The 72,089-nt window shown below is 38.0% G+C and overlaps 2 protein-coding genes, 1 long non-coding RNA gene and 2 other non-coding genes across 10 annotated transcripts in view; 3 read left to right on the top strand and 2 right to left on the bottom strand.

The window, feature by feature from the left end:
- LOC141708004 (uncharacterized) overlaps positions 1-2,884 on the top strand; it is a 3,484-nt gene extending 600 nt beyond the window's left edge. The window contains exons 3-7 of one of the 3 annotated variants that reach the window (XM_074511474.1): positions 23-81; positions 699-802; positions 910-1,008; positions 1,777-2,418; positions 2,512-2,884. In XM_074511474.1, the coding sequence (XP_074367575.1) occupies positions 70-81; positions 699-802; positions 910-1,008; positions 1,777-1,789 (228 nt within the window). In that variant the 5' untranslated portion in view covers positions 23-69 and the 3' untranslated portion in view covers positions 1,790-2,418; positions 2,512-2,884. Of the gene's footprint in view, positions 1-22; positions 82-698; positions 803-902; positions 1,009-1,776; positions 2,419-2,511 lie in introns of all 3 variants that reach the window. The other 2 variants (XM_074511472.1, XM_074511473.1) reach the window with 2 other exon arrangements.
- An 8,390-nt stretch (positions 2,885-11,274) lies between these two features.
- LOC141708003 (uncharacterized) lies at positions 11,275-14,739 on the bottom strand. Of its 4 annotated transcripts, XR_012569284.1 has the most exons (5): positions 13,290-14,737; positions 12,827-12,915; positions 12,667-12,734; positions 11,581-11,703; positions 11,275-11,497 (listed from the first exon to the last, which is right to left on the bottom strand). It is a non-coding gene; the product is annotated as an uncharacterized LOC141708003 (long non-coding RNA). The 4 variants fall into 4 exon arrangements; XR_012569283.1 differs by having other exon boundaries at positions 11,275-11,510; positions 12,827-14,739; XR_012569285.1 differs by having other exon boundaries at positions 12,667-12,715; positions 12,827-14,736.
- Positions 14,740-21,097: 6,358 nt separating this feature from the next.
- Positions 21,098-22,554, top strand: LOC141695628 (E3 ubiquitin-protein ligase RMA1H1-like). Its single transcript, XM_074499863.1, has 2 exons — positions 21,098-21,762; positions 22,461-22,554. Exons 1-2 carry the CDS (start codon positions 21,098-21,100, stop codon positions 22,552-22,554), a joined length of 759 nt encoding a protein of 252 aa, XP_074355964.1.
- Positions 22,555-32,879: 10,325 nt separating this feature from the next.
- On the top strand, positions 32,880-32,986 carry LOC141709536 (small nucleolar RNA R71). Its single transcript, XR_012570106.1, has one exon. It is a non-coding gene; the product is annotated as a small nucleolar RNA R71 (small nucleolar RNA).
- Positions 32,987-41,958: 8,972 nt separating this feature from the next.
- On the bottom strand, positions 41,959-42,065 carry LOC141709837 (small nucleolar RNA R71). The gene has a single exon (XR_012570394.1). It is a non-coding gene; the product is annotated as a small nucleolar RNA R71 (small nucleolar RNA).
- Positions 42,066-72,089: the final 30,024 nt, after the last annotated feature.

The following is a 72,089-nucleotide window of genomic DNA, read 5'->3' as shown; positions in this document are numbered from 1 at the left end:
ATTTATGTTTCTTCTAAAATAGTTGATGATCTTAACCTCTGTATTAGGCTTCAAGATGAGCTTAAAAGAATGAAGCCACAGGTACCTAGTTAACTATTTTATGTTTCTTTTGTATCAAGCTTGTTTGTGAGTTACTTTATTGTTATGTTATTACACTTATTATGATAAGAAGATATAAAAAATTTGACGGCGACAAGAAAACAGCCGATAAATTTTATAACTTTGAGGTAGAGCTCCTCCTGTGTTGGTAATATTAAATTTGACAATGGCGTGGGATGTAAAAGAAAGACTTGTATCCTCCTAGCCAATGTTAAATTTGGAGTGTTATATCATGTTGTTTCATTTGTTAGTGATTTCGTTTGTGCTAGAATAAAAGGAATGTTACAGCAAAGCAAATAAAATTATTCCACGCCCTCTTCGAATTCCCTACACACGCCGTGCAATATCTTTATCCAGGGAACCAAACAATCTTTTATAATATGAAGAAATAAAAGAAATCAAGCAAGAAAAAATATATACTTTTACAATTTACTTGTGATTAGTTTGACTATGGACAAGATCAACTGTCAACATCTTTAAATCTATTCTTTGATTGCAATTTAATATAATTCATAATAGTTCAAGTATTTATTTTCTAGTTTTCTTTCTTTGATTGCGTTATTGTTGAAGTATGATGATCTCTGACTGCTACTTTGCAGTTGATATTATATCAGCTATTGAGTTTGATAAATTTGGTAGCCATATGGCTACTTGTGACCGTGGTGGTAGATTGGTCTTATTTGAAAGGACTGACACAAAAGAGGTCAGAATTTTGTTTAGAAATTGGCTTATGAATCTGAAGATTCTGAATCCCCTTGCTATATCTTTTTAGATTTTAAATATGTAAATGAATTTAAAATTAGAGTGCAGCAAGACGGAAGTCGAAGGGATACAGAGATGGCTGATTATTCAAACAATAGACATCCATAATTTCGCTATACGACGGAGTTTCAAAATCATGAACCTGAGGTAAATAGTCATTAACCTATGTGCTGAAAGTCCAAACAAATTACTGAAAACCCAAAGAAAGTGTCATGCTACAAATCTTTGTTTCTGATTGTGAGCTTGCTCTGATCAATCCTTCTAACAATTTCCTGTGATATTTCTCTGTATTACATGTGAATCTATATTTCTTTACAATACTGGCATACCTGCAAATTATCAAGTATTGTAAAACATGTGTTAAACTCTCTAAAGGAGCATTTTAAGGGACAGAGGTCTCCAGCTTGACTGCAGATTTTAAAGATTAAATTTGGTGTGATCTAACCCTTTTCTCGGTTATATTTGTGTAGTTGGTACTCGTACCAAGATTAATGAATAATGCATAAACTATTTTTTAGATCTGTTTATATATAATGTAGCTTTAAAGAGCAAAAATTAGAATTATTAGAAGTTTAGAACTATTCTATGTTATAGTTATTGTAAAAGTGGTTGTATAAAATAAGAACTTATTTGACAATTGAGAGAGATTTGCATTATGCAGCTTGCCATGCTATTATGCCAACCTTTTTCAGTATAAAACTTTAATTGATAATGCAGTTAGTACTATAAAGTTGAATTATTGTTTTATTTGTTTTTAATGAATGCGAGACACCGCTATGTCTATGGATAATGCAGTTAATACACTTGTCATGTGTATTTCCTACATCGTAGTTCAATCTTACTATATAATTAGATAAGAAGTTTACTGTTGTTATCTTAAATTATATTACTAACTACCAGTGGTTTTTGGTGCAGGGCAAAAATTTAACATTGATGACATGTGCGGAGATCAGTGGAATTGGACCATCAAGAATCCATATGGTTATAGCCTCCAGAGGGGCCTGTTGAATTTTAAGTAGTTCCGGTGTATTTTTTTAAATCTTAAATTAGCTTTAATTTGATCAGATGATTTTAAAATGGGACATGCTCCAAAGTCATGGTTACAATATCTGTATGTTTGCCATATTACATGTCAAGATCATGCTGATCTACAATCCGGTTATGCATTGTCCAAGAACTGGATACACAGATTTTGTTCTTGGCTTTTCTGTAACTCTTGTTGTTTGTTAGCTTTACCATGGTTGTTTTAACTACTTGATGTGATTTGATTGTTCTTTGAAAACATAATTATGTGAAGAATTCTGTTGCGACCCTTTATTAGAAGTTTACATGATTACATCTTTTGTCCATGTACTTGTTTACGATTTATCCAAGTCTTATATCCTTTTAATTTTTTTTGTAGGCTCGTCGCATCTAAAGGACATTTTTTATCGGATGGGATTATCAGACAAGGATATTGTTGCATAGTTAGGAACTTGCCTTTTAGGTAGGACCTGTCTTATTTGGTTTGGTAAAGGGTCAACCGGCTCAAGAGACACTATATGGGGGCAAACGCTGGTAACTTTCTTTTAGCCGATTTGCATCAAAATATGCACTGTCAACTATATAAAAAATTTACTCATAATCATAGATTTGTGTATGCTGTTGCAGGGAAAAGCACATGCTGATAGATCGAGTGTTGATGGAGCTTGGACAAAGGAGCCACTCAAGTAGCTCTCTGCCTGGTTTTTTGTATTCAGATCAAGTGTAGAAGGGCTAAAGTGCTTCTCTGCCTCATTATTTTGTATAATTTCATATCCAAGAATAGTCGAAATGTAGTTTTTTCCTATACAAGTATAGCTTGGATGTTATGTTATAGTTGTTGGCGTTACAGATGAGACTCTTATGTTGTGGTATGGTTTGGAGAACTGAGACTGTTATTTAATAGTTTGGTTCGAAAAATTGAGACTCATGTATGCAAATTTTAACTGTTACATTTTACTATTTTAGTGTAATCTATGTTTACATATACTGTTATATTATATATGTTAGTGTTGCTTAATTACAAAAAATTGGTGTTACAATAGATAAATCAGACTGTTACAATAAGTTGAGGGACCCACATGTGGGGTCCATGTTTGTAATCTTGATTGAACTTAATGTATCACTCATTTTGTGTTACATTTGGGCATTTTAGTGTTACAGTAGCAACTACTTATTGTAACGTTTTCTTTTCTGTTACAATAGATCAATGAAGTGTTAATTAGGTTGTCTATTATCATGCTCTAATACGTAACGCCCCTTGGTGTTACAATAGACCTAATGTAACGCTTTTTGGGCTAGTGTTAATTAGGTTGTCTATTATAATGCTCGAATACGTACCGCCCATTGGTGTTGCAATAGACCTAATGTAACGCTTTTTGGGCCTATTGTAACACCATTTAGGCATTACAATAGCTCACTTATGGCGTAGTGGGAGTGGGAACATGAAAGTTCTTAGGATTGATGGTCTGCAAGAGGGGAATCGAGGCAAATCCTGATAAGATAAAGGTTATCTTGGACATGGAACCTCAAAGACTATCAAAGATGTTCAAAAGATCACCTGAAGGGTTGCTGCCTTAGGACGATTTATCTCCAAATCTGGAGACAAGTGACTGCCATTCTTCAAATCCCTGAAGAAAATAAAAGATTTCATATGGACTAAGGAAAGTCAGGAGGCGTTTGAAGGATTGAAAAGTATATGGTTCAAGTGCCGTTGTTGGTCAAACCAACTCTGAATGAAACTTTGTGCTTATATTTGGCCGTTTCGGAAAATGCCTTGAGCACTGTATTGGTTAAGGAGGAACTTAAAGTCCAGAAACCCATATATTATGTCAGTAAGATTCTGCACGGAGCTGAGTTGAATTATTCAACTATTGAAAAGTTTTCTTTAGCCCCAGTAATGGCTTTAAGGAAGTTGCGTCCTTACTTCCAAGCTCATAAAATTGAAGTGCTAACAAATCAGCTCTTGAGAAATATCATTCACAGTCCCAAAGCTAGTGGGAGACTAATTAAATGGGAAATAGAATTGGGAGAATTCGACATCAAGTACAAGCCGCGAACGGCAATAAAAGCCCAGGCATTGGCTGACTTCGTGGTGGAGTGTACCATACCCAACCAAGAAGTGGGGGGGGGGGGGCAGGAAGATACTATACCTCAAGACACGGAAGGTAATAAAGGAGACAAAGAAGAGGGCGTTAAAGAGATTTTGATGGAGCATCAAAAATAAATTCGAGCGGAGCAGAGCTTATTTTACAAAGCCCGGGTGGATTCTTAATTGAGTATGCTATGAAATTAGACTTCGCAACCATAAATAATGAAGCTGAGTATAAAGCTCTGATAGCTGGCCTTGGCCTAGAAGGGATATTGAGGGTCAAGAACTTGAAAGTCCGTGGAGATTCGAAGCTTGTCATATCCCAGGTCAAGGGGGAATTTGAAGCAAAGGATGAAACCATGGCAAGGTATGTGCGCCTAGTAAGGGTCGTGATGACTCAGTTCGATGAATGCCATGTTGAGCACATTCTAAGAGAGGAAAATGCTAAGGCAGATGCATTATCTAAATTCGCATCATCATAGATAGAGAAAAGTTCAGGGAGTGTGTACTTCCGCATTTTGAAAACACGAAGCATTGATGTTAAGCTTATTGTCCATATAGGGCTGCGAATATCATGGATAGATCCTATTAAGGCCCATATTCAAACTGGTTGGCTCCCGAATGATGTGACTGAAGCCTAAAAGTTAGCCGTGCGAGCACTGAGGTATTCCTTGATTGGCGGAATTTTATATAAAGATGTTTTGTAGTGCCTTATTTAAGATGCCTCAGGCCAGACGAGGCTCGACTTACTCTAGAGGAAGTACACGAGGGCATATGTGGCCAACACTTGGGGGGGCAGGGATTTAGCCCACAAAATCACCCGCTTAGGCTTCTATTGGCTAGAAATGATGGCTGACGCCAAAAAATATGTGAAGAGATGTGATCGTTGTCAGAAACATGCCCTTGTAGTAAGGAAACCTCCTAAAATGCTGACTTCCATAAACTCCCCAATCCCATTTGCTATATGGGGAATGGATATACTTGGACCTTTCCCCATAGCCACTGCTCAAAGGAAGTTCTTGATCGTAGCAATTGATTATTTTACCAAGTGGGTTGAAGCTAAGCCCATGGCAAAAATTACAACTAAGCAAGTCGCTCAGTTCTTGTGGGAGAACATTATGTGCGGATACGGGATTCCCCGAATCTTGGTGACGACAACGGAACACAGTTCAATAATGAAGAGTTCAGAAAATTTTGTGAAGGGAACAAAATTGACTTGAGATTCACTTATGTTGCTCACCCTCAAGCTAATGGGCAGACAGAGGTTGCAAATCGGATCATTCGAGATGGGTTAAAGAAAAGGATTGAAAAGTACATAAATAATTGGGTGGTTGAAATACTGCCAATACTTTGGGCCTACAGAACTACATTTAGAGTCACAACAAGAGCAACCCCTTTCATGTTAGCATACGGAGCAGAAGCAGTTGTGCCAATAGAAATATCACATTCGTCCCTAAGGATCCAAGCATTTAACTCTGAGGAAAATGATAAACGGAAAAGGTTAGCCCTAGACCTGATAGATGAAGTACAAGATGCAGTGCATGAAAAGATCGTAGAATATTATAAAAAAGCCTCCTTTTACTACAACCTGAGGGTGAAGGAGAGGTTTTTCAGGATGGGGGATTTGGTCCTAAGGAAGGTGGAAGCTTCTGGAGTAGGGCAGAAAGGAAAAATTGCACCAAATTGGGAAGGGCCATACAAGGTTAAGAGCGTTCAAGGAAGAGGGTATTAAAAAATGGAGACCATGGATGGGGAAGAAGTACCTCGAACTTGGCATGCTCAAAACCTGAAAGTTTACTACCTATAACTAGTACTTACTATAGTGATAATAAGGTTCAAAAGCACCTTGAAGCTTTGTTTGCTTAGGATTTTATATCTCACTTTTAGTAGGATTTATATTCTAGTTTGTGATTATCAGGGTTGGATCCATTTTATATAAGGTTTTGGAAAACCGGGTTATATATTCTTAAGTTAAAATTATTTCAAACTTTGGATATCCAAGTTATGATAATGCTTTGTTTGCTTTAGCAAAATTCTTGCTTTGATAACAAAAGGAAGAAAAGTTCAAGAATTCTTTTAGTATAGGAATGCCATGAGCAGCATTTTCAAGTCTATCATATCCATCTATTTTTTAGTCTTGTTCCGAATATTCAATGCATGACTTTGTGTAGTTTAAGTTGTTAATCATCCTCCTTAAAAGTATAACACTTCGAAAGTGCTAAGAAACTTAAAGGGAAGGCTATAAAAAAGCAAGAAAAATAGCATAAATAAACCTCGAATGGTAATAAGTTCAAAATACAATAAGTTAATAAATAGAAAGCCACGATGTGCCAATAAGAAAAGGAAACTAATCTAGGTCCTTAAACAAATCATCGTCATCGTTCCCCCCATCAATAGTAGTGGGAGGAGGAACAGGCTCGTCTTCCATCGGAGTAACATCCCGGGGATGAGAAGCTGTGGCCTCAGCAGAAGTAGTAAGAATGGGAGAAGGAGGAAGATCCTCGATAGGAGACCCTTGCCCCGGAACAGGAGGCACTGGGTACGCCTCGAGAGTCACCTTCGGCACCTTCTTCCCAATCTCTCCCACGATCTGCTCCCAGCAAGTGGTGAATGTCACGGGGAATTTAGCATCATACTCAGCATTCAGGACCTCCTGAAAGTCCTCAGATGCTTTGTAGTCAGCTATCACCTCAGCTCGACCCCTCTGAGCCTCCAACTCCATCATGCGAACCTTCTCCTTCTCATCAGCTAGCTCCCTCTCCACCTCTTTGAAACAAGTAAAGTTGGCCTCTGAAGCCTTGAAATATTTGTCCCTATCCCTCTCGGCGATAGTCAGGTTGGCCCTCACTTCCTTCAAGTTATGAAGAGCAGCCTGAAGGTAAGTGTTCATCTGTAAAAGCATAATATAGCACAATAAGCTAAATATATAACGCGAAGGGAGGGAAAGGAATATTAAAAGAAGGATGTACAAATATACCGAAGCCACTTTCTGAGAACCAAGGCGCTCAATCTGGAGATCGTCAGAAGACTCCACTATCTCTGCCCGGTCTCGTGACGTCACCACGCTCTCAGACCATATAGCGGCCGCCTCAGAGCCCCCCACGACTGTATCCCTCCTCTGTAGGCCCCAGGTCACGGTGAAGGGAGATGTATCCTCATCAAGGCTAAGGGGCATCTCGGATATGAAGGTAGGGACAGTCTCCTTGACCGTGGCCGAAGGACCGTCGCCAATCATTACCCGCTTATCGTGGTGAGTCTCAACTGCAGAACCCCGAGAAGCACGAGACTCTCTTTTCTTGAAGATCGCGTCCAAAGCCACCTTAGTTGTAAAAAAATACAAAAACATAAGACAAATGATAAAGTATGGAAATAAACAATGAAGACAAATAGAGGAAAGAAATACCCTAGGGACCTAGGTCACTTAGACCTAAATTTTACAAATTTCCTTCTGAAAGGATGAGAGCACAGTAATACAAGTTATCAACTGTAATGGCCCTGATGGCAACATCTTCGTCTATCCCCAATTTTAAATCTCTTAAAGAGCCGTCTACTCTTTTGGAGAAATTGGGCCTGAAAAAATGGTCCCAACCCTCATCGGCATCCAAATAAACATAAAACCACTCGCCCTTCCAAGTTGGATACGAGTCAGGGTTGGTGCCAGAAATAAAACAAGAACGGGCCAGGGATCTATGGACTATTTTGACCCATCCCTGGTCCTCATGAGCATTTAAAAATTTGAATAAATAACGAAAAACACAGACATTGGACTCAAAATTGTGCTTACGAGATTGGGCCATATAACAGTGAATAAAATGCCAGGAGTTGGGCGTGAGTTGGGTTGGAGAGACACAGGCCTTGGCTAAAAGGAGAAAAATAAAGGGATGAGGAGGAAGCCATAAACCAACATAAAAAATTTCTTTATACAAACGAATAGCCCCGGGTTTTGGATAACAAGCCCTATCATTTGGGTCGGGGGTCTCGGCCCTATAAGGAGCAGAAATACCAAATAAACGAGCTACGGTGCCTACTTTTTCAGAATCATATTTATAAGGGTAATTATATGCATCTAAATGAAGAATGTTAGGTAAGGCTTCGCTAAATTCAGTTAAAAGATCCCTAAGTGAAATAACTGAAGTATGGACTAAAGATTTTTTTACCTCGGCTGGCCCTAGAAGGATGGGGAGCAGCATGAGGAACCTGAGAGAGGGAGGAGTCGGAATCCGCCATGGAATTCTTATAAAGAATGCTTGAAAGCCCAGAAAAACTTGAAGATGGGGGATGGAGATGAAGATTCAAACAGCATCTTCAAATGAGCCCAGAAAGCGGTGGAAACCACAACAGCGTAGGAATCCGAAAATCGCCTTTGTGGTGGAGATATATGAGAGAAGAGTTGCAGAGAAAAAAAGTAGAGAACAATTTTTTTGTTGAAGTGAAGTGTGAGAAATGAACTCACACTCCACTCTTTATATAGCCCTCCATGAGGGAACTCAACCGTTGTTGGGCCAAAGGAAATGGGCTTGTCAAAAACATAAAGGGCGCCCATAAAATTTAAAAATTTGGAATATTCTACCAAATTCGAGAATACTCTAGAATGTTTTCTACAAAAAATACAGAAGCCTGTAAGTATATAATATCCTGAATTTTTGAAAAATCACAAAAAGTGATAAGGACGTGTAACCACGCCTAGAAGACATCATTCTTAGGCATGGTACCAAATATGTCTCCTAGGCGGGGGTGACCCACACCTACGATGATCGAAGGTGTGAACACCAACAACGTCTAGGAAGCAATATTTCTGGGCGTCGTTGGAAGTATATCTCCTAGGCAAGGGTAACCCACGCCTAAAATGATTGAATATGTGAATTTTAACAACGTCTAGGAAGCAATATTCCTGGGCATTGTTAGAAACATGTCTCCTAGGCGGGGGTAACCCGCGCCTAGGATGATTGAGGCTTTGAACACCAACAACGTCTAGCAAGCAATATTTATGGGCGTTGTTAGCAACATGTCACCTAGGCGGGGGTGTCCCACGCCTAGGAATTAAGGGAGAAAGAAAATCTACAATGTCTAGGAGACAATATTCTTGGGCGTTGTTGGAAACATGTCTCCTAGGCGGGGTGACCCACGCCTAGGAAGTATGGAGGAAGGGAAGTTAACAACACATAGTAGACAATGTTCCTGGGCGTTGTTGGTAATATGTCTCCTAGGCGGGGTGTCCCGCACCTAGGATGCATGGCACGATACAGACCATTTTCTGATTATTTAATTAATTAGAAAATGGTCAAAAATATGAAAAATAGTTGAAAATCCCAAAAAATAGGGAAAATAAAGGGAAAAATCCCAAAAATTCAGGAAAATTATAAAATAATTTTCGAAAATTATTTTTGGCCAAATATTCCTGAAAAATTGAGAAAAAAATACATGTGAATATCATAATATTCCTAAAAAATTAGGAAAACAGTGAAAAATACCTGAAAGTAATAAAAAATCTTGTAGAATTAGGAAAGCCCATAAGGACGGATCCCAAAGGGAAAATCGTTGTGAACGTGTAGGTCGATCCACACTTTACGATAAAAACGATAACTAGAAAAAGTATAAACTTTAACTTATGCGAAATCTTTGTAAGGTCTCACAAAAGTTGGGGGCAAATGATATGGGCCTAAAATTAGCCTAGAAATATAATTAATGTTGAATTAATTAGACCTGATGCGGTCCAATAACAAAGCCAAATTAACGAGGCCCGAAATCCTGCTTATTTATTAATTTCGTAATTAATAAATAGGGAGGATTAACAAATCATTAAATGAGTCCAATCAATGATATAAATCTATAGAAGATAGCCTTAAGGGCACCTACACCAACAAGGAGCCTGATTCCTTCATTCTAGGACTTCATAGTCTATCCAAAGTCTGAGACTTGTTCAACAAGTCTCCTAACCCTAGTCCAATTCAAGGACATCCAACATTTATATAAAGGGTCTTACCCCATCAATCAGAACTATATTTTTGGTTTGATTCTCTAAACTCACAGAGATATGTAGGCATCTTGTAAAGGCAGATTGAAGCTACAAAACACAAGAGCAGCCATTGAAGGCCTTGAGCTCTCGAACCCTAGCAATAAATATCGTAATAAATACAATCTAGTTTTTATCCGTAACAGTAATCAACTTTATGGAATTACTATGAAAACCAAAAAATATATTTATACCTTTTCTTAATTTTAAAATTATTTAAAAAAACATCATTCATTCTCATTTTAAGGTGTTCTCTCTTGAGCGATGGCCTGTATATATATCTGTGTGTGTATATATATATATATATATATATATATATATATATATATATATATATACCGAAGTCAAAATTGGTGATTTTATAAAATTAAAATTTTTTGGTTTGCAGAAAATTACCAATTTACCGAATTCGAATTTTCAACTTTCCAAAAAATTACAATTTCAACTACAAAATCACCAGTTCTCACGGTTCTCATTTTAAGAAATTCTCATTAGAGCGCAATTCTCTCTCTCTATATATATATCAAATTATTACGATGTTATAATTCACGCGGAACTCAGAAAATTATCTTTAATTTAGTGACTGTTTAAAAAAATATTATCCAACTAAAATTATCTGAAAACTAAGACAATAGATGTTACGAATTTTAATATAAGCATTCTAAGCAATTATAAATAACTATTATAAATAACTATAGCTATATATTTTAAAATATTTTCATCAATTTTTATTTAAGAATTTAAACTATTTTTATTTATTTTATCACACAATGACCCATGTTATGAATAAAATAATGAAAAATTGCTCAAATTAACCACCTCGCGCTAAAGAGTGCCAGATATACCTAAACTACGAACTTGAATCCCTTTTTACCCATTTCATATGCCAGTAAAATAGGCATATATTGCCAACATACTTCCCCAGCCATCTCTAGCTAGACAATACATATGTATAATCACCAATTAGAAGACGAGATTGATGATACAAACATTACACCATAGATTGCTTATTATAACATCAAAACTGTGTCTCTATAGAGCCTGTTTGGTGTTGCTATAGGCCAAAAAAAGGTTATAGCAACATATTTGTTATGTTAAGTCCTGACTAGTAACTATATAATTGGGAAGACGAGATTGATGATACAAACACTACATGGGGCCCACATAAATAATTTTTTAAAATTCAGATAATATTGTTTGATTTTGCTTTTTTTCCTTAATTTTTAAAATTATACTAAATAGACAAATCTTTAAATCCAAAATATAATTGAAAATATTTTGAGAATAATTATACTAACTCAATAAAAATTAATAAATATAAATTCTTACAAAGAGATGAATCATGTTATGCAAAAATTACATTCTTGTATCAGCAAGTTCTGTAAAAAATTTCTAACACAATTCTATATAAATATGTATCTGAACACGATTCTCAACCTCCAGAGCTTAAATTGTAATCTTCAACTCTTACTCTTTTATTCGTGTGCGCCTTCAACCCCTTTAAGAAGGGCCTGTGGAGCGAATCTACATTAAAAATTAGCTTCCTTTTCCAAGATAATAATGATGTCGACATTAATAAAAATAAAATTAATACCTCAGTTTGTTTCTGCTTGGCCATCTGTGCAACGAGCTTCCCGCTGGCAGATGGTTACTCCAGAATTTAACATCCAGCATAGTATTCACTTAAGCATTGACAGCAACCACAATTCCTCACTACCTTCACGACACAAGATATTGAAATCAGACAGGCATCAACAATATTTGAACATGATTAAATATTATGAAAGAAAACAACAAAGTTTAACTTTTATTAATTCCAGACTCCATATGCTCCAGAGTCCGTCCAATTAAAGAGGTAGACATTTAGTTGCTATTGTAGCATGGTATAATAAAGGCCCATGAGATCAAAAGCTCAACCCTATTATCCGGCTATCCCTCATTTGTGAAATTAAAGCTAATATGATGTAGTAAGTTATAACATTATCAATACTTTTCTCCTAGGGTAAGCTTTTCAACAATGTCACTTCACAAGAAGGCATGCACAATTGATAAATTAAAAATAATGCTATTTTAGAAAGATTCTTCATCTGATTTTAAATATATGATATCCCAAGGTAACGATTTGCTCAAAGTTTGATATAGATCATGGTTTGTGGCTTACACAACTACAGATAGAAAAATAATAAATTAAAGATCCCCTCGAAGTTTTAAAATATTTTTTCAGTATCTACCAGAGCATAATCGGGTATTCCCCAGTTTCCTTTCTTGAAAGTTGTCATATTGTTGACCATAATTTCACAACATGCTTGAGTAAAAAAAAATAATTTCACAACATGCTACAGTACCACTCGTCCAACCTCCAACTTCCAAATAGGGTAACGACACACCAAAGAAAAAAATATCTGGTATACAATAAGAGACATCTAATAAGAAGGGTGTGTGCCCTCATGTAACTGCAGATAACACATTAAAATAACAGCCACCGCTTCCTATAGATACATTATGGCCCCAGTCCCCACTAATAACTTGCTTCCCATATAGAAAATTCTTGAATTCTATATAGTGAGAGAACAACCAAACTAAAGTTCTTTAAAAGTCAAATATTATGTTGAAGCTAAAAAGAATAATTAGCAAATGAGTTATTTAAAGCTAGACAATGCATTATAAAGTAACAACATACCAGAATACTTGGATTTCTTTGGATCTTTTTACAAAACAGCAATAGTAAACTGCGCAAAGTGACTCCATCTTGTTTTAAAGGTAGACGAATTCGTAGAATAAGCCATTATAGACAGTGACAAGAAAATATCATTGGCAGCTTTACCAAAAAAGTATCATACCTGGAAGAAGCTTGTCATGATTGGAAACACACGGGAATAATGAGAGGTGGTTGCATATGTCACAGCCTTGGGGGTAAATCAATATGTACCTTTCATAAAATGCACTTAAGCTTAGTAGAATGTAATTATTTCAATAAATAATGCACAAATGTGACATCCCGCAACATGATTTCAATTATATTGAAATATCTACATAATTCTCCTAATTAAATATATCATCAGAAGGCATGTGGCTATAATTATCAATGTTCATTGCACTAAGGACTAAAACTTTATGCTGCTGATACCTATACACCCCGCGTACTCTTTTCAATACTAGTAGCACCTCATACGACATGCCCAGTTCTTGAGGCACACCTTAACACACTATTTATTAGACATTATATATGCATGTAAAGTATCGGAATCATGTTTTACAAGTAACGCTTTATTACTCGACTAAAGTTCAAAACAGTGAGAGTACCAGCTCTGGAGTTTGGCCATTTTGTTTATTTAGCACAAAAGGCCCCTACGCGTATTTATAAAAAAAGGTACAGATCATTGAAATCAACCCAGCCAACAGGCACATGATGGTAATCAAACAATTTTCCATCTAAGCAATTGCATCTCCTCATCTTTTGGTATGACAATCAAGTTAAGCTCTAAATTCAAATACAGGTTAAAGCTGCCGGATCCAATGCAGCCTTTTTTATTGGACCAGAGTCGGTTGATTCTGAGTGCATTGCGACTCTCTTGACTCCTCTTCCCAGCACACCAAGATGGTAATCGTAACAAAAGTAGGAAAACAATAAATTCATTAAAATCATTCTAAATTAAGGAAAATAATAAATTCGTAGAAAAAGACTACAAAACTTAATATGCAAAAAGAAATATTAAATTAGTACTGAGGTGGAGTAGCTAATAACTTACCGTTAATGTCTACATGTCTACAACTGAGAAAATAAAAAACTTGCAATTGTGCAGCTCTAAAATCAGAGAAATTGAACCAATATATCTCACTAACAAGACTCACAATACAATTACCGTCTGAAACACACCAAAATGAGGAATTAAATCAAACTATACAACCATACACAAATTTCCAGCAGTAATTCTAATTTCAGTCACACATAACAATAATCACAGATGCATCGATTAATAATCACAAACAGAAACTATAAACAACACATAACAAACTATAAATATAGATACAGTTGCACACAACAAACTCATACTATAAACAACAGATTGGAAAATAGATTGAGAAAGAAAGAGTGGGGGAGACAGAGTGTCCGAGAGAGAGAGATAAGTAAGTTTGCGCTCTTCCTCTTCTCTGTTAGTTCAACAATAATCATCCCAACTCAATTCAATTAAATAGAATAAATCAAAACTAATATTTAATTTAACTTAATAAAATCTTGAGGGATCTCAAGAGGAGGGAGAGAAGGGGGAGAGATAGTAGAAGAGATGGGGGGAGAGATATTGATTTTACATGAATGATAGAACATAAATTTTATACACAACATCAATACAACACGGATCTTAAACCCAAATCAGATAAACACAAACTAACGTAAAAAGTTTAACTCAAACATTCATACACCTTTACATACATACCGTTTAATTCGAAGATGGGGGAGTGTTTATACCTAAAAATCGAACCCAATATAGCTTAAAATCGGTGGATAGTTTAATGCTTCTCTCGAACCCTAATTGAAACTAAATTATATGCTCCAACCTAATTGAACCCAAAAGTTGTGCTATAAACCCTAATCGAATCAGTTCTCAAAAAACGAACTTGTAGTTTTGAACCCTAATTGTATCGCGTAGAGTAGAGAAAGTGTGTTAAAATTTTCCCTCTTTTGCTTTTGTTGAAATTTCAATCGCACTGTCCAAAATTTGGCCATCCTAATCCAAATTTTAGCCACCCAAATCCAGAAAAAATTTCACCATACCGGCCCAACTAATTTTCCCCATGCACGTCTCTTTTTTATTTTAAATACACTATATTTTTTATTTTACATATAATAACTATTAAATAAAAATTTGGATCTATTAATGGATTTTACATTATATATATATATATATATATCTTAGTCATTTAATGAAAAAAAATTAATTTATTAAACAAAAGATTATTTTTTTTTCTTTTATATTTAAATTAAATAAAATTTAATTTTGTAAAATGAAAGTAAACCATTTATTTGGATAAAAGTAAATAAATCAATTATTTGATATGTTTTTACCTTTTTCATACAAATCAATGAATTATTTTGTCCACATCAATTATTTCTAAAGATAAATTTATTTTTGGTTAAATTTACATTTTTTTATTCATAATCCAAGGCAACATAGTGTCTTGTGTTACATCAATTATTTCTAAAGATAAATTTATTTTTGCTTAAATTTACATTTTTTTATTCATAATCTAAGGCAACATAGTGTCTTGTGTTACTCTGCGTAACACCTTGATGAGCTATAGCAATATAGTTTTATATCATTGATAACCCCTCATGCAGATGTTCTCATGCAGGTGTTTTGATAGGGTGAAAATTTCATACGTATTAACATATCTTAAGGTAATACCCCTACTAAAATGAAATTATAGGTCATTTATGATGTAGTGAAATCAGATATTATTCAATATATATCTTCGATATATTAATGATATATTAATGACAGAGAGTTGCTTTCTTCGAGCATACTACCTTTTTTTCGCTCTTCTTGGCGCATGTAGATGATACTAATTGTGAGTTGGCGTATCCATCTCCCTTTTGATCCTACCCATAGCGTATTCATCGGCATGCTACTTCAAATTAGGCGTATCCATCGGCATGCTACTTCAAATTAGGCGTATCCATCGATATGCTACTTGAGGTTAGGCGTATACAGTAAAACCTTTGTAAATTAATACTCGATTAATTAATAATCTCTCTAAATTAATAATTTTGTCCGGTCCCGACTTGGGCCAGTTTAAAAAATGATCAATTTCGATAAGATAATAAGATAATAATTTTTTTGAAAACCATGTATAAAAATATGGTCCCAATAAAACTATAAATTAATAATTCCCTTATATTCATAAAAATATAGCTATTACATCTTTGTAAAATATGATTCAATTGTAGTTTGCTTTTTCATATAATTTAAATCAACATGAAGCTCATCCCTAATCTTCCTTATTGCATCCAAAAGCTCGGGTGTGGTGCTTTCATGTTGCATCAAAAAGTTATTAAGCATTTTTGATGCCTTGAGTGCTTCTTTACATGTAACCGGCTCCAACGGTGTTGTATCGTCTTCAAGATCATCTTCAACACTATTTTCAAGGATGGTGTTTGCAATCTCTTCTATACTCACATAATGCTTTTCTTGCTTCATCCGTCATTGTTGATTTTGTGACACCTTTTAGATGAGAAACCATTGTTTTGTTTGTATAATTTCCCCCCCAATCTAGTATATACAGTATATATAATATATTTTATGACTACACATACATTGAATACTTTCTATGTAAAATACAATGAATTTAACTTATACACTACATGGACTTTGAATCTAATATATTGTACATTACATTGACTTTCTAAATTCATATACATTGAATTAATTGAATTAAGTATAAAATATAAATTGTACAATTCATTTTATTTAAATTTATGTGAATAAAAATTTAATCAAAAGTTAATTTTGTTTGCTACCGAAAATTCTCTATAAATTAATAATTATTAATTTATCGATTAATTAATACCTCTCTAAATTAATAGAATTCTCCGGTCCCAACTATATTAATTTATAGAGGTTTTAGTGTATGTCATTATGCGTATATGTCCCTTATGGATGGCGTGATAACTGCTTTTAAATCTAAGAGTGAAAATAATATGATAACCACCTTTTTTGCAGGTGTAACGGCGTGAAACATGATACGCCCAGGCGAGAGGCGTGTCTAGTGAGCAATATGGCAGCACCTTCCGCCCGTGTATATTTTAGTAGCCGATAGCTCAAAAAGGAGTAAAATGGTATTTCACCCTAAAATAATTTGCACATTTATTATGTACATTAAAAGTAATTTAAGTTTTAGTGGAGGGAGCTATAATATATTTATAAAAAAGAAAATAAATGTTGAGCTCCTCTTGCATTTGTTTTGATAAATATTGACGTCCTTAAAATAAAAAAACGGTTCATTGACGGGCTTAAACTATTGGCGTTATGTTGAAGCGGGTTGCACGTGAATACTCCTGTAACCCTGGATTATTTGTGCATCTTGGTTGCCCGTCATCATCATTATCATCTTAATAATTGAAAGAGATCTCCTTTATTATTCTTCTGAAAAAGTACATAATAGGGTAGTAATTCCTAACAATCATGTGTCAGATAAGCCATATCGAACACAATCCTTAAATCAATATTTTAAAGGTTCAGATGTAAAGAAATTTTTTAGCGTTCCATGAATATCCCCCTTCCACGAAATCTTTGAAATATCCGCCGGCCCTGAAATAATATGTTGGATAAAACTTATCTAATACACCACTGGAATAATATGTTGGATAAAATTTATCTAACACACCATTATTAGGGAAGAGGACCCTACACAATATCATCACTAGAGGTGGCCAAATGTGCAGGTTTGAACCGCACATTCGGGACTGGTTCGTACGAAAACTCGTAATTATTCGGTCCGAAACGGGCCGGTTCAAACCCGCACAATTCGTTAAATTACCCGAACCGATTACGAATCCAATATTGACAAACCGGGTCCGGACCGCACAACACTGACCCGGCACGACTGCAACCCGTGCGAGCTGCACAAGCTGTACAACTCGCACAGCCCGCACAGCCCGGTAAGTAAATCACTAGAGTATAGGTTTGGTTATTTACAGGGGAAACCACGTAACCTTGTTTTCATGGATATTAAAATACTTAGTTGTCTTGAAATTAATTTTATAAAATTCTTTCTAATACTTTATTCAATTGCAAATTTTAACTTTCTTAATTATCTGTTAAAATTTTATTACGTGACAAAATGGAAAATTAAAGAAAAATATCAAAAATAACATTATAAAATAAAAAATGTAAAAATTTCGGGGACAACGAGATGATAATTAATCGAATATGGAATTTGAGAATTAATCGAATATGCAGTTTTAGGAATTAAGATAATAAGATTTATAAGCTCTTAGTCTTGAATTATTTAATCATTCTGTATTATTTAAATAATCAAATTCTGCTTCTATACTATTCAAACAATATGCAACCTGTATGAACCGTCAAATTCGGCCCGCACGACTCGCACGAGCACGCGAGCTCGCGAATCTCAGTGCCGATTACGAGTCTTATTTTTTTTTATTCGAGCCCGGCCCGACCCGGTTCATGAATCCTATGTATCGGTTCAGTGTTCATGTTTCACGAGTTCAACCCGCATGCAACCCGGCCCGGCCCGCCCAAGTGGCCAGTACTAATCACCACCCACCCAAAATTACTAAATATATGCACTGTGTTCTTACAATAATTGCAAACCCCCCTTTAAATTAATCACTCTGTGGTTACTTTCTCTCCGCCAACAAATTTACCCTTCTTCTCCTCTAGGTATGTCTTTTTCCTCTTTTCATCATTTCATTTTCTTGCAATCTTTTATTTCTTTTTTTATTGAACTTTTGTTTAATTGTAATTGTAAAGATTTCGATCCTTAATATATTTCTGATGTTTTCATGTTAATTACATGTAGTGTTCCAGAAATCGCTAGGCGTGTCAGGACGGTGAGTGTACCTCCGGCAAGTCGGAGATTAATCGGACCGATTAATCGGAACATTAATCGGAAGAATAAAAATATTATTTTTAATTTTTATAATTATATAATGATCAATATGTCAAATATTTGTTTGAAAAAAGAAATTAGAATGATATTAAACAATATCTACACATTTGACATGCGTTATGTACTAATTATTGAGTTTACAATATTAACTATATTTTAATTCACACTTTTAAATTAATTATAATATGTTAATTTTATATTTTAAGTGAGAAAGTAAATATATTTGATTACTTGTTACTTATTACCAATACTTTATATTAGAAATTGACATGATATTGTGTGAAATTATGAAATTAATGAATTAAATTATTAAAAGGTAAAAAAAATATATTTTTTAATTATTTTCCGCCTAGACCGCCTAGGACCGATTTTTGACCGCCTAGCCCGCCTAATCCCGATTTTGACCCGATTTTTTGAAAAAACGCCTAAATCACCGCCTAGATCCGAGTCGGGGCGTTTTACCGCCGCCTAAGCGGCCGCGTGGACCGATTTTTAGAACACGGATTACATGCGCTCATAACATGTTTTCTTTGAAAAGAATTAAGTTTCTCTCTCTCTCGCCCCCCCCTCTCCCACATATTATGATAAATAACCTAGATCTAAAGAAATTCATGAAGATGAGTTTTTTTTAATAATTACCTGGGAACTGTATAAAATCTGTTATGCATACAATTTTTGAATTACATAACCCTTATTTTCCAATATTATCAAAGTATTAAACTATTATTGATCCCTGCAATACTCCATGTTTACCTGATACTTTTTGTTTATGGTTATATTATTAATCTTGTTTATATATGACGCCCCTCTTCCTACTCTTTTTTGTTGGAAATGTTTCTTGTAATGTAATTTTCTGTTCTCAATTTATGTTCTGTAAATTGATGTGGCTTTTTGTTGGCTGCTACTGAGTGCACCGAGATAGCTTCACTGCCCTCCCTTGATCTTCTTTTAGTGGACTTTAGTTATACAAGATTTTTTCTTGCGAGATTGATTCACTTAGTGAAAATATGATAAAGATTGTCCTTGTCATGTGTTGTGTATTAGTTAGCCTTTAGCCTTCTGAATCATAGCTTATATTGAATGTGAATAGTTTGTCAGAAATAAGTAATATTCACACATGTCATAACCAAAGATATGTCATGTTTTAATGTTGATCTTGTGGTATCAGTAATTGTACTTTTTTTAAAAATTCAATAATTGGTCTATATTTTTCCCTGTAATGCTTTTTAAGGGAAGGGACACTTTAAATCGTTTCTAGTATTATGTAAGCGCAAGCACAGATTGTTCCTATCAAAATGTCCTTGGAAATTTTTTATGGGGATTCTTTTCAGATAACTCGCAAATCCTTACATCTCATAATATTGCTTTTTCGAGATTGTTTTTAAAGATATTCCTGGTGGAGTTGAAATTTGGTGTCGTCAAGTTTTGCGACGAATAATCTCTTTTTGTGTTATTTCTTACACGTAATAAAATTTGCGGCTAGGTTTTTTAAACAAGAGTAGAATAATGCGGAACACAAGATTAAAATATTTAATAAATATATATTATTATTCTATTTTCCTGGTAATATATGACCAAATGATCACGGGTTCAACTCCTTACGCGATATGTGATGTGAGGGGTTGTTTTTCGAAATTCTCTAGTCTCTCGGGTAGAGTTAAGGCTGCGTAATTTCAGCCTCCTACAACTGTGTGAGTATGTTCCTTTTCCTTTTATTTAGAAACAAACTTAATTGTAATTTTTTTTAAAATTAGTAGTATTAGATAAATAAATTATTAGGAATATCATGAGTTGTAGTAGAATAATAGGAATGATTTGTTTCCTTTATTTCTACTTTTTTTATTATTAGGATTATAATATTTGGTCAATACTTCGACCTGATGATCTTTAATATGTAGAAAATTTTGATTGGTTATTAAAATCGACAATTTTTCTCTGGTTATGGGTTTTGATACAAATGAACTCCTGCTACTGAGGTTGTGCAACCGGTTGCATGGTTGAGATTAAGAAATGCCTTACTCTGCAGTTGAGTCAACTTGGGATTCTGCTGTTTTTTGTTTCATAAAGCCCTCTTTTCATCCCTTCAGTGGTACCACACTGCCACCTAAATTATCTCAGGTGGTATTTATATTATCATAACCAAGTACGACACTTAAGGTAAAGAAATATGTAATCCAATTTCTGTGGTTAGATGAAGTTCAGTGGTTTTATACGGTAGTAAATCGGAGTCTGCATTTTACATTGTTTGCCTTCAATTTTATTGTAGGTACTCTTTTTGTTCCATCCAAGCTTCACATTGTTATTGTATTATTGGCAATTGGAATTGTTGTGGTTTTCATTTTTCTTTGTACAAGGATAAATTAGTGTAAAATCGTAAATGTTTATTGGCAATTATGTGATACTTATATAATTTATATTTTATCTATTGACCTAACTATTAATGTCTTTATCTCTGATAAAGCCTGTTTTGGGTAGATCTTATGGCCTTTGATCAAAACCTCCAAGAACAGTTTGACTCTACCGCAGAAGTTTCACTTAGGCAGAAGTTGAAATCAGTTTCAGATGCTAAAACTTCAGAAAATTTAAATGGGTATTTTGATTGTAATATATGTTTAGACACAGCACGCGATCCTGTTGTTACCCTCTGTGGTCATTTGTACTGCTGGCCTTGCATTTATAAGTGGCTTCATGCTGTACGATCTTCCCTGGACTCTGATAAGCAGCCAGATTGCCGTGTCTGTAAGGCTAGAATCTCAGAGACCTCACTAGTTCCATTGTACGGTCGGGGTGATACACATCCTGATCCTGATGCAAAACAGCCCCATCTGGATCTACCCTTACCCCGTAGACCTCCTGGTGTTAGGGCGGAAATGATGCCACAAGAGCAATCTCAATCCAGTCCTTTTGAGCCACAGCAACAACCATTTGATCCCCAGCAATACTTTTCCCATCCGTTGGCCAATTACGCCCCCGTGCCTCCAAATTTTGTGACTGCTGCTGGCATGGTCAGTCCTACTGCTGGGATGTTTGGGGAGATGGTGTACGCAAGGATATTTGGTAGCTCAGACACAAGCTTATTTTCTTATCCGCATGCAAGCTATTGTCCTCTTGTGCATAGAGGTGGCCAGACGGCTGGTTTGGCTCGGCACGCACGTGAACCGGCTCGCCTAAAACTCGCTTGACTCGGCTCGTTGCGTGCCGGTTAATTATTCGGCACTAACCGTCTGTAGAGGCGAACCAAACACGAATCAGGATTGTTAAAATCGCGAACAGACCGGCACAGCACGTGAACCGGCCCGTGTAATTCGTAAACGAATAAGAGCCTGGCTTAATCGTTATTCGGCTTGTGAACCGCCTGACCCGTGTTAGTAATCAACTAACTAAATTAAATCATCACTCCTTGAATATCAGCAAGACAGCAACAGTCTAAATCATCACATGATTCATTGTGCTTTTTATTAAATTAATTAATTATAAATATTATTGTATTGAAGTGGTGGCTGATGGACTGAAGTGTGTGGACAGGAAATGGAAATCAGTAAATATAAAATATTGATGCAGCTCGCCTCGGCTCGCCAACTCGGCACGGCCCGGGCTCTCACTTTAATAAATCGCAGCATGCAACTAGTACAATTGTATAACTCGTTTGACTCGTCTAAATCGCGAGCCATTGACGGGCTCTCATTTCTTGAATCGGCACGAGCCCGGCACAACTCGTCCAGTTAAGCGTGCCGTTCACGAGTCCTGTATTAGCTGAATCGGCCCGCCTAAAATTCGGCACGGTTCGTTCGGACCGCTCGTTTGGCCACCTCTACTTGTGCATAATAGTAACACAAACCCAAGGATAAGAAGGCAAGAATTGCAGGTGGACAAGTCCCTTAGCAGAGTATCTATGTTTCTTTTGTGCTGCTTGATTCTGTGCCTTCTTTTATTCTGAAAGGTATGATAGGCGGCTGTGTAGTGTACTTGTACATTGTTGTCTCTGGCTGACACCTGTGAACACTCAGAATAGTACCGTCGATTTGATAGTATGATCTTTGCAAGTTTTGTTGGAAACATATCATACGGGATTATGCAGTTCTAATATTTAGTTTTATTCAAGTGGAATAGAGTACAACGCGGTTTATGCGTTTTTAAGTGTATTACTTGCATTGAATTTTACATACCGGCAACTGTTTATGCTGTCTATGTGTTTTTTTTCTTTTTCTCTGCTTTCTTTTATTAATTTCCCATTATTTGAAAACAAATGCTGCCTCTAGTTAGCCGAGGGCTGGTCGGGCATTTTAGTTAAGTTTTTCTTGGGGAATTTATAACGAGACTTCTAAAAGATTATCTATTCGGTAAATCTATAACATAAGATATGTTTCTATTATATCAATTTTATAATATATATACATATAATGTGGTCTTCATAGAATTTTTTTCATATATATAATCATATTTTCGTTAAGAGAAGCACAAGGCATTAAAGGATTTGATAAAAGTAAGAACTCTAAGATTTGGATTAGAAAAATAAATGATAGAACGAATAAAAAAAATGTCAACTAACATCAAAGTTCATGTTTAATAAGGATTCACAATATCAAATACAATTGAAATTCACAACAAAGATACAAGTTGAAATAGTTTACAAGTATCATAAGAGTATATCATATATCAAATTAATTGACCAAATAAAATTTTATTGCAGCGTATCCCTACTAAGTTCTACCTAATCTCACAGGTTAACCTAAAACCTAAATAGGTATTTTACAAAAACCAACCTCATAGGTTAACCTAAATAGATATTCTACAATAAAGAACCACCAACCTCACAGGTTAACCTAAATAGATATTCTACAAAAAAGAACCAACGCTCTGATTACATCTTTGTAACACCTCTTTCTTAAAAATAGAAGGAGATATTATTTAAAATTCATAAATCTGTCAGCTGAGCCCTAAATAACCTCTAATAAATATTTAAATCTAAATAAAGCTGAAAGTTTGAAGCCCTTACCAGTGAAATATGGGATACCTCTCAATCACACAGTCCCACACCCCCTAAGCACCTGTCAGAAAAAGAATACAGCATGAGGCAAACGCCCAGTACGGATTTGTAATACAGTTTATAAAATAGAAGATCATAAATAAATAATTTGCAATTTACAATAAAAAAAATAATGTTAAAAACAAGTAAGGCTGAAGCAACGAGGGGTTATGTAACACCCCCAAATCCAGGGTCGAGGATCCTGGTTCTCACGGTCTTTATTTTCATTCATAACTGTTAGGGCAAAAATATGCACTAATATTCACGCAAGTATACGCGTTCGCAAGTAATATAGAATACTTTCTAGTTCGTTCCCTCAGAGACTCAGACTAAGTTATTGTCTAATTAAACTCACTCACCAATGTATGACTACTTCTCAATGTTAAGATAATAACACTTAAAATTGTTGATTAAATATTAACTATAATTAACTACTTAATTAACCACTTAACTAACACATCAATTTATCAATAATAAAACACTCATGAGATCACAACTTCATTATTACTTCCTTCTATAGCCATTGTTATTACCTTTAGCATGTGACAGTGATGACATTAATCGAATAACACGAAACTGATAAAAGCCAACTTTCATTGTACTAATACCATTCTACCAAGCATCCACAATTAAGATAGAAGTTGAATAGTCATCAATCATGTTGAGTTCCTATATGTCTACAGAAATTGACAACACAACGATTTAAGCACAAGTTATCCCTTTTGATTACATAGGGCAAATAAAACTGTTAGAGTTACCCACTAATCATGCACAACGTACATGAACCTATGCTAGCATGGCAAATTCTAAGTCTCAAGATCCACCGTCGCTTCACAAGAGATTAACACCCTATCTTATATGTTCGCGACACACATAAGACGAATACGCACAACCAATACCAGATATCATGCAATCATCACACACTAAAGTATTAAACAATTAACTAAAGAATTCCATAATAAATCCGTTGCAACCCCATGATCACGATTAGCCCATAATAGAACTTATCGCCATCATGGGTTCATATGAAATCATGATAAACAACACAAGAAAATAATAACTAAACTAATTATATTAAAACAGAGTACGTCACAAGAGTAAATAAGTCAAAGCAAGAAAACTAGCATCCAACGTTACAACAAAACAAGAATCACAAGAAAATATGCTTCCTCTTCGCTGCAGTGTGCTAAATCGGTCTTCTTCCTTATCTCCTTCGCTTCTTGCGCAAAACACAATCTAAAACATAATCTCCTTCATATTCTCTATGAAAACGTCTCAAATCTACTTATATAATAGTCCCATAAAACTCAGATTACATAGAAGTTGGAAGCCAAACAGAAGTAGAAGTCTAAAATAATTCAGCTTTTTCCCCGACCCTGCGCGGCCGCTCAGCATTTCTGCGCGGGCGCGCAAGGCTGCTGCGCGGCCGCTCAGCATTGCTGCGCGGGCGCGCAGGACCCTACTGGAAAAATTCCAGGTTTGCTCCGTTTCTTCGCCGTAATCTGCCCGTTCTTTTCCTCTCGCAATGGTGAACACATGCCAAGGCTTATTCTTGATGATTCCTCCTCCGAAATGCAACTAATACCCTGAAATGCATAAACACTAGAAAAACGCATCAAATACACAAAATACTTGATTTCAAGACACCAATTTAAGCCATTTTAAGACGTTCTAAGTGGTATAAAATGCCACTTATCACATCCCCAAACTTAAATCGATACTTGTCCTCAAGCATCACAGACTCAAAACAAATAAAAATATGCATGAATGCAATCTATATGAAAATGCAACGATCCCCCTTACTACAATTAACCAACCAAATTGTCACGTCTCAACGAATGCAGTTAGACACTAAAGATCAATAAACTCATGCAAACGGACATACAGCCAGAAACGTGGTGTGTGCAAATGCTTAACAGATATGCTTCGGAACTAGACCAATTACTATGACTAGACTATCCTCAAGGCAATCCTACGATTATACAAAGAATAAAAATTCTAGGCACAAAGTGATATACAACACTACAAGAACTCTAGAGCTTACTACGGAATCGTGCTTTTTATTTACAACTCAAATGCTTATTTGACCGTGCAATGAGTGAGGTCCACAAAAGACTTATACAATGGTATCCATGTAACGAGCGTTAGGTTAGCGGATCCCAGACTCTAAAAGCCTTAGGTCACTAGGCACAAAGTCCCCTAAGAACTTAATAACTCGAATACCAAAGAGCCCACTCTTAATCAATTATGCAATTTTTTTTTTTTTCTGAGCAAGTGCGTTTCGCTCCATCTTGCTCAACCCTAGACTACTCGCATAACATGCGAGCCGGCTATTAGCCATTTGACGCCTAGCCACAACTAGCAACAAATTCCATTTTTACTCCATTTTTTTTTCTTTTTCATGCCTTTACCACTAAGAACCTATTATCAAATTCTAAGCATAATAAATAGATTATTCTCGAAAATAATCAGATCATAACAACAATCTAGCCCTTAAGCATTCTCTAAGACTTAGTGAAAATACAAGTGCTTCTAGCATGCATATCAACCTACACAACTTAATATCACTTTAATGCTATCACTACACTCGCATCAATATCACAATTCAGTCGATAAATCATTGTAAAAGGGATCATGGTATATGCATGAGCTATATGATATGACAAACAAATAAAGCTATATAAAAAAAAACTATATGGCAAAAATTATGCAACTATATGAACTAACTATCATGAATATGCAGCTATATGACACACACAAAATATTCCTTAACTACCACCCCCAAACTTAAAATCTTCACTGTCCCCAGTGAAGGTAGTAGAAAGGAACACAGGGTATACCTACTCGGAGTCATCATCATCATCACCCTCAGTGGGTGGAGTATCAGGCGGCGAGTATGCAGAGTCCTCACCAAAAACTGGCCACTGGATATCAGCTCCAAGGCCTCGAAAAGCAGTCCCTAACGCAAGAGTGAGCTCCTGAGCAAACCTGCTCTGCGTCTCATACATGGCATCCATCCGCCGTGAAAGCCTCCTATACTGGGCATCACCCATCCCAGCACCCTCCTGAGCTCTCGAAGAACCAGCCTCACCACGCCCTGGCCTAGCCATAGTAGCACCTCGTGCTGGACGTCCTCCTGGAAGACGATAACCCAGCCCATGCTCCTCAGGCTCACCACCGGTCCACTCCTACATCCCATTCAGAGTGCCAGAATCTATCGGAGCTGCTGGCAATTGCAACTGCTCATGAGCCGGCCAGTTCACTCCTACTGCTCGGCATAGCTTCGTAACCGTGGATGCATAAGGGATGTTCATATGCTTTGCTCCCCTCAAAAACTTCAGAATTCCTTGGTAGATAAACTCACCAAGGTCCACATAGTATTCCTCATTCAGAATTCCCCACAATAACTGTGCTCTCTCAACTGTGACCTCGTGTGCATGTGAAGAAGGCAAAATATTAGCACATATAAATGCATTCCATGCACGGGCATACCTGTTCATGGCGATCGCCGGAAAGTGACGATACTCATTATTAGCTGGACTGCGGTTCCAAACTGTGCCCGGTCGACAGAGAGTCACACAAATCAAATCCAAGTCAAAATCCTCAGCAGTTTTTTCATTCCAGTTCTCCTCCTCGGGCTTCCTCTCTCGTTGTCCAATCACACGGCGAATCGCCGCAGGATGATAATCAACCGTCAGCCCACGAACTACAGAAAACCCATTCTTTTCAGCCTTCGCGTTCGCGTAGAACTCGCGAACAACACTCATCGGTACTGCTTCGGGTGACTCACAAAAAGCTATCCACCCCTTCTCTGCAATCATGGGCAACAACTCACCATCCCTCCCTGATGATAAAGACCCCCTCTCCTTCAGAATCGGCTTCCCCAACAGCCTAGTGTACTCCTCCTCCGCAGCTCTGTCAGTTAACCGAGGCCTTGCAGCAGTACCCTTTGATAAATCAGCAGTAGGAACTGTGCTGCTGCTGTCAATAGTGCGTGCTCTCTTGGGTGCCATTGATTTGTGAATAAAAGTGTGTAAGAACTGATTTTTGATGTTTATGAGAGGGTTTAAGTGTAGAAAGTTTGTGGGAGATATGTGGGATAGGTGTATGTATATATAGGGTGTGGAGTAGGTTAAATTAGATTAGGAGTGGGGTTGAGGGATAAAATCATGGGGTAATGGGAAAAGAATTCGTGGGTTTATGGGTTGTGATGGGTTTTTGTGTTTTTTTTTTCTGAACTGTAAAAAATTTTCTGGAACTCGACCCCTGCGCGACCGCTCAGCATTTCTGCGCGGGCGCGCAGCAAGCTGCGCGGCCGCTCAGCATAGCTGCGCGGGCGCGCAGAGGGTCTCTGGAAAAAAAATTTTTCAGCCCCTGTTTTATGATTTTTTTGTGTTTTTGGATAGGTTATTAACTTCTAAGGGTTCCTGTAACAACAATTCATGGGTTGCCTCCCACGCAGCGCTTCTTTTTCGTCATTAGCTTGACGTTCCGTACCTTTCTCAAGTAGTCAACAAAATGGCACTAACCACCTCTCAGTTTGCCATGTCCCCATAGTAGTGCTTCAACCGCTGACCGTTAACCTTGAATGCTTGGTCCGAATCATTCTCAAAAATTTCCACCGCTCCATGTGGAAACACAGTTTTGACAATAAAAGGTCCAGACCACCTTGATTTCAACTTCCCAGGAAAAAGTCGGAGCCGAGAGTTGAATAACAGAACTTGTTGCCCTGGCACAAATAACTTAGGATGTAGCTTCCTATCGTGCCACCTCTTCACCTTTTCCTTATACATTTTGTTATTCTCGTACGCTTGAAGTCGAAATTCATCAAGTTCATTAAGCTGAAGCATTCTTTTCTTACCAGCTGCATCTAAATCCAGGTTCAATTTCTTCAATGCCCAGTAGGCCTTATGCTCAAGCTCCGCCGGTAGATGACATCCCTTACCGTACACCAACTGAAACGGTGACATCCCAAGTGGAGTTTTGTATGCTGTTCTGTAAGCCCAAACAACTTCATCGAGCTTTAAAGACCAATCCTTCCTTGACGGACAAACAACCTTCTCTAGAATGCGCTTTATCTCTCTGTTAGACACTTCCGCTTGACCATTTGTTTGCGGATGATAGGCAGTAGCTACTCGATGATTCACATTATAACGCTGCATCATAGAAGTGAACTTACGGTTGCAAAAATGCGATCCTTCATCACTTATGATTACCCGAGGCACTCCAAACCTTGTGAAAATTTGCTTATGAAGAAAATTTAGTACTACCTTTGCATCATTTGTTGGTAAAGCTTTAACTTCGACCCATTTTGAGACATAATCGACTGCCAGCAAGATGTACTGATTATTGCAAGACGAGATAAAAGGCCCCATGAAATCGATTCCCCATACATCAAAGACCTCGACTTCAAGCATCACATTTAATGGCATCTCATCCTTCCTTGACAAATTTCCCACTCTTTGGCAACGATCACACCTTAAAACAAACTGATGAGCATCCTTGAACAAAGTAGGCCAGAAAAAACCTGCTTGCAGAATACGAGCTGCCGTCTTCTCACCTCCATAGTGTCCACCATAAACCGTGGAATGGCAGTCTCGTAATATCCCCTCCGTCTCACAGAACGGGATACATCTCCTGATGATCTGATCAGCTCCCTGTCTAAACAAATATGGTTCATCCCACATATACCACTTCACCTCATGCAGAAACTTCTTCTTTTGAGCGGATGTCAAATTAAGCGGCATTATATTGCTGACAAGATAGTTTACAATATCTGCAAACCATGGTTCTTCCTCCTGAATTGCAAACAACTGCTCATCCGGAAAAGATTCATTGATTAACGTCCTATCTTGTGAAGTAGAATCGGGATTCTCCAACCTAGAGAGATGGTCAGCTACTTGATTCTCAGTACCTTTTCTATCTTTGATCTCTAACTCAAATTCTTGAAGTAAAAGCACCCAACGAATGAGTCTCGGCTTTGAATCCTTCTTAGAAACCAGATAGCGAATAGCTGCATGATCAGTGAATACTGTCACTTTCGTACCAAGCAGATAAGATCGAAATTTCTCAAAGCCAAAGACTATAGCCAAAAGCTCTTTCTCAGTAGTGGTGTAGTTTAATTGGGCCCCATTTAAAGTCTTACTCGCATAGTAGACCACATGGAAGAGATTTTTCTTGCGCTGTCCCAGAACTGCACCTACCGCATAGTCACTCGCATCACACATCATCTCAAACGGTTCTGTCCAATCTGGTGCTGTAATAACTGGTGCCGTGATCAAATTCTCCTTGAGAGTCTCGAATGCTGCCAAACATTCATCATCAAATTTGAAAGGCACATCTTTCTCAAGTAAATTGCACAACGGCTTAGATATCTTTGAAAAGTCCTTGATGAATCGCCGATAAAAACCCGCATGACCGAGAAAACTACGGATTCCTTTCACCGAATTAGGTGGGGGAAGATTTTCAATGACTCCCACCTTGGCCTTGTCCACCTCCAGACCTTTGCTAGAGACCTTATGCCCAAGGATAATGCCTTCATGCACCATAAAATGACATTTCTCCCAATTAAGCACCAAATTAGTTTCCACGCATCTTTTGAGTACGGCGCGCAGATTATTCAAACATTCATCATATGAGTGTCCAAAGACGGAGAAGTCATCCATGAACACTTCGACGTTATTTCCAATCATGTCAGAGAATATAGCCATCATACATCTCTGAAAGGTGGCCGGGGCGCCACATAACCCAAACGAAACTCTACGAAAAGCAAATGTGCCAAATGGACAAGTGAAGGTAGTCTTTTCCTGATCCTCTGGTGCAATACAAATCTGATTATACCCGGAATAACCATCCAGAAGACAAAAATACTCATGTCCCGCCAATCTGTCAAGCATTTGATCAATGAATGGGAGAGGGAAGTGATCCTTCCTTGTGGCTTTGTTCAATTTTCTATAATCCATGCATACTCTCCATCCTGTAACTGTTCGAGTAGGGATGAGCTCATTCTTTTCATTTGCGACCACAGTGATACCTCCTTTCTTAGGTACACATTGCACGGGGCTCGCCCACGAGCTGTCAGAAATAGGATAAATGATGCCTGCATCTAGCCATTTCAGAATTTCTTTCTTCACCACCTCCTTCATGATCGGGTTCAGTCTTCACTGCTATTCCACAGTTGGCTTACTACCTTTCTCTAACAGAATTTTATGCATACAATATGAAGGACTTATCCCCTTGATGTCTGCTATGGTCCATCCTATAGCTGATTTGAATTCTCTCAAAATCCTTAAGAGCTTGTCTTCCTCACTACCTGAAAGGTCAGCTGAAATAATAACAGGTAACGTAGATGAATCACCTAAAAAAGCATACCTCAAGTGTTCAGGTAATGGTTTGAGCTCCAAGGTAGGTGCTTCCTCTATTGATGGTTTGAGCTTCCCTTCAGCATTCTTAAGGTCAGAAGTACCAAGAGATTCAAATGGTATGTCGAGCTTTCGCTTCCATGGAGAAGCGTTCAGATATTGTAATTGCTCGTTGCTATCTTCATCATCTCTGTCAAAATCCCCCACTAAGGCCTTTTCCAATGCATCAGACATTAGCATGTGATCGAGTTCCGAAGTAACCGCAGAATCAATCACATCCACTTTTAAGCACTCCTCATCTTCTGTAGGGAATTTCATTGCCTTGAATACGTTGAAGGTCACATCCTGATCTTGGACCCGCATAGTAAGTTCCCCTTTTTGCACATCTATCAAGGTACGGCCAGTAGCCAAGAAAGGCCTCCCCAAGATTATGGGAATCTTCTTATCTTCCTCAAAATCCAGAATAACAAAATCAGCAGGAAAGAAGAGCTTATCCACCTTGATGAGCACATCCTCAACTATGCCCCTTGGGTAAGTAATGGAACGGTCCGCCAATTGTAGCGACATGTATGTAAGTTTTGGATCAGGCAGATCCAGCTTTTTAAAGATCGACAACGGCATCAGATTAATGCTTGCTCCCAAATCACAAAGGCACTTGTCAAAAGTTAGTTTGCCAATGGTGCAAGGAATGGTGAAGCTTCCTGGATCTTTCAGTTTTGGTGGTAACTTTTGTTGCAGAACCGCGCTGCATTCTTCCGTGAGAGCAACGGTTTCAAGGTCATCCAGTTTCACCTTCCTTGAAAGAATAGTCTTCATAAACTTCGCATAACTAGGCATTTGTTCCAGCGCCTCAGCGAAAGGTATATTGATGTGAAGTTTCTTGAACACCTCCAGAAACTTCCCGAACTGTCTATCCAGCTTTTGTTGCTGCAATCTCTTAGGAAAAGGTGGTGGAGGATAGAGCTGTTTCTCCCCTGTATTAGCCTCAGGCAGAGTGTGTTCAACAGTAGTCTTCTTTGGTTCCGCCACTTTCTCCTTTTGCTTAGATTCTTCATCTCTAACTTCAGCTTCGACTTCTTTTGCCTTTCAGCATCAGCTACTTTTCCAGACCTTAAGGTAATAGCCTTGACTTGCTCTTTAGCTTCCTTTCTGCCTGGTACTTCCGTGTCATTGGGAAGAGTGCCAGGTTGACGATTGAGCACTGCATTGGCTAATTGACCGATTTGATTTTCCAAGGTCTTGATAGAAACCGCCTGACTCTTGCACAACAGCTTAAGTTCCTCAAAATCAGCACTAGTAGGTGCAGCTGCACTTCCCTGTTGAGGATATGATTGCCTTGTAGCATACTGCTGTGGTTGCTGGAATCCAGGTGGGTTAAACTGTTTACTTACTCCTTGCTGATATGTTGGCTGAATAGCATTCTGATTATTCCCCCAGCTGAAATTTGGATGATTTCTGTTGTTAGGATGATAGGTCGCTGGCACAGGCTGCTGTTGTCGCTGATAATTATTCACATACTGAACAGATTCGTTGACAAGAGAACACTGATCCGTAGCATGAGAACCTGCACAAAGCTCACAAACCATAGCTATTTGATTAACTCCATACGTAGCCAAAGAATCAACCTTCATTGATAGCGCTTGGAGCTGGGCTGCAATAGCGGTGGCTGCATCAACTTCCAGAATACCTGCTACCTTGCCTGACGTCATCCTCTGAGTTGGGTTTTGATGCTCATTTGCAGCCATCGTCTCGATAAGATTATACGCCTCAGTATAGCTTTTAGCCCATAAGGCGCCTCCAGCTGCTGCATCGAGCATGGGCCGAGATTGGGCTCCCAAACCATTATAAAAACCAGTGATTACCATCCAATCCGGCATTCCATGATGTGGACATTTTCTCAACATTTCCTTGTAGCGTTCCCAAGCCTCGCACATAGATTCTGTAGGTTGCTGCGCAAACTGAGTAAGAGCACTCCTCATAGCAGCAGTCTTTGCCATTGGATAAAACTTCACCAGAAACTTTTGCGCAAGATCTTGCCACGTAGTGATGGACCCAGCTGGTTCAGAATATAACCAGTCTTTAGCTTTATCCCTCAGTGAGAATGGGAAAAGCCTCAACTTGATAGCCTCATCAGTCACATCATTATACTTAAAAGTGCTGCAGATCTTGACAAAATTCCTTATGTGCATGTTGGGGTCTTCAGTTGCCGCTCCTCCAAAAGAAACAGAATTCTGCACCATCTGAATAGTGCCCGGCTTGATTTCAAAGGTGTTAGCTTGAATAGCCGGATGAAGGATGCTTGACTGAATGTCATCAATTTTAGGCCGAGAAAAATCCATAAGAGCTGGATCAGCTTGAACAATACGATCTCCCATATTTACTGGTTCTTTCTGCTCAGTTCCTGAATCCGAATCCTCAAAATCTAACTTCTCCGGAGTATCAAGAACTTCGTCTTTCTCCTCAGCTGTATCTAAGGTCCTCTTGCGAGCACGAGAACGAGTTTGCATAAACGCTTGCTAAAGTACCTGAAACACAACCGAAAAGAGTAATTAACTACTACGTCCTAATCACTGAGTCCTAATGACCAATGATGGTAAGTACATAAACTAAACAAATACGCCGAGTCCCCGGCAGCGGCGCCAAAAACTTGTTAGGGCAAAAACATGCACTAATATTCACGCAAGTATACGCGTTCGCAAGTAATATAGAATACTTTCTAGTTCGTTCCCTCAGAGACTCAGACTAAGTTATTGTCTAATTAAACTCACTCACCAATGTATGACTACTTCTCAATGTTAAGATAATAACACTTAAAATTGTTGATTAAATATTAACTATAATTAACTACTTAATTAACCACTTAACTAACACTTCAATTTATCAATAATAAAACACTCATGAGATCACAACTTCATTATTACTTCCTTCTATAGCCATTGTTATTACCTTTAGCATGTGACAGTGATGACATTAATCGAATAACACGAAACTGATAAAAGCCAACTTTCATTGTACTAATACCATTCTACCAAGCATCCACAATTAAGATAGAAGTTGAATAGTCATCAATCATGTTGAGTTCCTATATGTCTACAGAAATTGACAACACAACGATTTAAGCACAAGTTATCCCTTTTGATTACATAGGGCAAATAAAACTGTTAGAGTTACCCACTAATCATGCACAACGTACATGAACCTATGCTAGCATGGCAAATTCTAAATCTCAAGATCCACCGTCGCTTCACAAGAGATTAACACCCTATCTTATATGTTCGCGACGCACATAAGACGAATACGCACAACCAATACTAGATATCATGCAATCATCACACACAAAAGTATTAAACAATTAACTAAAGAATTCCATAATAAATCCGTTGCAACCCCATGATCACGATTAGCCCATAATAGAACTTATCGCCATCATGGGTTCATATGAAATCATGATAAACAACACAAGAAAATAATAACTAAACTAATTATATTAAAACAGAGTACGTCACAAGAGTAAATAAGTCAAAGCAAGAAAACTAGCATCCAACGTTACAACGAAACAAGAATCACAAGAAAATATGCTTCCTCTTCGCTGCAGTGTGCTAAATCGGTCTTCTTCCTTATCTCCTTCGCTTCTTGCGCAAAACACAATCTAAAACATAATCTCCTTCATATTCTCTATGAAAACGTCTCAAATCTACTTATATAATAGTCCCATAAAACTCAGATTACATAGAAGTTGGAAGCCAAACAGAAGTAGAAGTCTAAAATAATTCAGCTTTTTCCCCGACCCTGCGCGGCCGCTCAGCATTTCTGCGCGGGCGCGCAAGGCTGCTGCGCGGCCGCTCAGCATTGCTACGCGGGCGCGCAGGACCCTACTGGAAAAATTCCAGGTTTGCTCCGTTTCTTCGCCGTAATCTGCCCGTTCTTTTCCTCTCGCAATGGTGAACACATGCCAAGGCTTATTCTTGATGATTCCTCCTCCGAAATGCAACTAATACCCTGAAATGCATAAACACTAGAAAAACGCATCAAATACACAAAATACTTGATTTCAAGACACCAATTTAAGCCATTTTAAGACGTTCTAAGTGGTATAAAATGCCACTTATCAATAACACTTTACTTTAGTTAAATGAACAATTGCATACTGTGACCCCACAATAAAACTCACTCTACAACACGTTATAGTCTTAGAGATGAAATCCAAAAATACTAAAAATCATATTATTCACAAATCATAAGCTATTACACCTCAAAAGGGTTTCTGAATAAATTTACATGTTCTTTGCCATTATACAATTCATAGATGCACATAAGTCTGGTACATCAAAGTTGAAATCCTAGCCTAGTGGTAGCTCCTACCTGAGCCATAGCAACATCAGTGCCTACAGAAAACTGCAGAATATTTCCAATATGTTCGCGAATTGGGAGTTTGGTCCTGCTCATCTTGCATAGCTGTTGTTGTGTGATGAAGAAATGAAGCAAGGGTGAGCAAAACAGCTCACCAAAATAACATGTATACTATGATTAAAATATAAGAGCCTTCTCATAGTATTTATGAAAGTTTTGGTCAAGCAAAAATGAACCAAGTTGATATCTTAACATTACGAAGTCGCAAAATACTCAATATATATATATATATATACTTTCAAATTATATATATATATATATATAGCTTGTTCGCTAGTGCGAAGTATCTTTATTGATAACTTTCTGAGAATCTTTTTATGTACAAGATAATCATTTACTAAATATAAGATTAAAAATGAAGTTTCAAAATACTCCAACATACTTATATCTTTTCCGAAAACTACTTGAACTACCACTGTTCAAAGTATAATTAGTTTCAAAAGTTCATCACATAGATGAAACTACAAGACAAAACATGTATACAATCAATCTTTGAAATATCATTTAAAAGAAATGAAGTTACGGGATACTTCATTAGTCCCGATATATATACACACACACACACACATATATATATATATATCATACACTCCTTGAAAACCTATATTATGAAAATTATAAACAGAGTTGTAATACCCAATTATTTTGGAAGGAAGAAACTTTGGCATAAACCCGATACATTGCTGATCAGGCAAAGATATCAATCAAATCACCTTTATTACTAGTAAATGGATGAATTCCTCACCGGTCATCACCTTGGCCACGTTAGGACCTTGTGCTGGACCGTCATCCGGCCTTTTACGCGTTGATGGACTGTCACCCAGCCTCTTATACTCTAATAGACCGTACCCCGGTCTGTCGCCTATGCCGACGCATTTAGATAAACTTACTTCCCGAATACCCCGGTCTGTCGCCTATGCCGACGCATTTAGATAAACTTACTTCCCAAATATTGGGCAAGTAATCAAAAACTCTTTTATCAAATTAGCAACTTCGTTGTGATAAAAATACACCACGGAGCCAGATCCCTTAGGTTTTGAGCATGTATTTAAATCCCTCCACGAAAGGAAAGATTTAAGTTAAAAATGAGTTTTGGGATCCGCTCTAACTTTTAAAATCATTTTGAAGATAATGTTTGATAATCAAAAATAATGTTTGATTATTATTCCAAACTATCGAATATACCTTATTCGATTAATATTTATAGAAAACTATATAAAATATACTCGGGAACCTCGCCTCCCGATTTTAGGAAAATGTTCAACTTTGGGTCCCCTTTACTAAGGGTATACGCAACTACTATTTATCTCTAGCTGTAAAGCATAATGTAATGTAACATTTAATCGAGGAATTATAACTCACATGAAATAAAAATAGATAAACAATATTAAATTATGAAACACACAAACCCTAAAGATGAAGAAATGATATATACAAAGATTCAAAAGATGAAAATGACTCTCTAAGTCCACACTCAAGTCATGGGAAGAAGTTCATTAACATGTTCAAGCATCCATGAAGAATACGACATAAAAGGACTTCCAGTATCAGATACATGGTTTGATTTGAAGTTTTGAAGATCATGGTTTCAGTGGTCGAAGCTAGAAATAACCATCCAAGATGTATCAGCTATCCAGTTCAAAAGGAATTGAATTAAATCAGTTCATGTTAGTTGTTTTTGAACCAGACCAGTGCACTAAACATCAACATCACAAAAAAAATATTTGATTCAATAACACAGAAGAAGTGGTTCTTTGATTATAGCTATTTGAGACTAGAAAATAAATCAAGGAAAAACTCAACATTTTGAAGGTCGCAAGTTGGAATTATACAAAAATATTCTTAAGGTAAATTAGCACCTCTCTGTGGTCGCAAGTTCGCAAGTTGGACATATGGTTGCAAGTTGAGCATATGGTCTCAAGTTAAGTGTATGGTCCGTGTTGTGATATAAGTCGCAAGTTGGGTTTTGCAGTCGCAAGTTGTGACAGTAGTAATCTATGGTCGCAAGTTGATTTAGTGGTCACAAGTTGACCATTAAATCATATGGTCGCAAGTTAACCATATGGTCACAACTTATAGAAGACAGTCGCCAGCTAGCACTTGGAGGATTTTTAGAATTAAACTGAAACAAATTTAAATGAAACAAGTGGCCCAAATTAAGCCACCTGTCCAAATGAATTTGAAGACTACAAAGCAACAAAATGAATATGTATTCATTTGGTTATCTTCTTCAGTTTTCAACAGAAAGTGTTTACGGGAGCTCGATTAAAGAACCTCATTTATTAAGCTTGTAAACATAGTGTTGTGCTACTGAATTTATTGTAGCTAATCAATTCATGGATTAGATTGTAACAGCCTCATGGATTATATTAATAAACCAATATATTTCTCGAATTATTTCATGTCTATTTTCCTTCCGTACTTATAATGAAGAATTTGTAAATGAATCGAAAAAGATTGTAGATATCATATTCAACCCCCCCTTCTACGATACTTTGGGACTAACATTTGGTATTAGAGCTTGTTGATTGACATACAAATCAAGATCCGGAGAAAAAAACAAGTTCTTGAAATTTTTTTAACTTTCAAAAATTCTCATTTCTAGAAATTTTTGAACTTTAAATAATTTTAATTCCGCCAAGATGATGAACAACCAAAGAATTGGAAGTATCAAGGTTCCACCATTCGACAGAGATAATTACAACCTATGGAAGAAAAAAAATGATGTTATTTATGAAAGTTTCGAATGCACTTTACATTGGGATATTACTGAATCACCCTTATATCCCGATGGAAGTAGTTGCTGAATCCACTTCTGCAACTGATATAAGAATTCCTTTCTCATATACTCCCAGGGATCCGTCTAAATATATGAGACTGACAAGGAGTTGATAAATCCGGACACAAGCCTTCAACTCATAATTATGGAATCGACCGATAATGATATGAGCCATCAACTTCTAGGAAGTAACAATGCAAAGGATATGTGTGATACAATTGAGCTTTTGATGGAAGGTACAGAAGAAGTCAAAGAAAATAAGATGGATATTCTGACTACTCAGTATGAGGCATTCAAACTTCAACCTGAAGAAACACTGTCTTCACTCTTTGAGAGATATATAAGATTGTTAAGCGAATTAAAGTTACAAGGGAAAGTTTATCATATACATGAGTCTAACAGAAAGTTTATGCTGACGCTCCCTGTTCACCTGGAACAAAAGAACACATCTATCAGGGAAAGACCTGATTTTATTACCATGTCTCTGGATGTGATATATAAAAATCCAAGAACCCATGAACTAGAGCAAGAGCAGAGAGCTATTATCTATGGACCTGGTTCTATTGACAGTAAGAGTACGACACTTGTAAAAACCACTGCACTTGTTGTTCGTGAACCTGAAACCCAAGAAGTCAAGGTTCCACCCTCCTCAACAATGAAGAAAATTATTGTAGTTGAAATTGCTCATGGTGAGCCAGAGGATGAAAGTGAATTTTACACTCAGGAAGAACTTGAACAGTTGGAGGACAAATCTATGTCATACATGGCTGCAAAGTTTAGTCATGTTAGATTCAGAAGGAAACCCAACTATAAACCAATGGGTTCATCAGGGAGATTTCAGAAAGGAAGCTACTCATCAGGGTCAAGCTCTAGAGGAGGCTACAAGTAAGTTGGGTAGACAAGAGCAAAATAAGATGTTACAACTGTAATGAGTTGGGGCACTTTGCATCTGATTGCAGAAAGCCCAAAGCAGCAAAAGGAAATGATTCCTATGAAAAGAAGGAAACTTATGAAGATCTGAAGAGGAAGAATAAGAAGCTGAAATAAAAGCTAAAAGCTTATGTGGTTAAGGAAAAGAGAAGAGCATATATTGCTGAAGAAAAAAGCTAAGATGATACTGATTCGGGTGAAGAGGAAGAGTATGTGAATCTAGCTCTTATGGAAAACTCTGTAGAGGAATCACCACAATCATCTCAGGTTCCTGAACTTACGACTATTGATATGTCTGTGTCCAAATACAAATCTACTGTGCATGAACTTACTTTAGAATTGTATAATGTTCATACAAGCATGCTTGCATATAAACTTGAAAATGATAAGTTAGTTCTTAAGGCTGAGAGTTTAACCTCTAGAAATGAAGAACTATAATTACTTATAGTTAGCTTAGAAGACCTTAGATAAAAGAATGAATATCTAGAGAATAAGGTTAAGTGCAACGTAGACATAGAAGCCATTCTTAAAACCCAAATTGTTGACTTAGAAAAGAAGTTACAGGCTATTAAAAATGCAGCTTTGACTCAGAAGGAGATAATAGACAGTCAAAGATTTAAATCTAAGACTTCAATAGGACTTGACTATTCTAAGCTGAACAATAAGAAGCATAATAGTGCATCTCAGATAAACATGTTTGTCCCAGAAAAGGTACCATATGTTATTAAGGTTGCTGTAACTCCTTTGTTCACTGAGTCCATTTCAGAACCTTTGGAAGAAGTAAGTTTGCTAATTGTTAAGTGGCATTTATTTCCACTTAGAACACTCCGTAAAGGCTCGAATTGGTGTTTTGTACTCGAGTTGTTTGTGTATTTGATGTGTTTTTGTAGTGTTTTACATTTCAGGGCATAATCGGAAGAAGGACTGGATATTACATGAATTATACTTAGAAGAGTGTTAGGATGGAGCCTTGGTCAATTGCGTGAAAGAAACCAGCATTTACAGTCAAGAAATAAGAAAAGAACCAGTTTTTCCAGAAGCTCAGCGCGGCCGCGCTACACTTGGGAGCGACCGCGCCATACTAAGAGCGGTCGCGAGGGATCTCAGGGCGGCCGCACTAGGTCAATTTTAAAGAATCATGCTTCTAATAGAAGATTGAATGGCTGGGCTTCTGATTCATTTGGGATGGTATTTAAAGACTTTTTGAAGACATTTTTCATAACGGAGAGCAAGGAGAGAGCAGGTAAAGACCTAATAGCACAAAGCAACGAAGGAGAAGAAGATCTAGTTTTTACTTGTGATTTTTTACTTAAGTTGTAATCTTGGATGCTTGTTTTCTCTATTTTTTTGAACCTAATACTCTTGTTAACGTATTTTGATATTTATTCAGTTTATAAAGACCTCGTTTATCTTAGTTTATTTACCATGCTTTCATCCGGAACCCACGGTGATGATGAGTTCGGTTATGAACTAATTGTTATCGTGGGTTTCTAACGAATTTACTTATGGATTTCTATAGTTAATTATTTCGATACCTAAGTGTGTGGTGATTGTATGATATCCTACTATTGGTTGTGCTTATTCGTCTTATATGCGTCGCGAACATATATGATAGCGTGTTAATCTCTATTGAAACGATAATGAATATAGAGGTTTAGGACTTGCCATGCTAGCTTAGGTTCATGTATTTGTCATGCATGATTAGTAGGTAATTTTAACCATCTTACTTGCCCTATGTAATCAAGATAGATAACTTGTGCATTAAACCTTTATGATGTCAAATTCTATAGACATATAGGGTCCCAACATAATTGGTGTCTATTCAGCTTCTATCTCTTTTGTGGAAGTTTGGTAGCAGGGTATTCATACAACGAAAGTTGGCATTTACTAGTTTCATGTTATCTGATTAGTTGTCATTACCATTGCATACTAAGGTTAAGAAAAATGACTTTAAATAAAGTATTTAATGAAGTTAGAATCGCATGTTGTCTCATATAAGTAATTCAATCTCAATTCTCTTAATTAATGCTATTTAGTATAATCTCTTAGTGTAATCAAAACCCAATTTGTTATTTGTCTTAGCATTGAGCGATAACCATATATTGTTGCATAAGTGCATAAATTGAATTAACCTAAACCAGTCTTTGTGGGAATGAACTAGAAATTATTCTATATTACTTGCGAACGCATATACTTGCGTGTAATTTTAGCGCGTGTTTTCATCCTAACAAGTTTTTGGCGCCGCTGCCGAGGACTCAGTGTTAATTTTTAGTTTATGTGCTTGTCATAAATGGTCGTTAAAGTTCACTGACTCGGATATTTTACTTACTTGTTTGTTTATTGGTGTTTCAGGTACTCTAGAAAGCATTTATGCTAACGCGTTCTCGATCTCGCAAGAGAACATTGGATAAAGTGGAGGAAGAAGTTGAAGTAGTTGAAGAAGAAGTCTTAGTTGAGAAAGTTGAAGAAGAAGCGATCATTGCAATGGGAGAACCAAAGATTAATGACATTCAGTCTAGTATTGTCAGACCATCCATCGTGACTAATACTTTTGAAATCAAATCTAGCACGATTCAGATGGTGTAGAATTCAGTACAGTTTTGGGATTCTCTCACGGAAGATCCCAATACTCACATTAGAGATTTCATCAAAATCCGTGATACCTTCAGGTTCAGTGGTGTTTTTGAAGATGCTGTTAAGCTGAGGCTGTTCCCATTCTCTCTGAGGGACAAGGCTAAGAGCTAGTTATACTCTCTACCAGTTGGTTCTATCACTACTTGGGAAGATCTTGCTCAAAAGTTTCTTATGAAATTCTTCCCTATGGCAAAGACGGCTGCAATCAGAAATGCTCTTACTCAATTTGTGCAGCAATCAGGAGAATCTTTATGTGAAGCTTGGGAACGTTATAAGGAGAGGCTTAGAAAGTGTCCTCATCATGTGATTCCTGACTGGATGATTATCAACTGCTTTTATAATGGCTTGGGAGCACAGTCTAGACCCATGCTCGATGCGGCATCAGGTGGAGCCTTATGGGCTAAGAGCTATGATGAAGCTTATGCGTTGATTGAACTGATGGCTGCTAATGAATACCAGAATCCAACGCAGAGATTACCTCAAGGCAAGGTAGCAGGAATTTTGGAGTTGGATACAACTACTGCTATAGCTGCTCAGCTTAAGGCTTTAACGATGAAGGTGAATTCTTTGGCTAATTATGGAGTTAATCAGTTCTCTAGTGTCTGTGAGCTTTGTGCTGGTGCGCATAAGATGGAGCAGTGTGCTATTTCTAGTGAATCCGCTTAGTTCGTGAGCAACTTTCAGAGGTCGCAACATCCAGTTCCAGCCACCTATCATCCCAACAACCGTAATCATCCTAACTTCAGCTGGAGCAACAATCAAAATATGGTGCAACAGCCTTATCAACAGTATGCAGCAAATCAATTTAACCCTCCTGGTTTTCAACAACTGCAATATGCACCAAGATAACAACTCCAACTTCAACAACTACCATCTAATGAAAAATCTGAATTGAAGGAGTTGAGGCTCATGTGCAAGAGCCAAGCGGTTTCTATCAAGACTCTGGAGAATCAAATATGGCAGATTGACAATGCCTTGCTTAATCGACAACCTGGTACACTCCCTAGTGACACAGAAGTTCCAGGAAAGAAGGAAGCAAAAGAGCAGGTTAAGGCAATTATATTGAGGTCTGGGAAGGTTGCGAACCCTGAAAAATCTCAAGTTTCAGAAGATGAAGTTGTGGCTAATGAAGATATGCAGAAGGAAGCAGAAGTGGAATCAAGAAATAAAACTATGGAACACACTCCTCCTGAGGGTAATACAGGGGAGAAACAGGTCTATCGTCCACCTCCTGTTTCTAAGAGGCTGCAGAAGCAAAAGTTGGATAAGCAATTTTCTAAGTTTCTGGAGGTGTTCAAGAAACTTCATATCAACATACCTTTCGATGAAGCTCTTGAACAGATGCCTAGCTATACGAAGTTTATGAAAGGTATTCTCTCTCGGAAAGTGAAGCTCGATGACTTGGAGACCGTTGCTCTTACGGAGGAATGTAGTGATGTGCTGCAACAGAAGTTACCTCCAAAGCTTAAAGATCCTGGAAGCTTCACCATTCCTTGCACCATCATAAAATTATCATTCGACAAATGTTTATGTGATTTGGGAGCTATCATCAATCTGATGCCTTTGTCTATCTTCAAGAAGTTGGATCTACCTGATCCAAAGCCTACATATATGTCCTTGCAGTTGGTCGATCATTCTATTACATATCCACGAGGCATTGTGGAGGATGTCTTGGTCAAGGTGAACAAACTCATCTTTCCTGCTGACTTTGTAATTCTTGATTTCGAGGAGGATAAAAAAGATTCCCATAATCTTGGGAAGACCATTCTTGGCTACTGGCCGAACTTTGATTGATGTGCAGAAGGGTGAGCTCACTATGCGTGTACTGGATCAGGATGTGACCTTTAATGTTTTCAATGCCATGAAATTCCCTACTGATAAAGAGGAGTGCTTAAAGGTAGAATTGGTCGATTATGTGGTTACTTTAGAACTTGATCAAATGCTAAGGTCTGATGCCCTAGAGAAAGCCTTGATGGGGAATTCAGATAGTAAAGATGATGAAGGTGATGAGCAATTGCAGTATTTGAATGCTTCTCCTTGGAAGCGAAGGCTGGATATGCCTTTTAAATCTCTTGCATTGGAAGAGCTGAAAAATTCGCCAAAACGTCTCAAGCCATCTATTGAGGAAGCTCATAGACTCGAGCTTAAACCTTTGCTTGAACACTTGAGGTATGCATTTTTAGGTGATGCATCTACTTTGCATGTTATTATTGCATCTGATCTTTCAGGTAGTGCAGAGGAAAAGCTCTTGAGAATTCTGAGAGAGTTCAAATCGGCAATTGGATGGACTATAGCAGATATTAAGGGAATCAACCCTTCTTATTGCATGCATAAAACTCTGCTAGTGAAAGGAAGCAATCCGACTATTGAGCAACAGAGAAGGCTAAATCCGATCATGAAAGAGGTTGTGAAGAAGGAAATTCTTAAGTGGCTAGACGCAGGCATTATTTATCCGATTTCTGACAGTTCTTGGGTAAGCCCAGTTCAGTGTGTGCCGAAGAAAGGAGGCATTACCGTTGTTGCTAATGAAAAGAATGAGCTCATTCCTACTCAAACAGTCCAAGGTGGAGAGTTTTCATGGATTACAGAAAGTTAAACAAGGTCACGAGGAAGGATCACTTCCCTCTTCCTTTTATTGATCAGTTGCTTGATAGGTTGGCTGGGCATGAGTACTATTGTCTTCTGGATGGATATTCGGGCTATAATCAGATTTGCATCGCTCTAGAAGATCAGGAAAAGACTACCTTCACTTGTCCGTTTGGTACTTTTGACTTCAGAAGAGTTTCTTTTGGGTTATGTGGTGCACCTGCCACATTTCAAACATGTATGATGACCTTCTTCTCTGACATGATTGGTCAGAATATGGAAGTGTTTATGGATGATTTCTCTGTGTTCGGGGATTCTTTCGACGAGTGTTCGCAAAATCTTGGCGCGGTTCTTAAAAGGTGTGTTGAGACCAATCTGGTTCTCAACTGGGAGAAATGTCACTTTATGGTGCAACAGGGCATCATTCTTGGACAGAAGATCTCTAGTAAAGGTCTTGAGGTGGACAAATCCGGTGGGGGTAATTGAAAACCTTCCCCCACCAATTTCTGTTAAGGGAATTCGTAGTTTTCTTGGTCATGCGGGTTTCTATCGACGGTTCATCAAGGATTTCTCTAAAATCTCTAAACTATTGTGTAATCTATTAGAGAAAGATGTTCCTTTCAAGTTTGATGATAAGCGTCTAGCAACTTTTGAGAGCTTAAAGAAGAGCTTGATCACAACACCTTTCATAACTGCAACTGATTGGAATGGGCCTTTTGAAATGATGTGCGATGCAAGTGACAATGCAGTTGGAGCGGTCCTTGGGCAAAGGAAGAACAATATATTTTATGTGGTTTACTATGCTAGTAAGACCCTAAATTATGGCGCCCTCCAAACCCGGGTCAGAAGTTTGGGGTCCACACACACACACCTTATTTATAACCTGCTTATAACAATAATAAAGATAATAATAATATGCATGGACCCTACTTACCAACTACCACGGACCGCAACAGGTTAAAGTATGTACACAAGCCAAACACACCTACTTATATTACAAACCGTTCAAATCCCAACTATTCCAACTCAGAACTGAGTAATTAACATTATTACAAACTTTTACAAACTCAAATTATCCCAAAAGAAGCCTACTAGCTTAACTCGATCAACCTGAACCCCTAGCTCTCGCGCTGGACTGGGGATCCTCGGTACCAATCAGTTCCTTCTTAACTGGAAAAGAACATAAACAACATCACACAAATGAGCTAACTAGCTCAGCAAGTCATAATGACAAAACTGAGAATAATGATCATCAAGTGAAAAGGGTTATGATACCAAGTGAACAATAAATTATTATTTAGAATTGGATATTATATTTTCATTTTAAAAACCAAGGTTAGGCTGCTGATCAGTCACGCACTAACCCCGAGCAAAGTACACAACACTGCTCTAACTACTGGATCCAAGGCACACATTGGCCTAACTTGACTATTATATGGTCTGACCACGAATCTGGTCCATAATTTTATAAAAACAATCCAATTCTAACATAATAACTGAATAAACAGTAATAAGCAATAAACAGAATCATTAACAACATTGGACGTTCAATAATGAAATGGTTTCAATCTGCATAAGGATCAATATGGTATTTTCAAGTCTTGGATGTTAGGTAATGAAAGAATTGGATAACAAAGGAATCAATATTTCAGGGTTACCAGGAATTGGTCTTTCAAATCATAAGGTACCATGGTTTGAGTATATAAATAATTCGGTTCAGTGTTTGGTATTTAGTTTGTATGTATTTTTGGAGTAGTATCGTATATCTGTGGTTCGTATTTGGGTGTACAACAATCAATGGTTTAGAAAGAATAAGGTTTACGACTCAAGATCAATAACTGGAATCAGGGTTTTGGGTTCAGTCCTTCAAAGCACTTGCAATATAAAACAGGACTATCAATCCACTATAATATATCTCGAGAAAGTTCAGAACACTTGCCTGATATTAGCTTGCTATACTTCTCTAACTTTCAATCACAACCGTCTACTCCTCGACTATCTGTTTCCCTTTCCTACGCCTTACCTCTTCTGCTCACATATTATAAGCATCTATCAATATTCAACTCATACGATTCTATTCAACATATATTTCTATCTACCCTTCGTTTCACCCAAATCCGATTAACGGATTGAAAGTTATACTATAAACAAGTAAACATCGAATATATATACCGACAGTCAACCAACAAGTCACATATAACACATAACACGTTAAACAATCAATGATATATCATTTATAATGGAGTCTCGGATCATAAACAGGCTTTCGGGTATTTAAAATGATTTTTAAAATATTTTTCAGAATTAAAACGGGTCGTTGGATCAATTACGGAGTAATAAACAGGGTTCGGCTGGCCAAATCTAGCTTCAAAACAATTTTGTAATAATTATCGAGCCTTGAAAACAATTTAAAATAATATTTTAAAGCTCGAAACTATTTTTCGGAATTTTTAAATCATTTTTAAATAATGAAATCTAATTAAATAATTAAGTAAAATCAATTAATAATTAATTAAATCAATTAATCAATTAATTTTCGAATTAATTGACCAATTAATCAATTAAATACTGACTGCAATTAATTAACTAATTAATTCATATTTATTTTTGAATTAAAAATAATTTTTGGAATTAAAATAATAATTTTTGGAATTTTTAGAAATTAAAAATGAATTTTTATAATTAAAATAAATAGAAAATATGATTTTTAAATAATTTTAAAACAGGAATCCAAAATATGCAAATTCTGGAAAGTTCAGGGACTGAACTTCACCATCTTTAAAAGTACAGGGACTAAACTGCAATTTTGCAGTCCAGTCGCCGGAAAATACTGGGGTGGCCGGAGAACATCGCCGGTTTCCGGTGAATCGACAAAAACTTCAAAACACAACTCCCTTCGATACAGACATCCTCTGTTAACAAGCTATATACCAATCGATTGCAAATTTCATAAGGAACACAACCCACTATAACACAACAGCTAATAATCCCTAAATCAAAGAGCCCCAAATTTCAATTAAAAATATTCATACGGGTTATAAACCCTAATTTTAAAATTTGAAGATTAAACTCAATTTTGAACATGTTATTGAACTCCAAATCAGTCATATGACATATGAAAATCATCAGGAAAACAAGCTCTACAACATGCAATCATCAAATCATTCAAACAATCATCTGAACAAAAATTCATATTTTTAATAAAAATAATTCAAAAATAAATAAAATTTCCAGAAAATAAACCTTTGATTCTGCAGGTGTATGGATCACAGATTCTGGTAGAGCTCTTCAAGACCTTCAATTTGGTTACTCGAGCTTTTCAAACAAAGATCAATAACACCTTCAAAAGTTGGTTTGATTTTCGGAAGATTATATGAATATAAGTATTTTCTCTGGAAAATTATATAATTACTGACTGCAAATAATTTTAGATACGGAATAAAATACGGTAAAGGCTATTTATATTTACGGAAAATTAGTATCCCGTTGGATCATTTCAGATACAAAATGGTACGTTTATTTATAAAAACTGATCCAAACGGTATCGGTTTTCGGGATAAATATCCAAATCAGTACAATTTGTACTGCGGTCTTGGTCTCAGCGCCTGGTTACACGTGTTACGAGGTGATAATTGTGATAGTTTAATAAAAAGATCCCGTTTATCGAAAATACGAGTTTTATTGATTGTAACACCCCCAGATCCGGGGTCGGGGATCCGGGTTGTCACGGTCTTTCTTTCCACAATATCACTTCACTTAATTAATAATAAATAACCTCATGTTGTGACCCCATACTAACACACACCACAACCCGTTATAGTCTCAGAGATGAAATTGAAATAAGTACAAGTCTTTGAATCCACCATTTAAAAGTTATTACAACCCAAAATGATTACTTGATAAATTTACAGTTAATTGCCATTATCTGCCACAAGTTATAATTATACATAATTTGATTCTCAAAAGTAGATGGTCTGAACTACAATGGATCTACCTCTGTAGCTATAGCAGCTACAACATCATCGGGAAGACGCGGGACGCTTCCCACGCGCTTGCGCTGGGTCTGCTGGAGTCTGGCCATCTCTCCTAACTGTTGTTGTGTGATGAAGAAATAAAGCAAGAGTGAGCCTTACAGCTCGCAAGATAATACATAGTGATAACAATAATATAAGTATCTAAATGGATACTTAATAGAATCTCTATCATGTGTAAGATAATTACTTACTAGATATAAGTAAAAACAAGGAATGAAGTTACCAATACTTCACCACACTTATATCATTTATAGAGCTACTTGAACTACCACCGTTCAAAGTATTATAAGTTTTAAGAAAAACATCCCATAGATGAGACCACAAGTTAAGACTTGAATAGATTCAATCTTTGAAATATTATTGAATGAAAAAGTTATGAGATACTTTATTTAGTCCCGATATATATATCCACATATATATCTCTTAAACATTTCCTGGAACCTCTGTTATGTAAAGTATGAACAGAGTTTGAAACATCCAATGAATTTTGGAAAGGAAAAGAATTTTGGCATAAACCAGATATCTTGCTGATCAGGCAAAGATACCAATAAGTAACCTTTTCTACTAGTAGATGGATGAATCCCCCACCGGTCATCACCCTGGCCTCATAAGGACCTTGTGCTGGACCGCCACCCGGCCTCTTACGCGTTGATGGACTGCCACCCAACCACTTACACTTTGATAGACCGTACCCCGGCCTGTCGCTTATGCCGACTCAATTAGATGGGCTTACTTCCCGAACATTGGGCAAGTAATCAATTCATTTACCAAAACTGCAACCTCGTTGCGAATATAAAATACACCACAGAGCCGGATTCCCCAGGTTTTGAGCGAGTATTTAAATCCCCTTAAAAAAGGAAGATCTTAAATATAAAAATGAGTTTTGGGATCCGCTCTGACTTTAAAAATCATTTTGAAGACTCGAAAACACTTTATAGAGTGTTTGGAGTAAAGCTGATTTAATGAAGTAAATCAGTCCCCAGAATATTTAGAAAATGACTGAATATTATTATTTAAATAATATTCCCATAAAGAATAATTTTTATAAAAATAATTGAAGTAGAAGTATTAAAACTTATACTTGAAACGAGTATTAAATAACCAAAGATATACTTATATGAAAGTATTATCTTTATTTGAATAATCGAAAATAAGTTTGATTATTGACACCTTATTCTTTAATAAAATAAAGAATATACCTCAGCAAATAATCGGAGTCATAGATCCTCAAATGAATATTCAAATAATATTCATTAAATAAAATAAACTGAGTCATAAGCCTTCGAATGAATATTCAAATAATATTCATTAAATAATATAAACTGAGTCATAAGCCTTCGAATGAATATTCAAATAATATTCATTAAATAATATAAACTGAGTCATAAGCCTTCAAATGAATATTCAAATAATATTCAAATAAATAAATAAAAGGAGTCATACGCCTTCGAATAATATTCGAAATAATATTCAATAATAAAATAAAATTAAAGTTATCGAATAAATCTTATTCGATTAATAGTTTGGAAAACTATAACCATATATATATATATATATATCCATATCCATATATACAAAATCTACTCGGGATCCTCGACTCCCGGTTTTAGAAAATATTTTCACCTTTGGGTCCCTATACTAAGGGTATACGCAAGTTGCCGCTATTCTCTAGCATAGGTATTATCAACTGAACCAACAGATATATATTTCAAGAATATGAAACAGGCATGCATATATACCATATCACATGCTACAATATATCGCAAGAATTTGCTAAATAACCAATATGCATTTATCGCAAGATCATGCATATACAAATGTATACATCACAACAACAGTATAACGGGTAGAATACTTGCCTGAGCGACTTGGGGTGATAAAAGGCTCGGGACGAGTCTGGTAACCTATAAACAACAAGTAAGTTGGAATTAAACCAAAATCACTTGTAAATCTACACTTTAACTAACTTAGACTCTAACGCTTGTTTTGCGCTCACTGATTTGCTTAAGTCACTCGGGTACCCTCGGCTCCACCATTTTTAATAATTTAATCTTTACGAGTTTTAAAGCGATTCCTTCGCGAGTGTCTTACCAACTGCCTAACACACTTACCATAAATGTTTCATACATTAATTAACCCTTTTTGGTCTTTAACCTATGTTTCAAAGTAAGGCGAGGGAAAAAGTTTCGTTCGCGAAACGCCGTTACTTGAAACGGTCGTTTCTCCTAAACCGTGCATCGGAATCGAACGAACTACATATCAAAACGAAGCTCGTAACATGAGCTATCTAAACATGGCAGTGGTCATAAACTAGCAGGGGGTTCTCGGGTCCTAATGCTATGCACAAAAACAGTCCAAAGAAAATCGGACGTTACGACGGCTATGTTTACGCGATTTCCAAATTTTAAACCATTCAAAACCAACCACAAACCAACCTCAAATCCAACATACAACCAACACCCATCCTTATCACATCATAACAATCCCAACCAATTCAATTTAACCATTCATACTTATGCCTAAACTTAACTTTAATCATACTTAAGTTCTTTTAAATCAAAACCACAACAATTACCATTCCATTTCACTACCATTCCAAATCCCAAACTCTAATCACAACAACAAGCTACAATATCATCCTACTAATCAAAATCATCTTATAATATATAGGAATCTAGGGTTTGGAGATGGTATACCTTCCTTGAAGTGGTGGGAGGAGCTAGGAAGCCTTAAGAAGCTTTGAGAAGTCTTAAGAATGCTTGGATCTTCAAGAAAAACAAGAAAAATTTCAAGTTAAAAACTTGAAAACACTATTCATTGTCTTCTTCTTTGATTAAATGAAGAAGATTGAGAAGGAATTAATGGCTTAAACTCATGATATAGTCCTAACTAAGCATGAAGATGATTAGGGAATTATCTTACCAATTTAGGAGGCTTGGATCTTGAGTTTTGAAATTCTTCTTGCCTTTTGAATAGTGAAAAGCCGAGAGCTCCAAGAACAAAGCCTTGGTTGCTTTTTGATTTTTGATGAAAGTGATTTTACTTGGCTTGGTTGCTTGGTTTTTGTATTTGATTTAGTCAATTACCTTTTTGCCCTTGAATTTGTGTGGTTACAAAGCCACCACACCTCCTTCCTTCCCATGTCATGCTTGTGTCATCCTCATGATGTCATCCTCCCTTCCTTGTCCTCTTTCTATTGGTTGGATGACATCATTCCCACTAATCCCTTTGATTAACTTCCTAATCGTTTGCCTAATGACCGCTGATCTGTTATACGGTTCACTTACTTTCGTTCTCCTTTATCGTTTGAAGGATCATACCCGGGATCTTATTACTTAGGTTCCCTTAACCTTTCTCAATACATTATATTCCTTTTTATGATCCTCTATTATAATCCTTTAATTTAAACCCTTTTTATCCTGTTGCCTTATACTCAATTCTCTCCGTATCTTGTGGATTTCCGGGAAAAACCAAAGTGTTCGGAATTGGATTCTGACGATCTTTACATACACTTATATACTTCATAGAGTACTAATAATATCCCAGAATATCCATAACAGAACCCCTACATAGTGTGGCGTGAAAAGTTTCTTCATTCAGCTAAAACACTATTCACAAGGGTTACAAAAAGTTGAAAATTTTTGGGGTTATTACAGTCTCCCCTCCTTAAAAGGATTCCGTCCCGGAATCAAACAGAAAACAAATGGGGGTACTTTTCTAGCATTGTGCTCTCTAGTTCCCAAGTTGATTCTTCCACATTATGATTCTGCCATAGTACTCTGACTAGCTTGATCATTTTGTTCCGAAGCACCTGCTCCTTCTTATCCATAATCCTTACTGGCTTCTCCACGTAAGTTAGATCCGGCTGCATATCCACCTGCTCGTACTCCACTATGTTCCTGGCATCCCGATGATACCTCCTTAGCATTGACACATGGAACACATTATGAACTTGTTGCAAATTAGGGGGTAGGGCTAGCTCGTAAGCTAACTTTCCAATCCGTCTTAATATCTCAACAGGTCCAATGTATCTTGGGCTTAGTTTTCCTTTCTTTCCGAACCTCATTAATCCCTTCCAAGGGGATACTTTCAACAGTACTAAGTCCCCTACTTCATATTCCTTGTCCTTTCGGGCTAGGTCTGCATATTTCTTTTGTCTGTCTTGGGCTGCTACAAGTCGTCCTCTGATAAGATCCACTATATCTTTGGTCCTTTGGACCACTTCGGGTCCGAGCATCTTCCGCTCTCCTACTTCATCCCAGTATAAGGGAGATCGACACCTTCTTCCGTACAGGGCCTCATAAGGCGGCATTCCGATGCTAGCATGAAAGCTATTGTTACAAGAAAACTCGATCAACGGCAAGTGATCATCCCAACTTCCTTTAAGGTCTATTGCACAGACTCTCAACATATCCTCTAGTATCTGGATGGTCCTTTCACTCTGTCCATCCGTCTGGGGATGGTACGCGGTACTTATATTTAACTTGGTCCCCGCACATTCCTGAAAGCTCCTCCAAAATCTGGAGTTGAACCTAGGGTCTCGGTCTGAGATAATGGACGCTGGGACTCCATGTCGTGTCACTATTTCCTTAAGGTAAATGTCCACCAGTCTATCGACTGTGTATCTCTCATTGATAGGAATGAAATGAGCTGACTTTGTCAGTCGGTCTATAATTACCCAAATGGCGTCGTGATTGGCTTTCGTCCTTGGCAAGCCTACAACAAAATCCATCGCTATCTGTTCCCATTTCCATTCGGGAATCTCCAGGGGTCGCAAAAGTCCACTGGGTCTCTGGTGCTCTGCCTTTACTCTTTGGCAAGTCAAACACTTGTTTACCCATTCTGCTACGTCCCTCTTCATGTTGGGCCACCAGTAATATTCCTTCAAATCCCTATACATCTTGGTACTTCCCGGGTGAATGGAATACCTTGAACTATGGCTTTCATCCAAAATCTCATCTTTAAGTTCTTGAACATTCGGAACCCAAATTCGGTAGGAGTACCTCATTATCCCTTTATCATCTTTCTCGGTATGGATCTCCTCTCCAGTCATTGACTCTCTGCCTTCATTCATTATTTTCTCCTGGCACAATCTGATCTTTTCCAATAACTCTGGCTGCATTGAGATCTCAAAAAGCTTTTCAGTTCCGGTTCCGGTTACCTTTACTTCTATTTCCATTCTCTCAAAATCCCTTATCAACTCTTCCGAGGTCGTTATCATTCTGAGTCTTTCCTTTCTACTAAGGGCATCAGCCACCACATTGGCTTTCCCTGGATGATAGAGAATCTCATAATCATAGTCCTTGATTAGTTCTAACCATCTCCTCTGGCGCATGTTGAGCTCTTTCGGCGTAAATATGTACTTGAGGCTCTTATGGTCTGTGAAAATCTCGCACTTCTCTCCATACAAGTAGTGCCTCCAAATTTTTAAAGCAAATACTATTGCCGCGAGCTCAAGGTCATGAGTAGGATATCTAACCTCGTATTCCTTCAGTTGTCTCGACGCATACGCAATAACTTTACCGTGCTGCATAAGCACACATCCTAATCCTTTGTGCGACGCGTCACTATATATCACAAAATCTCCTTTTCCGTCCGGCAATGCCAATACCGGAGCCGTTATCAACCTTTTCTTTAATTCCTGAAAACTGTTCTCGCATTTCTCTGTCCATTCAAACTTCTCTGTCTTACGAGTAAGTCGTGTCAAAGGGGCTGCGATCTTCGCAAAGTCCTGAACAAATCTACGATAGTAGCCGGCCAATCCTATGAAACTTCTTACCTCTGTGGGTGTGGTTGGCCTTTCCCAATTTGAGACCGCCTCTATCTTGGAGGGGTCGACCAATACTCCTTCTTTATTGATTACATGTCCTAAAAACTGTACTTCATTCCGCCAGAATTCACACTTCGAGAATTTGGCATATAACTGCTCCTCTCTGAGTATTCCTAGAGCTATCCTCAAATGCTCTGCATGTTCTGCCTCCGTCCTTGAGTAGATCAAAATATCATCGATAAAAACTATCACACACTTGTCCAAGTATTTCTTAAATACTCTATTCATTAAATCCATGAAAGCCGCTGGGGCGTTGGTTAATCCAAAGGACATTACCAAGAACTCATAATGCCCATACCTGGTACGGAACGCTGTCTTGGAAATATCTTCAAGTTTAATCTTTAGTTGGTGATATCCAGTTCTCAGGTCGATCTTGGAAAAATAAACAACATCCTTTAGTTGGTCGAACAGATCGTCTATTCTAGGTAATGGGTACCTGTTCTTTATGGTTAGCTTGTTCAACTCTCGATAGTCTATGCACAACCTCATGCTCCCGTCTTTCTTCTTAACAAATAAAACTGGTGCTCCCCACGGAGACACACTGGGTCTTATCATACCCTTATCCAAGAGTTCCTGCAATTGGATAGCTAATTCCTTCATTTCTAATGGGGCTAACCGGTAAGGTGCTTTTGAAACTGGCGCCGTCCCTGGGGCCAACTCAATAGCAAATTCAATCACTCTATCGGATGGTAATCCCGGAAGGTCTTGGGGGAATACATCTTCAAATTCGTTGACTACTGGAATATCTTGTAAGTTGGGCACCTCCTTCTGCGTGTCCACCACATAGGCTAGGTAAGCCTCACTTCCTTTTCGTAGCATCCTTTTGGCCTGGGCCATAGTCAAAAATTTCTGCGTCTGCCTCTTTTCTCTAAATATAACTTATTTCTTCCCGGGGATATTTAACTTAACTTTCTTCCCTTTACAGTCTATCTGAGCATCGTTGCTAGATAGCCAGTCCATTCCCAAAATCACATCAAACTCCCCTAATTTAAAAGGAATCAGATCAACACTGAAAGATTGCTCCCCTATGCCTATCTCACAGGCGGGGTGAATCTGGTTAACAGGAATAATTTCATGATTGGCTATTTCTACTTGTAAGGGTTCTATCAAGGGTTTAGCCTTAAGTCTTAACTTACGCGCAAGGTCCTTTGATATAAAAGATTTAGTTGCTCCCGAATCAAATAAAACATTTGCACTGACTGAATTTAGAGAAAGGGTACCTGCTATCACATCTGAATCTTTCATAGCATCCTGGACTGTCATGTTGAAAGTCCTAGCAGTAGGTGGCTTATTGGAAGCAGCCCTGCTTGCTCCCGAAGCTGCTGGTTTGTTCATTGGGCATTCCCTCTTCCAATGACCTGGGCGTCCGCACTGATGACAAGTGGCGGTTGGAATGACGGCAGGGGTTGATGATGGGCACTTATTTGAGTAATGGCCTTCCCGACCGCACTTAAAATAGGTTACTGGCTTTCCTTTACACTCCCCAGTGTGATTCCTTCCACATATGTTACAGGCTGGCAATGGGGGTCGAGACTGGTTGGAATAGGACATTCTTGACTTCTGGCCGCCCTGGCTCACACTCACACTCATTGGCCGCTTAAACCCAGTGTTCCTTCCTGGTAGGGACACTGCTCCTCGATTAAATCTAGTTGGGAAGCTCCTTCCTGCGAAACCTCCACCCATGCTCATACTTTTCCTCTTTATTCCTTTCTTCTCTCTTTCCTTCTGCATCTGTTCACTTCCGACTTCTACAATCGTTGCCTTTTGCACCAGAGTGGCATAGTCCGTAAGCTCAAGGATTGCCACCCTATTCTGAATCCACGGTTTCAGTCCCTGCTGAAACCTCCTAGCTTTCTTTTCCTCGGTGCTCACAAACTCCGGCACAAACCTTGATAACTCAGTAAATTTCGCCTCGTACTCTGCTACAAACAAGTTATTCTGCTTTAGCTCCAAGAACTTGAGCTCCATCTGGTTTTCCATAAACCTCGGGAAATACTTTCCCAGAAACAACTGACTAAATCTCTCCCAGGTTATAATAGCATCTGTCTCCATGTTTTTCTTGGCCTCCCACCAGTAGTTAGCTTCTCCTTTCAGAAGGTAGGTAGCAAATACAGTCTTCTGTGCCTCCTCGGTACTCAAAATCTCAAAAGATTTCTCCATTTCCTTTAACCATGCCCTTGCCTCAACTGGGTCGGCTGATCCGTGGAACTCAGGGGGCTTAAGGGACTTAAAAGCCCTGAAAGAGTTTGCCACAGCATTGTTACTTCCTTGAGGGGGTGGGTTGGGTTGACGTTCCAAATTCTGCCTTAGGAGTTGCATGAACTGGCCCATGGGATCCATGCCTGGGTTTGGTACTGGTTGCTCAACCTCGGTTTCTCCTTCTTCAGCCTCTATCTCAAATCCCTCAACATCATATGTTTCCTCTTCCTCTTCATACAGGGAGTCATCCTGTTCCACATAATCCTCATCTTCCTCTTCACTGTGCTCCTGGTTCCTATCATCCTGGTTATGGCTTCCCTGGTCTTCAGATCCAGGGTTCGCCCTAGTTCCAATCTTTCTTGGCGGCATGATTCTGATAATAATAAAATATATTTTTTTTTTTTGGGAAAATTCAACGTTAGGTCACAATCATATACAACATTGTGCCTTGCACAGCTCTTATAATGGGGAGAACGTATATCGCAATTCTATTATTTTAAGAAAGTTCTAATACGAAGTGCAGTAATAATAATGATAAAAACAGTGATCCCGTCACTATGGAACTGAACCGAAAGGAAACAAATATATACATAATGCGAGAAATACATAGTTTGATCTGGTCAAAAGTACAACAGTGCTACAGTCATCTGTCCCAAAAGTGATACACAAGAGTCTATTTGTCTAGTCAGAAAAAGGGATGCTATATACAAGTCAACTATCCCGGAAAATTGGCTCTTACTAAGGCCTCGGCTAACTAGACAACTAGACTATTCCATCATCAATCCTGAATCACACACCGGAGCGGGTCAGCTCCCAAACCCTTTCCATCGCACGACGGAAGATATAGTCGGCCTGCCGCCTGGAGATCCTACCATGTCTGTCCCCCTGGAGCGATCTGAGCCTCGCTCGGAATGTGAGCTCTATCCCCGTAAGCTCCCTCCTCAAGGATCGGGGTATAGAAGCCCTAGTCTCATAAGCTCGGGTACGCCTACCCGCCCTCTCTGCATCCAACTCCCTCCTGGCCTCATCTAGTCGGCCCTCGGCAACAGCCACTCGGGTCCCCAGAACATCCTGAACATATCCATGTGCTAACGAAGACTGCCTGTGGGCAGGGTCAAGAGGTGGTGAATCCGGAGCCGCTGAGGGTGCCTCCTCGGTCTGCCTAGGCTCGGAAGTATGGGTCTCTGAGCTGTCATCATCAGGAATCCAAGATAGTGGTGGAGGGGTAGGGGCTCTGACCACCGGAAGTGTGGGTAATGGGGTACCAGCATACACTACCATAGGTCCAACACGCTCCTCAGCTACTGGGACCTCATCCAGGTCCTCCTCATCTGGAATAGCAATAACCTCTGTCTCTGACTCCTCTGAGGGGTCCTCCTCATCTGAAACAGCAATGACCTCCGTCTCAGGCTCCTCTGAGGGGTCCTCCTTATCCTCCTCCATCTCAGGCTCCTCCTGATCCTCAACATCTAGCAATGCCTCATCATGCTCACGCTCGAACATCTCAGGGTCCTCTATCTCAGGCGCCTACACATTAAACGAGCTAAGTTACTATCATGATACTTATAAGGGTTCCCGTAAGGGTTTTAACTGTCAGCACTACTTTAAGTAGTCCGACTATGAACTTGGCAAGAGTTCTTATTATCTTTGTGAGTTTGTTATTATATCGACGCATCATCTCTGAGGTTTATAACGCTTGGCTCTGATACCATTTCTGTAACACCCCCAGATCCGGGGTCGGGGATCCGGGTTGTCACGGTCTTTCTTTCCACAATATCACTTCACTTAATTAATAATAAATAACCTCATGCTGTGACCCCATACTAACACACACCACAACCCGTTATAGTCTCAGAGATGAAATTGAAATAAGTACAAGTCTTTGAATCCACCATTTAAAAGTTATTACAACCCAAAATGATTACTTGATAAATTTACAGTTAATTGCCATTATCTGCCACAAGTTATAATTATACATAATTTGATTCTCAAAAGTAGATGGTCTGAACTATAATGGATCTACCTCTGCAGCTATAGCAGCTGCAACATCATCGGGAAGACGCGGGACGCTTCCCACGCGCTTGCGCTGGGTCTGCTGGAGTCTGGCCATCTCTCCTAACTGTTGTTGTGTGATGAAGAAATAAAGCAAGAGTGAGCCTTACAGTTCGCAAGATAATACATAGTGATAACAATAATATAAGTATCTAAATGGATACTTAATAGAATCTCTATCATGTGTAAGATAATTACTTACTAGATATAAGTAAAAACAAGGAATGAAGTTACCAATACTTCACCACACTTATATCATTTATAGAGCTACTTGAACTACCACCGTTCAAAGTATTATAAGTTTTAAGAAAAACATCCCATAGATGAGACCACAAGTTAAGACTTGAATAGATTCAATCTTTGAAATATTATTGAATGAAAAAGTTATGAGATACTTTATTTAGTCCCGATATATATATCCACATATATATCTCTTAAACATTTCCTGGAACCTCTGTTATGTAAAGTATGAACAGAGTTTGAAACATCCAATGAATTTTGGAAAGGAAAAGAATTTTGGCATAAACCAGATATCTTGCTGATCAGGCAAAGATACCAATAAGTAACCTTTTCTACTAGTAGATGGATGAATCCCCCACCGGTCATCACCCTGGCCTCATAAGGACCTTGTGCTGGACCGCCACCCGGTCTCTTACGCGTTGATGGACTGCCACCCAGCCACTTACACTTTGATAGACCGTACCCCGGCCTGTCGCTTATGCCGACTCAATTAGATGGGCTTACTTCCCGAACATTGGGCAAGTAATCAATTCATTTACCAAAACTGCAACCTCGTTGCGAATATAAAATACACCACAGAGCCGGATTCCCCAGGTTTTGAGCGAGTATTTAAATCCCCTTAAAAAAGGAAGATCTTAAATATAAAAATGAGTTTTGGGATCCGCTCTGACTTTAAAAATCATTTTGAAGACTCGAAAACACTTTATAGAGTGTTTGGAGTAAAGCTGATTTAATGAAGTAAATCAGTCCCCAGAATATTTAGAAAATGACTGAATATTATTATTTAAATAATATTCCCATAAAGAATAATTTTTATAAAAATAATTGAAGTAGAAGTATTAAAACTTATACTTGAAACGAGTATTAAATAACCAAAGATATACTTATATGAAAGTATTATCTTTATTTGAATAATCGAAAATAAGTTTGATTATTGACACCTTATTCTTTAATAAAATAAAGAATATACCTCAGCAAATAATCGGAGTCATAGATCCTCAAATGAATATTCAAATAATATTCATTAAATAAAATAAACTGAGTCATAAGCCTTCGAATAAATATTCAAATAATATTCATTAAATAATATAAACTGAGTCATAAGCCTTCGAATGAATATTCAAATAATATTCATTAAATAATATAAACTGAGTCATAAGCCTTCGAATGAATATTCAAATAATATTCAAATAAATAAATAAAAGGAGTCATACGCCTTCGAATAATATTCGAAATAATATTCAATAATAAAATAAAATTAAAGTTATCGAATAAATCTTATTCGATTAATAGTTTGGAAAACTATAACCATATATAAATATATAAATATATAAATATATATATATATATATCCATATCCATATATACAAAATCTACTCGGGATCCTCGACTCCCGGTTTTAGAAAATATTTTCACCTTTGGGTCCCTATACTAAGGGTATACGCAAGTTGCCGCTATTCTCTAGCATAGGTATTATCAACTGAACCAACAGATATATATTTCAAGAATATGAAACAGGCATGCATATATACCATATCACATGCTACAATATATCGCAAGAATTTGCTAAATAACCAATATGCATTTATCGCAAGATCATGCATATACAAATGTATACATCACAACAATAGTATAACGGGTAGAATACTTGCCTGAGCGACTTGGGGTGATAAAAGGCTCGGGACGAGTCTGGTAACCTATAAACAACAAGTAAGTTGGAATTAAACCAAAATCACTTGTAAATCTACACTTTAACTAACTTAGACTCTAACGCTTGTTTTGCGCTCACTGATTTGCTTAAGTCACTCGGGTACCCTCGGCTCCACCATTTTTAATAATTTAATCTTTACGAGTTTTAAAGCGATTCCTTCGCGAGTGTCTTACCAACTGCCTAACACACTTACCATAAATGTTTCATACATTAATTAACCCTTTTTGGTCTTTAACCTATGTTTCAAAGTAAGGCGAGGGAAAAAGTTTCGTTCGCGAAACGCCGTTACTTGAAACGGTCGTTTCTCCTAAACCGTGCATCGGAATCGAACGAACTACATATCAAAACGAAGCTCGTAACATGAGCTATCTAAACATGGCAGTGGTCATAAACTAGCAGGGGGTTCTCGGGTCCTAATGCTATGCACAAAAACAGTCCAAAGAAAATCGGACGTTACGACGGCTATGTTTACGCGATTTCCAAATTTTAAACCATTCAAAACCAACCACAAACCAACCTCAAATCCAACATACAACCAACACCCATCCTTATCACATCATAACAATCCCAACCAATTCAATTTAACCATTCATACTTATGCCTAAACTTAACTTTAATCATACTTAAGTTCTTTTAAATCAAAACCACAACAATTACCATTCCATTTCACTACCATTCCAAATCCCAAACTCTAATCACAACAACAAGCTACAATATCATCCTACTAATCAAAATCATCTTATAATATATAGGAATCTAGGGTTTGGAGATGGTATACCTTCCTTGAAGTGGTGGGAGGAGCTAGGAAGCCTTAAGAAGCTTTGAGAAGTCTTAAGAATGCTTGGATCTTCAAGAAAAACAAGAAAAATTTCAAGTTAAAAACTTGAAAACACTATTCATTGTCTTCTTCTTTGATTAAATGAAGAAGATTGAGAAGGAATTAATGGATTAAACTCATGATATAGTCCTAACTAAGCATGAAGATGATTAGGGAATTATCTTACCAATTTAGGAGGCTTGGATCTTGAGTTTTGAAATTCTTCTTGCCTTTTGAATAGTGAAAAGCCGAGAGCTTCAAGAACAAAGCCTTGGTTGCTTTTTGATTTTTGATGAAAGTGATTTTACTTGGCTTGGTTGCTTGGTTTTTGTATTTGATTTAGTCAATTACCTTTTTGCCCTTGAATTTGTGTGGTTACAAAGCCACCACACCTCCTTCCTTCCCATGTCATGCTTGTGTCATCCTCATGATGTCATCCTCCCTTCCTTGTCCTCTTTCTATTGGTTGGATGACATCATTCCCACTAATCCCTTTGATTAACTTCCTAATCGTTTGCCTAATGACCGCTGATCTGTTATACGGTTCGCTTACTTTCGTTCTCGTTTATCGTTTGAAGGATCATACCCGGGATCTTATTACTTAGGTTCCCTTAACCTTTCTCAATACATTATATTCCTTTTTATGATCCTCTATTATAATCCTTTAATTTAAATCCTTTTTATCCTGTTGCCTTATACTCAATTCTCTCCGTATCTTGTGGATTTCCGGGAAAAACCAAAGTGTTCGGAATTGGATTCTGACGATCTTTACATACACTTATATACTTCATAGAGTACTAATAATATCCCAGAATATCCATAACAGAACCCCTACATAGTGTGGCGTGAAAAGTTTCTTCATTCAGCTAAAACACTATTCACAAGGGTTACAAAAAGTTGAAAATTTTTGGGGTTATTACAGTCTCCCCTCCTTAAAAGGATTCCGTCCCGGAATCAAACAGAAAACAAATGGGGGTACTTTTCTAGCATTGTGCTCTCTAGTTCCCAAGTTGATTCTTCCACATTATGATTCTGCCATAGTACTCTGACTAGCTTGATCACTTTGTTCCGAAGCACCTGCTCCTTCTTATCCATAATCCTTACTGGCTTCTCCACGTAAGTTAGATCCGGCTGCATATCCACCTGCTCGTACTCCACTATGTGCCTGGCATCCCGATGATACCTCCTTAGCATTGACACATGGAACACATTATGAACTTGTTGTAAATTAGGGGGTAGGGCTAGCTCGTAAGCTAACTTTCCAATCCGTCTTAATATCTCAAAAGGTCCAATGTATCTTGGGCTTAGTTTTCCTTTCTTTCCGAACCTCATTAATCCCTTCCAAGGGGATACTTTCAACAGTACTAAGTCCCCTACTTCATATTCCTTGTCCTTTCGGGCTAGGTCTGCATATTTCTTTTGTCTGTCTTGGGCTGCTACAAGTCGCCCTCTGATAAGATCCACTATATCTTTGGTCCTTTGGACCACTTCGGGTCCGAGCATCTTCCGCTCTCCTACTTCATCCCAGTATAAGGGAGATCGACACCTTCTTCCGTACAGGGCCTCATAAGGCGGCATTCCGATGCTAGCATGAAAGCTATTGTTACAAGAAAACTCGATCAACGGCAAGTGATCATCCCAACTTCCTTTAAGGTCTATTGCACAGACTCTCAACATATCCTCTAGTGTCTGGATGGTCCTTTCACTCTGTCCATCCGTCTGGGGATGGTACGCGGTACTCATATTTAACTTGGTCCCCGCACATTCCTGAAAGCTCCTCCAAAATCTGGAGTTGAACCTAGGGTCTCGGTCTGAGATAATGGACGCTGGGACTCCATGTCGTGTCACTATTTCCTTAAGGTAAATGTCCACCAGTCTATCGACTGTGTATCTCTCATTGATAGGAATGAAATGAGCTGACTTTGTCAGTCGGTCTATAATTACCCAAATGGCGTCGTGATTGGCTTTCGTCCTTGGCAAGCCTACAACAAAATCCATCGCTATCTGTTCCCATTTCCATTCGGGAATCTCCAGGGGTCGCAAAAGTCCACTGGGTCTCTGGTGCTCTGCCTTTACTCTTTGGCAAGTCAAACACTTGTTTACCCATTCTGCTACGTCCCTCTTCATGTTGGGCCACCAGTAATATTCCTTCAAATCCCTATACATCTTGGTACTTCCCCGGTGAATGGAATACCTTGAACTATGGCTTTCATCCAAAATCTCATCTTTAAGTTCTTGAACATTTGGAACCCAAATTCGGTAGGAGTACCTCATTATCCCTTTATCATCTTTCTCGGTATGGATCTCCTCTCCAGTCATTGACTCTCTGCCTTCATTTATTATTTTCTCCTGGCACAATCTGATCTTTTCCAATAACTCTGGCTGCATTGAGATCTCAAAAAGCTTTTCAGTTCCGGTTCCGGTTACCTTTACTTCTATTTCCATTCTCTCAAAATCCCTTATCAACTCTTTCGAGGTCGTTATCATTTTGAGTCTTTCCTTTCTACTAAGGGCATCAGCCACCACATTGGCTTTCCCTGGATGATAGAGAATCTCACAATCATAGTCCTTGATTAGTTCTAACCATCTCCTCTGGCGCATGTTGAGCTCTTTCTGTGTAAATATGTACTTGAGGCTCTTATGGTCTGTGAAAATCTCGCACTTCTCTCCATACAAGTAGTGCCTCCAAATTTTTAAAGCAAATACTATTGCCGCGAGCTCAAGGTCATGAGTAGGATATCTAACCTCGTATTCCTTCAGTTGTCTCGACGCATACGCAATAAATTTACCGTGCTGCATAAGCACACATCCTAATCCTTTGTGCGACGCGTCACTATATATCACAAAATCTCCTTTTCCGTCCGGCAATGCCAATATCGGAGCCGTTATCAACCTTTTCTTTAATTCCTGAAAACTGTTCTCGCATTTCTCTGTCCATTCAAACTTCTCTGTCTTACGAGTAAGTCGTGTCAAAGGGGCTGCGATCTTCGCAAAGTCCTGAACAAATCTACGATAGTAGCCGGCCAATCCTATGAAACTTCTTACCTCTGTGGGTGTGGTTGGCCTTTCCCAATTTGAGACCGCCTCTATCTTGGAGGGGTCGACCAATACTCCTTCTTTATTGATCACATGTCCTAAAAACTGTACTTCATTCCGCCAGAATTCACACTTCGAGAATTTGGCATATAACTGCTCCTCTCTGAGTATTCCTAGAGCTATCCTCAAATGCTCTGCATGTTCTGCCTCCGTCCTTGAGTAGATCAAAATATCATCGATAAAAACTATCACACACTTGTCCAAGTATTTCTTAAATACTCTATTCATTAAATCCATGAAAGCCGCTGGGGCGTTGGTTAATCCAAAGGACATTACCAAGAACTCATAATGCCCATACCTGGTACGGAACGCTGTCTTGGAAATATCTTCGGGTTTAATCTTTAGTTGGTGATATCCAGTTCTTAGGTCGATCTTGGAAAAATAAACAGCATCCTTTAGTTGGTCGAACAGATCGTCTATTCTAGGTAATGGGTACCTGTTCTTTATGGTTAGCTTGTTCAACTCTCGATAGTCTATGCACAACCTCATGCTCCCGTCTTTCTTCTTAACAAATAAAACTGGTGCTCCCCACGGAGACACACTGGGTCTTATCATACCCTTATCCAAGAGTTCCTGCAATTGGATAGCTAATTCCTTCATTTCTAATGGGGCTAACCGGTAAGGTGCTTTTGAAACTGGCGCCGTCCCTGGGGCCAACTCAATAGCAAATTCAATCACTCTATCGGATGGTAATCCCGGAAGGTCTTGGGGGAATACATCTTCAAATTCGTTGACTACTGGAATATCTTGTAAGTTGGGCACCTCCTTCTGCGTGTCCACCACATAGGCTAGGTAAGCCTCACTTCCTTTTCGTAGCATCCTTTTGGCCTGGGCCATAGTCAAAAATTTCTGCGTCTGCCTCTTTCCTCTAAATATAACTTCTTTCTTCCCGGGGATATTTAACTTAACTTTCTTCCCTTTACAGTCTATCTGAGCATCGTTGTTAGATAGCCAGTCCATTCCCAAAATCACATCAAACTCCCCTAATTTAAAAGGAATCAGATCAACACTGAAAGATTGCTCCCCTATGCCTATCTCACAGGCGGGGTGAATCTGGTTAACAGGAATAATTTCATGATTGGCTATTTCTACTTGTAAGGGTTCTATCAAGGGCTTAGCCTTAAGTCTTAACTTACGTGCAAGGTCCTTTGATATAAAAGATTTAGTTGCTCCCGAATCAAATAAAACATTTGCACTGACTGAATTTAGAGAAAGGGTACCTGCTATCACATCTGAATCTTTCATAGCATCCTGGACTGTCATGTTGAAAGTCCTCGCAGTAGGTGGCTTATTGGAAGCAGCCCTGCTTGCTCCCGAAGCTGCTGGTTTGTTCATTGGGCATTCCCTCTTTCAATGACCTGGGCGTCCGCACTGATGACAAGTGGCGGTTGGAATGACGGCAGGGGTTGATGATGGGCACTTATTTGAGTAATGGCCTTCCCGACCGCACTTAAAACAGGTTACTGGCTTTCCTTTACACTCCCCAGTGTGATTCCTTCCACATATGTTACAGGCTGGCAATGGGGGTCGAGACTGGTTGGAATAGGACATTCTTGACTTCTGGCCGCCCTGGCTCACACTCACACTCATTGGCCGCTTAAACCCAGTGTTCCTTCCTGGTAGGGACACTGCTCCTCGATTAAATCTAGTTGGGAAGCTCCTTCCTGCGGAACCTCCACCCATGCTCATACTTTTCCTCTTTATTCCTTTCTTCTCTCTTTCCTTCTGCATCTGTTCACTTCCGACTTCTACAATCGTTGCCTTTTGCACCAGAGTGGCATAGTCCGTAAGCTCAAGGATTGCCACCCTATTCTGAATCCACGGTTTCAGTCCCCGCTGAAACCTCCTAGCTTTCTTTTCCTCGGTGCTCACAAACTCCGGCACAAACCTTGATAACTCAGTAAATTTCGCCTCGTACTCTGCTACAGACAAGTTATTCTGCTTTAGCTCCAAGAACTTGAGCTCCATCTGGTTTTCCATAAACCTCGGGAAATACTTTCCCAGAAACAACTGACTAAATCTCTCCCAGGTTATAATAGCATCTGTCTTCATGTTTTTCTTGGCCTCCCACCAGTAGTTAGCTTCTCCTTTCAGAAGGTAGGTAGCAAATACAGTCTTCTGTGCCTCCTCGGTACTCAAAATCTCAAAAGATTTCTCCATTTCCTTTAACCATGCCCTTGCCTCAACTGGGTCGGCTGATCCGTGGAACTCAGGGGGCTTAAGGGACTTAAAAGCCCTGAAAGAGTTTGCCACAGCATTGTTACTTCCTTGAGGGGGTGGGTTGGGTTGACGTTCCAAATTCTGCCTTAGGAGTTGCATGAACTGGCCCATGGGATCCATGCCTGGGTTTGGTACTGGTTGCTCAACCTCGGTTTCTCCTTCTTCAGCCTCTATCTCAAATCCCTCAACATCATATGTTTCCTCTTCCTCTTCATACAGGGAGTCATCCTGTTCCACATAATCCTCATCTTCCTCTTCACTGTGCTCCTGGTTCCTATCATCCTGGTTATGGCTTCCCTGGTCTTCAGATCCAGGGTTCGCCCTAGTTCCAATCTTTCTTGGCGGCATGATTCTGATAATAATAAAATAAATTTTTTTTTTTTTGGGAAAATTCAATGTTAGGTCACAATCATATACAACATTGTGCCTTGCACAGCTCTTATAATGGGGAGAACGTATATCGCAATTCTATTATTTTAAGAAAGTTCTAATACGAAGTGCAGTAATAATAATGATAAAAACAGTGATCCCGTCACTATGGAACTGAACCGAAAGGAAACAAATATATACATAATGCGAGAAATACATAGTTTGATCTGGTCAAAAGTACAACAGTGCTACAGTCATCTGTCCCAAAAGTGATACACAAGAGTCTATTTGTCTAGTCAGAAAAAGGGATGCTATATACAAGTCAACTATCCCGGAAAATTGGCTCTTACTAAGGCCTCGGCTAACTAGACAACTAGACTATTCCATCATCAATCCTGAATCACACACCGGAGCGGGTCAGCTCCCAAACCCTTTCCATCGCACGACGGAAGATATAGTCGGCCTGCCGCCTGGAGATCCTACCATGCCTGTCCCCCTGGAGCGATCTGAGCCTCGCTCGGGATGTGAGCTCTATCCCCGTAAGCTCCCTCCTCAAGGATCGGGGTATAGAAGCCCTAGTCTCATAAGCTCGGGTATGCCTACCCGTCCTCTCTGCATCCAACTCCCTCCTGGCCTCATCTAGTCGGCCCTCGGCAACAGCCACTCGGGTCCTCAGAACATCCTGAACATATCCATGTGCTAACGAAGACTGCCTGTGGGCAGGGTCAAGAGGTGGTGAATCCGGAGCCGCTGAGGGTGCCTCCTCGGTCTGCCTAGGCTCGGAAGTATGGGTCTCTGAGCTGTCATCATCAGGAATCCAAGATAGTGGTGGAGGGGTAGGGGCTCTGACCACCGGAAGTGTGGGTAATGGGGTACCAGCATACACTACCATAGGTCCAACACGCTCCTCAGCTACTGGGACCTCATCCAGGTCCTCCTCATCTGGAATAGCAATAACCTCTGTCTCTGACTCCTCTGAGGGGTCCTCCTCATCTGAAACAGCAATGACCTCCGTCTCAGGCTCCTCTGAGGGGTCCTCCTCATCCTCCTCCATCTCAGGCTCCTCCTGATCCTCAACATCTAGCAATGCCTCATCATGCTCACGCTCGAACATCTCAGGGTCCTCTATCTCAGGCGCCTACACATTAAACGAGCTAAGTTACTATCATGATACTTATAAGGGTTCCCGTAAGGGTTTTAACTGTCAGCACTACTTTAAGTAGTCCGACTATGAACTTGGCAAGAGTTCTTATTATCTTTGTGAGTTTGTTATTATATCGACGCATCATCTCTGAGGTTTATAACGCTTGGCTCTGATACCATTTCTGTAACACCCCCAGATCCGGGGTCGGGGATCCGGGTTGTCACGGTCTTTCTTTCCACAATATCACTTCACTTAATTAATAATAAATAACCTCATGCTGTGACCCCATACTAACACACATCACAACCCGTTATAGTCTCAGAGATGAAACTGAAATAAGTACAAGTCTTTGAATCCACCATTTAAAAGTTATTACAACCCAAAATGATTACTTGATAAATTTACAGTTAATTGCCATTATCTGCCACAAGTTATAATTATACATAATTTGATTCTCAAAAGTAGATGGTCTGAACTACAATGGATCTACCTCTGCAGCTATAGCAGCTACAACATCATCGGGAAGACGCGGGACGCTTCCCACGCGCTTGCGCTGGGTCTGCTGGAGTCTGGCCATCTCTCCTAACTGTTGTTGTGTGATGAAGAAATAAAGCAAGAGTGAGCCTTACAGCTCGCAAGATAATACATAGTGATAACAATAATATAAGTATCTAAATGGATAGTTAATAGAATCTCTATCATGTGTAAGATAATTACTTACTAGATATAAGTAAAAACAAGGAATGAAGTTACCAATACTTCACCACACTTATATCATTTATAGAGCTACTTGAACTACCACCGTTCAAAGTATTATAAGTTTTAAGAAAAACATCCCATAGATGAGACCACAAGTTAAGACTTGAATAGATTCAATCTTTGAAATATTATTGAATGAAAAAGTTATGAGATACTTTATTTAGTCTCGATATATATATCCACATATATATCTCTTAAACATTTCCTGGAACCTCTGTTATGTAAAGTATGAACAGAGTTTGAAACATCCAATGAATTTTGGAAAGGAAAAGAATTTTGGCATAAACCAGATATCTTGCTGATCAGGCAAAGATACCAATAAGTAACCTTTTCTACTAGTAGATGGATGAATCCCCCACCGGTCATCACCCTGGCCTCATAAGGACCTTGTGCTGGACCGCCACCCGGCCTCTTACGCATTGATGGACTGCCACCCAGCCACTTACACTTTGATAGACCGTACCCCGGCCTGTCGCTTATGCCGACTCAATTAGATGGGCTTACTTCCCGAACATTGGGCAAGTAATCAATTCATTTACCAAAACTGCAACCTCGTTGCGAATATAAAATACACCACAGAGCCGGATTCCCCAGGTTTTGAGCGAGTATTTAAATCCCCTTAAAGAAGGAAGATCTTAAATATAAAAATGAGTTTTGGGATCCGCTCTGACTTTAAAAATCATTTTGAAGACTCGAAAACACTTTATAGAGTGTTTGGAGTAAAGCTGATTTAATGAAGTAAATCAGTCCCCAGAATATTTAGAAAATGACTGAATATTATTATTTAAATAATATTCCCATAAAGAATAATTTTTATAAAAATAATTGAAGTAGAAGTATTAAAACTTATACTTGAAACGAGTATTAAATAACCAAAGATATACTTATATGAAAGTATTATCTTTATTTGAATAATCGAAAATAAGTTTGATTATTGACACCTTATTCTTTAATAAAATAAAGAATATACCTCAGCAAATAATCGGAGTCATAGATCCTCAAATGAATATTCAAATAATATTCATTAAATAAAATAAACTGAGTCATAAGCCTTCGAATGAATATTCAAATAATATTCATTAAATAATATAAACTGAGTCATAAGCCTTCGAATGAATATTCAAATAATATTCATTAAATAATATAAACTGAGTCATAAGCCTTCGAATGAATATTCAAATAATATTCAAATAAATAAATAAAAGGAGTCATACGCCTTCGAATAATATTCGAAATAATATTCAATAATAAAATAAAATTAAAGTTATCGAATAAATATTATTCGATTAATAGTTTGGAAAACTATAACCATATATATATATATAAATATATATATATATCCATATCCATATATACAAAATCTACTCGGGATCCTCGACTCCCGGTTTTAGAAAATATTTTCACCTTTGGGTCCCTATACTAAGGGTATACACAAGTTGCCGCTATTCTCTAGCATAGGTATTATCAACTGAACCAACAGATATATATTTCAAGAATATGAAACAGGCATGCATATATACCATATCACATGCTACAATATATCGCAAGAATTTGCTAAATAACCAATATGCATTTATCGCAAGATCATGCATATACAAATGTATACATCACAACAACAGTATAACGGGTAGAATACTTGCCTGAGCGACTTGGGGTGATAAAAGGCTCGGGATGAGTCTGGTAACCTATAAACAACAAGTAAGTTGGAATTAAACCAAAATCACTTGTAAATCTACACTTTAACTAACTTAGACTCTAACGCTTGTTTTGCGCTCACTGATTACCAACTGCCTAACACACTTACCATAAATGTTTCATACATTAATTAACCCTTTTTGGTCTTTAACCTATGTTTCAAAGTAAGGCGAGGGAAAAAGTTTCGTTCGCGAAACGCCGTTACTTGAAACGGTCGTTTCTCCTAAACCGTGCATCGGAATCGAACGAACTACATATCAAAACGAAGCTCGTAACATGAGCTATCTAAACATGGCAGTGGTCATAAACTAGCAGGGGGTTCTCGGGTCCTAATGCTATGCACAAAAACAGTCCAAAGAAAATCGGACGTTACGACGACTATGTTTACGCGATTTCCAAATTTTAAACCATTCAAAACCAACCACAAACCAACCTCAAATCCAACATACAACCAACACCCATCCTTATCACATCATAACAATCCCAACCAATTCAATTTAACCATTCATACTTATGCCTAAACTTAACTTTAATCATACTTAAGTTCTTTTAAATCAAAACCACAACAATTACCATTCCATTTCACTACCATTCCAAATCCCAAACTCTAATCACAACAACAAGGTACAATATCATCCTACTAATCAAAATCATCTTATAATATATAGGAATCTAGGGTTTGGAGATGGTATACCTTCCTTGAAGTGGTGGGAGGAGCTAGGAAGCCTTAAGAAGCTTTGAGAAGTCTTAAGAATGCTTGGATCTTCAAGAAAAACAAGAAAAATTTCAAGTTAAAAACTTGAAAACACTATTCATTGTCTTCTTCTTTGATTAAATGAAGAAGATTGAGAAGGAATTAATGGCTTAAACTCATGATATAGTCCTAACTAAGCATGAAGATGATTAGGGAATTATCTTACCAATTTAGGAGGCTTGGATCTTGAGTTTTAAAATTCTTCTTGCCTTTTGAATAGTGAAAAGCCGAGAGCTTCAAGAACAAAGCCTTGGTTGCTTTTTGATTTTTGATGAAAGTGATTTTACTTGGCTTGGTTGCTTGGTTTTTGTATTTGATTTAGTCAATTACCTTTTTGCCCTTGAATTTGTGTGGTTACAAAGCCACCACACCTCCTTCCTTCCCATGTCATGCTTGTGTCATCCTCATGATGTCATCCTCCCTTCCTTGTCCTCTTTCTATTGGTTGGATGACATCATTCCCACTAATCCCTTTGATTAACTTCCTAATCGTTTGCCTAATGACCGCTGATCTGTTATACGGTTCGCTTACTTTCGTTCTCGTTTATCGTTTGAAGGATCATACCCGGGATCTTATTACTTAGGTTCCCTTAACCTTTCTCAATACATTATATTCCTTTTTATGATCCTCTATTATAATCCTTTAATTTAAATCCTTTTTATCCTGTTGCCTTATACTCAATTCTCTCCGTATCTTGTGGATTTCCGGGAAAAACCAAAGTGTTCGGAATTGGATTCTGACGATCTTTACATACACTTATATACTTCATAGAGTACTAATAATATCCCAGAATATCCATAACAGAACCCCTACATAGTGTGGCGTGA

This window comes from Apium graveolens, chromosome 2 (assembly GCF_009905375.1).
Source record: "Apium graveolens cultivar Ventura chromosome 2, ASM990537v1, whole genome shotgun sequence".
NCBI classification, from domain to species: domain Eukaryota; kingdom Viridiplantae; phylum Streptophyta; class Magnoliopsida; order Apiales; family Apiaceae; genus Apium; species Apium graveolens.
This window is presented reverse-complemented; position numbering and strand designations above follow the sequence as displayed.

Bases quoted from the DNA above. Each gene is read 5' to 3' on its own strand.
- LOC141695628 (XM_074499863.1), top strand. From the start codon at position 21,098: ATGGCCTTTGATCAAAACCTCCAAGAACAGTTTGACTCTACCGCAGAA. The intron at 21,763-22,460 runs GCACGCACGTGA...CACAAACCCAAG, and splicing joins CAGACGGCTGGTTTGGCTCG to GATAAGAAGGCAAGAATTGC.